At 45.4% G+C, this 72,089-nt stretch overlaps 3 protein-coding genes and 1 long non-coding RNA gene across 4 annotated transcripts; 2 read left to right on the top strand and 2 right to left on the bottom strand.

Moving 5' to 3' along the window:
• The first annotated feature begins 10,278 nt into the window (after window positions 1-10,278).
• Window positions 10,279-11,225, top strand: LOC129554164 (olfactory receptor 1S1-like). The gene is given in 2 exon segments (XM_055422782.2): window positions 10,279-10,639; window positions 10,642-11,225. Coding segments are annotated over 2 exon segments (945 nt in total).
• Window positions 11,226-25,467: 14,242 nt separating this feature from the next.
• On the bottom strand, window positions 25,468-26,457 carry LOC129554163 (olfactory receptor 9Q2-like). Its single transcript, XM_055422781.2, has one exon. The coding sequence runs from the start codon at window positions 26,455-26,457 to the stop codon at window positions 25,468-25,470; it is 990 nt and encodes a 329-aa protein (XP_055278756.2).
• An 11,449-nt stretch (window positions 26,458-37,906) lies between these two features.
• On the bottom strand, window positions 37,907-38,323 carry LOC148775784 (olfactory receptor 9Q1-like). Its single transcript, XM_088843432.1, has one exon. The coding sequence runs from the start codon at window positions 38,321-38,323 to the stop codon at window positions 37,907-37,909; it is 417 nt and encodes a 138-aa protein (XP_088699558.1).
• A 197-nt stretch (window positions 38,324-38,520) lies between these two features.
• Window positions 38,521-40,465, top strand: LOC148775783 (uncharacterized). Its single transcript, XR_016039056.1, has 3 exons — window positions 38,521-38,830; window positions 39,484-39,713; window positions 39,931-40,465. It is a non-coding gene; the product is annotated as an uncharacterized LOC148775783 (long non-coding RNA).
• The last annotated feature ends 31,624 nt before the right edge of the window (window positions 40,466-72,089 follow it).

Raw genomic sequence — 72,089 nt, 5'->3', positions numbered from 1 at the left:
CTGAGTACACCAAAGGCCTAGAAAACTTTCTATTCTTTGATTCAATAATTCTTATTCTAAAAGTGTAACCTCAAGTAACTGAGTCAAACAAAAATGAAAATAAGTTATCTGGTGGGCACGTTGCTTATGAACAAACCCAGGTCAAGTCACATCAGAACATTATGAATCAATTAAATGTATATACTGAACTTGGCATTGTCGAGAATGTGAGCAGAAGTTTGCAACTGCATTGTCTTGCCTCCTTTCATTTGTATTCATTGTCATAAATCACAGAGAAAACTAACTTGGAACTCCAAAGAAAGGGGCTTCCCTGGTGGCTCAGTGGTAAAGAATCTGCATGTCAATGCAGGAGACACAAGAGACGCGGGTTCGATCCCTAAGCCAGGAAGATCCCCTTGAGGAGGAAATGGCAACCCACTCCAGTATCCTTGCCTGGAAAATCCCATGGACAGAGGAGCCTGGTGGGCTATAGTCCATGGGGTTGTGAAATAGTCAGACACGACTGAGCACTGCACAAAAGGAAGAGTGTTGAAATGTGACCCTGTTTGGAAGAAGGCTCTAAAGTGCTGACCAACCCTTTCCATTGAATTACAGAGTTCCCCCAGTTACCTTCCTGATGAATATATTTTAGCTGAATGTTATGAGCTCCTCCTTCTTATTAATAAATTATACCCTTAAAATAAGAGTCTTTGCATGAAGATACTAGATTCTGGAATTAGAACATTGAGTGGAAGATCAGTGCATCATGAGTCATATCATGGGACTGACAGGTCAATCGATGATGTTTCTTTGAGCAAATGATGGTTCCCTCTCCCCCACACACCCAGCCCCCATCTCCCAGGCCCTGGTAACAAGGTAGACTCGTGGTAGCACGAGTGGACGTCAGAACTTGCAAAATTATTTTAGGTTTCCTCCACTTTTCCTCTCCTGCATCTTCACTGCTACTTTCAAATTTCTATTTCTTTCAAAGCCCTGCTCATCCTTTTCATGGTTATCCTTTTGGGTTTGTGAGTCTGTTCTTGGTATCAAATGACTTACAGAGAAGTACTTGCCCAGGAGGTACACTCGCCTTCTGCTGGCATCCTCTAACTATGCCTGTCTTATTAGAACTTTATTAAAAGGCAGTTTATCACATAATATAATCGAGTAACTATGTGATTCCACTGTGAATCGATAAGCACATTGTGGCCAGAACACATGACAAAAATATCACTAGTGTATTGATGCAACGGATTCCTCCAACTCTTTCTGTACAGTTTTACGGGTAGATGAGAAAAAGGATTAGTTATAGCAGTAGGAGTGGGGCTTCTATGTGTAAATTCCTTCCCAGCATTTCTCTGCCCCCCCCCAAAAAAAGTATTTATTTTTAAATCCAAAGTCTGAAAAAAGGTAATTGAGAAGTCAAGAAAATTGAGAAAGTTATTATAATTCTGCTGCAGGAATTAAAGCATAATAATCACTCAACATCACAAATTATCAGGGAAATGCAAATGAAAACCTGCAATGAGAAAGCACCTTACAACTGTCAGAATGGCTATCATCAAACAGTCTACAGAAATTCTACAGAGAAGAGACCAGTGGCTGCCAGCAGAGAGAGGGAAGAGAGGAACGGCAAGACTCGAAAGAGGAGTAAGAGGTACAAAATACGCACCTTTTATGTATAAAATAAATCAGATACGAGGACATACTGTACAGCATAGGGAAAATAGCCAAATTGCTATAGTAAGTTTAAATGTTATACAATCTACAACAATAACTGAACCACAATGTTGTATGCCTAAAGCAAACATAATGCTGCAGGTAAACTACACATTAATTTAAAAATAAATAAACAAAGCATAACCATTAACGTAGAGAGGTTACTGGTTCAGAGGGATCCACTCACGCCAGGAAGAAAGTGGGGACCAACCAGGAAGTGTGACGAGCAGAGTCAGAGGTTGAGTCTGCATTTCTGAGACCAGACCTAGAAGCACTGGGAGAAACACTGTGATGATCTGATCAGCAGCCTTGACGGAGCTGCTCCCGTGTGTGTGTTCACGGCCCGTTTGCTGTTAGCAGGGAGTCATTCTTGCAAGTAAAGGAAGCAGTGTTTACATGCGTAAGATCCTTTACACAAATCCTGTGAGAGATGGTCCAGGAAATAATAGATTACAGAAACAAGTAAGTCCTTAAACTGGCAGTTTTGACAGGATTCTGCCTAAGGCTTTTAATCCTATTGGAAGACCTGAATGCTCAGTTATCGAAGTACTGCCCAGTCATGTCCCTGGAGCATTTTCCAGGGTTTGGCTGCTCTCTGTAGTCTACAGTGGTGGTGGTTTGGTTGCTAAGTTGTGTCTCTTACTATCCTGTGTACTGTAGCCTGCCAGGCTCCCCTGTCCATGGGGTTTTCCAGGAAGAAAACTGGAGTGTGTTGCAGTTTCCTTCTCCAAGGAATCTTCTTGATCTGGGGATCCAACCCAGGTCTCTTGTACAGCAGGCAGTCTTGTGCGTTACAGGTGGATGCTTTACTGACTCAGCCACCAGGTCATCCCCTACAGTCTACAGTACTTAGTTTATACTAAAACACCTGAAATTTCTAATTATTAAACAAATGTTAGATACCTGAACTAATGAGCAAAGAGTGCTAAGAATGCTGAAAATATTTTAGGAATGACTCATAACCTTATACTTTTCTTAAAAATTCCCAGGAGTTCCAATTTCCCATTCCCACATGTTGAAGACCAAGAAGTCCACACAGGGAGTGCTTGCCCAAGTGCATCGGTGTTATCCAATCACAACCAATGCATGGAGGGGGAGAGATGGCTGGGTGAGGAGATCGCTGACTGCAAGAGGCTACCATACAGCAGTGCGTCTTGGGCAGTGCGTTCTGTGGACACAGAGCGGGTTAAAAAGACGCTGCAGGACACCGTCAAGAATCAAAGAACCAAAGCAAGAGGTGTTTTCAAACGATTCTGTCTCTCTCAGCAGTGACTGTGAAAACCACGTAAAATCACGATTCTGCCAAAGAATGTTCAAACTACCACATAATTGCACTCATTTCACATGCTAGTAAGGTATGCTCAATATCCTTCAAGTTAGGCTTCAACAGCATGTGAACTGACACATTCCAGATGTGCAAGCTGGGTTTAGAAAAGGCAGAGGAACCAGAGATCAAAATGCCAACATTGATCATAGAGAGACCAAGGGAATTCCAGAAAAAACATCTACTTCTGCTTCATTGACTAGACCTTTGGCTATGGATCACAACAAACTGTGGAAAATAATTAAGGAGATGGGAATACCAGACCAACTTACCTGTCTCCTGAGAAACCTGTATGCGGATCAAGAAGCAACAGTTAGAATCTTACATGGAACAATGGACTGGTTCAAAACTGGGAAAGAAGTAAGACAAGGCTGTATATTGTCACCCTGCTTACTTAACTTATATGCAGAGTGCTGTGTGCTTAGTCGCTCAGTCATGTCCAGCTCTTTGTGACCCCATGGACTGTAGCCCTCCAGGCTCCTCTGTCCATGAGGATTCTCCAGGCAAGAATACTGGAGTGGATTGTCATTTCCTTCTCCAGGGGATCTTCTCAACCCAGGGATCAAACCCAGGTCTCCTGCATTGCAGGCGGATTCTTTACCGTCTGAGCCACCAGGGAAACCCTATATGCAGAGTACATCATGCAACATCCTGGGCTGGATGAAGCACAAGCTGGAACCAAGATTTCCAGGAGAAATAGCAACAAACTCAGATATACAAATAAACCACTCTAATGGCCGAAAGTGAAGAGGTACTAAAGAGCCTCTTGATGAGTGTGAAAGAAGAGCATGGAAAAGCTGCCTTGAAACTCAACATTCAAAAAACTACAATCATGGGATCCAGTCCCATCACTCCATGGCACATAAAAGCACATGGCACATAAAAACAGTGGACGCAGGGACAGATTTTATTTTCTTGGGCTCCAAAGTCCGAAGTCCAAAGTCCAGATGGTGACTGCAGCCATGAAATTCAAACACACTTGCTCCTTGGAAGGAAAACTATGACAAACCTAGACAGTATATTAAAAAACAGAAACAGCACTTTGCCAAAAAACGTCCGCATAGTCAAAGCTATGGTTTTTCCAGTAGTCATGTACACATGTGAGAGTTGGACCATAAAGGACGCTGAGCACTGAAGAACTGATGCTTTTAAATTGTGGTGTTGGAGAAGACACTAGAAAGTCCTTGGACTGCAAGGAGATCAAACCAGTCAATCCTAAAGGAGATTAACCTTGAGTATCCATTGAAACAACTGATGCTGAAGCTCCAATAATTTGGCCTCCTAATGTGAAGGGCCAACTCATTGGAAAAGACCCTGATTCTGGGAAAGACTGAAGGCAAAAGGAGAAGAGGCTGGCAGAGGATGAGATGGTTGGATGACATCACTCAATGGATATGAATTTGAGCCAACTCCAGGGGATGGTGAAGGACAAGGAAGCCTGGCGTGCTGCCGTCCATGGGGTCGCAAAGAGTCGCACTCGACTGAGTGACTATTCAACAACAACAATGGACGCCAGTACGTATTTTAAATGTGATGATGACCATTGCTTGGGCTTCTCTCTGTCCCCTGGATCCAGTTTGTGAATTGCCCTAGTTTCTTTTTTTTGTTTCAATCCAGTCCTCATGAGAAGAAAAGTATGGCACCCACGGCATTGGGAAAAGGAGGCTGTTCAGCAGACACGGAGTACAATCTTCAGAGACATTGACCACACGCTTGGGTGATCTTTATGAAGCAGCTTTAGAAACACCATTTTACGCCAGCACACAAGTCCTTCATTTAGGATTTAGTGATGGCGGAGGGAAAGGAAGAATGTTAATCAGAGTCTCAGCATCAGCTACAGACTTGAGGACTGTGATGACTTTCTTGCCTTAGTTTTCCCTGAGGTGACTCTGTCCACCACCTTGCAGCGGGGGAGGTCTCAACCAGGGTGACACTGCCGCCACGTGGTCAAAAGTTAGTACTTCAGGGGTGAAAAAGAAAAACAGACCTTTTAACTGTTTGTGCCTCTCCAAAGCTGAAAGCTGACTCATTAGAAAAGACCAGATGCTGGGAAAAATCGAAGGCAGGAGGAGAAGGGGACGACAGAGGATGAGATGGTTGGATGGCATCACCCACCCGAGGGACATGAGTTTGAGTAAGCTCTGGGAGTTGCTGATAGACAGGGAGGCCTGGCCTGCTTCAGTCCATGGGGTCGCAGAGAGTCGGACACGACTGAGTGACTGAACAACAAAAAGCTCAGCCCAGTCTGACAAAAATCTTATTTCATAGTATTTGATTACATGGGAGCAGAGAGAATTGAGAATAAAAGATCTATCAACTCAGTTCAGTTTGGTTGCTCAGTTGTGTCTGACTCTTTGCGACCCCATGGACTGCAGCACACCAGGCCTCCCTGTCCATCACCAACTCCCAGAGTTTACCGAAATCCATGTCCACTGAGTCGGTGATGCCATCCAGCCATCTCATCCTCCGTCGTCCCCTTAAAGGCTCCTTAAAGGGATCGCTGGGCAGTGATGAATAAAAGGTTGAGGACCTCTAGACGGACGGGACTTGTACTTCCCTTCTCAGGGTTTTCATTGTTTTACCAAAAACTGTTTCATAGAATCTAGAGATAAGGAGAGGGCACGAACAGATATGAGTAGCACAGGAGCTGGATCGTATTGGACACAAGCCTTATATTACTCTCTTCTTTCTAATGACATAGTTCTCCTTCCAAACACTGCTGCCTCTTTCCAAGCTCTCCCAGCTGACTGACACCTACATTGAACCTGGGCCACACATGCCCACGCAAATTCACCTCAGCCTCTGGACTCAGATCAACAGGCGTACTGGGGAATATGGTTCCCGATCTTCTGTGTGGCCACTGAGGGGCCAGATGCTGCAGCTCGCAAGTTCAGGAGAGTCAGGTCTCCGAGGGGTGAGCCTTGGTGGATGGGAAGCAAGAGATGGAAAGAAACGGGGTACACAGGTGTCCCTTTCTTGTCTCCCTGGACTGATCTCGGCTGTGGTGTCCCCTTGTAGAGGAGTCTGACACAATAACATATCTGACGAGCGGTGCTCTCCAGCTCTTGCATCTCGCTGTGAACACTCACCCGTGCAGTAACTTGCCTCGTTGCATTCACTGCATCCAGCCCAGCCTCTGTTCCCTCTCTGGTCCACTTCCTTGCATCATGGGATTTCATCTTCCAAATAAAAGTTCAAGACTCAGGAAACTAGAAGACCCATGCTGAGAGAGTAGTTATCATCGTCCCTCTGGGCTGCTATAACAAAATACCAGAAATCAGGTGGCTTATAAACAACAGAAATTTATTTATTACAGTCCTGGAGGCTAGAAGTCCATGACCAAGGCTCTAGCAATTCAGTGTATGGTGAGAGCCTGCCTCCTGGTTCACGGACTGCCATTTTCTCATTGCATCGGCACGAAGTAGAAGGGGCAAGGGCGCTTTTCCAGATGTCATTTATAAGGATGCTAATCCCATTCCTGAGCGCTCTGTCCCCATGACCTAATCAGCTTCCAAGACCCTACCTCCTAATGCCACCACCTGAGGTCATGTCTCAACACGTGAATTTTAAGAGGACACAAACTTTCAGACCATAACAGTAGTAGGAGAAGGAACTCAAAAATATGCCTCATGGACAAGTTGTAGAAAAAAGGATTCTGGCTCCACACACATTTCTTTCCTAGACATGACCAGACAGATGATAAATCGGTGGATAAGATAACTTGCCTTTGCTTTCTTCTCCATTACCCAGTTATTTTGAACGTTAGTCATGAATATCTATTCAGTCTACAGGTTAAGTCATTTCCTGTTAAGGGGGGTGAGTGTTCTTGTTTAGGGTGAGCAATCACTGAACTATATTATGAAGCAGATGCAGTCATTAGAAGTAGGAGTCCATGAATTTTGCTTGTGTCTCTGGTTATATACCCTCCCTTTCTCCTGTCTATCTCAGGATCTATATTTGCAGCCTTCCCAGTGTGTCTGTGAGCCATGTAATATCATTTCAATCTGTTTCTTCCATTCCTAAAAACCCAGAGTTTATTTCTTTAGTTTGTAACTGAGAGCCCCGAATGCTGAACCCCTCGGTCCCCAGATTCCCTTCCAACACTGAACCTCACTCAAGTGGGAAGGAGACTGTAGTCTACCCCATCCCACGAGAGATGGCATCTCTTTGGAGTCATAATCCCTAGTGCAGGAATTACCGTCAGTTCTCAGGGTATTTACTGTTTCCCCTCTATTAGGCACTAGAGAGAAAACAGAGAAGGCAATCTCAAAATGCTTGCCAGTTCACTGGGAACATAAGACGTGCAGCAAACAATTCAGTTGCCACAAAGAGCAATAAGCACCTAAATTACAAATAGGAAATTACAGGTGGGAAAAGGCACTGAAGGCAAACAAGTAAACAGCAGCCCGTCTATTCCCCGTGTAGGTCGTGGAGCCTGGGGTGTGAAAACAGCCATCTGTCCCGAGGAAAACCCTTCAGGGACACTGTCCCCAAGGACCTAGGAGGAGCTCACTGTCCCATGTGAGCCCGGCACCGTGACTTGATCAGCTCTGTGCCTGGGGAAAAAGCCTGGTTCTGAGAAGTACCTGAGACCTGCTCTCTGTCTCTCCCTGCAGTCCTTCCATCACCAAGCTGAGCTACTGGGTCTAGAGCCCAGTAACTTCCTGAGGCCCCAGCACCTTTCAGAGGTGAGCCCGTTTAGACTGTAGTGCTGTGGCTCTCAAGTAGTTAGGTGGGGGCCCCAGGGACTCGGGGCAAGTTTTGCAGGACTTCTGGTGGCAGGAAAGGTAGGGCAGGAAGGTGAGATTGTCACTCAAAATACACACTTGCTCAAGCTAGTCAAGCCCAAACCAGTCCAGGGCTTAACTCTCACAGCACCCTCTAAGGCTGCTCCGTGTCTGGCCCTGAGGCTGGCTGTCCACTCCGTGTCTGGCCCTGAGGCTGGCTGTCCGCTCCGTGTCTGGCCCTGAGGCTGGCTGTCCGCTCCGTGTCTGGCCCTGAGGCTGGATGTCCACTCCGTGTCTGGCCCTGAGGCTGGATGTCTGGTCCGTGTCTGGCCCTGAGGCTGGATGTCAGCTCCGTGTCTGGCCCTGAGGCTGGCTGTCCACTCCGTGTCTGGCCCTGAGGCTGGATGTCTGGTCCGTGTCTGGCCCTGAGGCTGGATGTCCGCTCCTTGTCTGGCCCTGAGGCTGGATGTCTGGTCCATGTCTCGCCCTGAGGCTGGATGTCTGGTCCGTGTCTGGCCCTGAGGCTGGCTCTCAGCTCCGTGTCTCGCCCTGAGGCTGGATGTCCGCTCCTTGTCTGACCCTGAGGCTGGATGTCCGCTCCGTGTCTGGCCCTGAGGCTGGCTCTCAGCTCCGTGTCTCGCCCTGAGGCTGGATGTCCTCTCCTTGTCTGTCCCTGAGGCTGGATGGAGGTGCCTGCTGGTCCTTTGTCTCACTGCAGTGTGGCTTTGGCACCTCGCTCCTGCATCGAAGCCTCAGTCCCTCTCTCTCCCTTAATCCCCATCCCTCTTTGATCTGTAAGTCAAGCTTCTCCAGTCAGAGAGAACTCAGAGGCCCTGCTCCACTCTCTGCTCCCTTTCAGTCTTCCAGGACCCTGGGGTGGAGGTTTCTTTCTTTCTTTTCTGGCCTCTTCAAGGAAAGAAAAGCTATGTGGAGACTTGGCTCTCTCCCATCTTTTAAGGACAAGAATTTGGGGAATAAGTAGTGGAGAGCGAAAAATGAGGAGGAGAAATCAGCACCGCTTGGCGCTCCAGACAATAGTCTTCCCAATAAGCCGTGAAGAGAACCATACGGGTCTAACCTCCCTTCCCTGACCCTGGGTAATATCTTGGGAGGTCTCTGTGCCTTTCTAGTTGCTTCTGGTTTTTAAAAATAACTTTTACCTTGGTACTAAAGGCCTACTTCACCAGGGATTCAAAAGCCCGGCCCAATTACTGCTGAGTGTGCTCTGCAGCATGGGGGTGTGTCACAGGGAGCCGTATGGAGAAGACTGGCGGTGGAAAGAGGGGTATCTTCTGTCCGCTGCCGTGGAATACTAGGGGCGGTGAGTTGTGGGTGGCAGGCCTGCTCCATCGTGAGAACACAGGATTCTTCAGAGGCCTTGCAGGGACTGGTGCACAAAGCGTTTCCTTGACAAGGGCGATGAGTTTCCTCCCTGATCTCTCTAAGTGAAGTGAAGTGAAGTGAAGTCGCGTCGCTCAGTCGTGTCCGACTCTTTGCGACCCCGTGGATTGTAGCCTACCAGGCTCCTCTGTCCATGGGATTTTCCAGGCAAGAGTACTGGAGTGGGTTGCCATTTCCTTCTCCAGGGATCTTCCCGACCCAGGGATTGAACCCGGGTCTCCTGCATTGGAGGCAGACGCTTTAACCTCTGAGCCACCAGGGAAGCACAGCCCCTCCCTGATCCCTTATTCTATAGCCTCCTCTACCCCAAAAGGCTCCTTCCTGGTTGGAGTCCCAACAAGGAGGCTTGACCTCAACGACCTCCTGTAGCCACCACTTGGCCTGTGGGCAACTCGTGCTGTGTCCCTTGTGAGGATGCAGGATGTTCCTGCCGTATCAGCCGTGAGCTGATGCGCTGCGCTCCCAGCTTTAGACAGAGAGGCAAACACGAGTCTTTAGGTTCTTAGGTGTCCCCTGAACTTCTCCATCCACCTCACATCTAAGCACGGATGAAGTAAAATTCTGGTCTCCCTTTCTTGTACACATCCTCCAAGAACGGTTCCTTTGGGGGAGTCGGGAAGGAGTACCCACATGACAGTGTGTTGCCATGAGGGTTCCTGACAACTGAGCTGTTTCCACTTTTCCAAGCTCTTCACTTCAGTGACTCTTCAAAGGGATGCAGGTGACTGGTGGGAAAGGTCTTAGGACTGGTTAGTTCATTTTTGAGTAATTCCTTCAGGGCCAACCTAGCATCTTCAGAAAACAGCATGCATCACTTATTGCCCTCAATTCAGGGCAGCTAACCGCATTTGGAGCCAACTGTAAAAATCACATTCAGTACCACGTTAGAGCTTAAAACATATTCATCGAGAAGTATCTATCATGTCCCCGACTTTTCTTTCTAAGGCATTTCCTGAGTCTCTGCACTGCTGACAGAGTCCCTTATTAAGTAAGCCTTTTCCACCCTTCACTCCCCTTCAGGCTAGAGGGATCGCCTACCTCCCTGCCATGACCCCAGTTGAATAGTACTACATTGAGTTTTCATGTGGGGTGAAGACTTTGCGTTCCTTTCTCCAGATCAGCAGAAATATGCATCAGGGAAACCAAACGAACGTCTCCGAATTCCTCCTCCTGGGACTCTCCACCCAACCTGAGCAGCAGGAGCTCCTCGTTGCGCTTTTCCTGGCTATGTACCTGGCCACCGTGGTGGGGAACGGGCTCATCATTCTGGCCACCGGCTTGGACTCTCACCTTCACACCCCCATGTGCCTCTTCCTCGCCAACCTATCCTTTGCTGATATTTCCTCCATTTCCACCTCAATCCCCAAAATGCTGATGAACATTCAGACCAAGAGTCCATCCATCTCCTTTGAGGGCTGCGTCACGCAAATGTATTTTTCTATTGTGTTTGTTGTCATTGACAACTTCCTCTTGGGGGTCATGGCCTGTGACCCTTTGTGGCGATCTGCCGCCCTCCGAGCTACACGGCCATGGTGGGACCCAGGCTCTGCCTTTGGCTGACTGCCATCCCCTGGGCCCTCAGGAACGCTGTCGCCCTGACACACACCCTTCTGCTCCTCCGATCGGTCTCCTGTGACAGCAGTGCTCTCCTGCACTTCTTCTGCGACTTGGCCCCGCTGCTCAGGCTGTGCTGCTCAGACACGACGGCCAGGGAGCTCGTGCTCTTTGTCGTGGACTCGTCGGCCATCACCCTGCCCTTCGCCCTCGTCCTTCTCTCCTACATCTGCGTCGTCAGGGCTGTCCTGAGACTCTCACCCACACAGGGGCGGTGGAACGCCTTCTCCACCTGCGGCTCTCACCTGACAGGCGTGCTCCTCTTCTATGGGACCATCGGAGGGGTCTGCTTCTTCCCCTCGACCTCTGACCCTGACAACAGAGACAAGATCGGGGCGGTGCTGTTGGCCGTGGTGACCCCCATGGTGAACCCCTCCATCTACAGCCCGAGGATCAAGGACATGAAGGGGGCTCTGAGGACACTCCTCCATGGGAGAAGGACTCTCCCTGGGGTGCCCTGAGCGTCTGAGTTCCTTTTGTCCCCATTGAAAAATGGCTGATTCTGCTCAGAGTCCATGGCGTAGATGTGATGGTTTAACTTTTGATGAACTTTCAGAAATCTGTCTCCTATTCCAGTCACTGCGGGGCTGGGGCTTTTCCTCACAGCACTGATTTTTCTAAACAAGACTCCTAACCCCCCTGGTAACTCACAAGAGCTCTACGTCTTGATTATAGTCTGTGTTACTACTAACTTTGGTGAAACTATTTATAAATTAAAAAACCGATTTGTGATTTCTTAATAACAAGTGCATGGAGTGCCCACAGTCTACTTGTTGCGTCTTTTAAGACGGTTTTCATTAATCCCTTTATTCAGTCTAGCCTTCTCAATGCCAGCTTTCCTCATAGTCTGTTTCCCCAAATTTGCTATTAGCACAGATGTTTAACAGTTGTAAAAATGAAGAGTCCCATGTTCAAATAATTTGGGGCATCTTTGAGCTAACGGGAGCAAAATTTCTTAACTAGATGATTTCTCAGAGCCTTTAGTACAGTATAAATCTCCAGGAGGTTAGGCACGCAGCGTTTCTCCAAACTAAACTCGTTCAGCCATACAGAACACGGTTCATCACGGAGTGATCCATGGGGCTAGCACTGTGCAAAACACATTGGGGAATGCATGCCAATGGAAGACCAGACAGCGTGTATACAGAAGACCTGATTCTAGTCTTGACTCTGTCCACAGCAGCTGTGAGACTTTAGGCATGTCAGGTCACCTTCTTGAACCCAGTTTCTCATCTGCAAACTGACGCCACTGATCGCAGGTGCTTCCAACTGAGGGTGCCTGGAGGGATTTTCCAAAATTCACATCGTCAGACACCGCAATGCCTTCTCTGCTTGATCACCTGCAGTGGTCTTGGGTTCGGAACGCCAATCAAACTCACAGGATGCACCAAGAGTTAAGCTTTACACAAACATCAAGAAAGGATACAGGACAGCCATACAACACACAGTGACAGCCAGGTAGAGATCTCATGATGCCCAGACCTGCCTTCTAAATATCTCCCTCACTCCATACTTGGAATGATGATCATGAGAGAGAAGGCAGTGGGTATGGACCGTCGTGAGAAACAGCTGGAAGTCAAGGAAACTTTATTTATTTATCACATAAATACCCTCAGGGGTGTGCAACGAGGCCCCGTTTTCTAGCACACAGCTGCATCTCATCAAATAAGTTTCCTCATCGATTACAGATTCCCCCATGACCAATTTAAACAGATGCAACTTCCCTTGTCACCTCAAAGCCATTTCAGCAGGACTTTCATGTGTCTTGGATCCAATACACACCTTTACAATTCTTGAGTTAGTTGCAAGAGGGACTTAATGGTATGTCAAAGCTCAGACTTCTCCAAGGCTGAGAAGAGGCTACAAACCATCTTTGACGGCTTTCCCTCAGAACCCTTGCCTGGATCTATTAACCCAGACTCCAGTGAAGGAGCCTCAGTTTCTTCATATTCCGAAAATGCCTAAGTTGAACTCCAGCTCCAGGATTTTGTGAATTTAGATGCCTACTGTCTAACGGACATGTCCTTCATTCATCCATCTTAAAAACACCCTGTAGCCAAGGAGGAGAGTCAGCAAAACATTAACAGCAGCCGTGGCAAGTTAGGTTTTCCAAGAATGGACGCAACAACATTTCGGTCCCACATGCTTTTGAAAGACTTGCTACTTCCTCATCAGGAGGTGGAGTCTGAGGCCCTCCCCCTGAGCCTGGAGGACTGAGGGGGTGGCTTTGACTAACAGAGGATCCCAGAGTGGTGCTGTGTGATCCCCGAGGCTCTTAGAAAACCCAGTACACTTTCCTATAGCACTCCCCCAAGAATGCACTCCGGGGCCTGAATCAGCATGGAAGAAGTCCCTCTACTCTGAGGTCGCCCTGCTGGAGAGACCACAGAGAGTCAGAGAGAGACACGCAAGGTGTCCCAGGTGTTCCGGCCAACAAGCCTCTGAGTCTTCCTGCCAGGCACCCGCCACGTGAGGGAGTGAGACTCCAGCTGATCCAAGCCTCAGCTCTGACATCAGGTACCTGAGTGAAAACTGCCTGGCTGCACTGCCAACTCTGAGAACTCTGAGGGATAACAATAAAATGACTATTATTATTTTAAGTCCCTTACTTTTGAGGGTTGTTACACAGCAGCATGTAACCAAAATGGTGGTTTTGTTTCATGGGATAGAGTGGTTAATATCATACCCTATATCATTTGGGGGCTTCCCCGGCAGCATTGGTGGTAAAGAACTCACCTGCCTTTTCAGGAGATGTAAGAGACGTGGGTTCGATCTCAGGATCAGTAAGATCCCCTGAAGTAGGAAATGGAGATGACCTACTCCAGTAATCTTGCCTGGAAAATTCCATGGATAGAGAGCCTGGCAGGATACAGTGTGTGGGACCATAAAGAGTTGGACATGACTGGCTAGACACACACCACACCCCCGCCACACACACACATTATTTCATTTTAACGTTTTACTGTAGCCATCATTTTAGGAACAAAAAGTGCTTTTTTTATATTAACGAAGATAAGCTGTCTTGCCTATTAAGTCATCATGGATACCATGGTACCAGAATATTCTCAGCTGCAAAAACATCAATTTGGCAGAGCTATAATTTTATCTCTTTATTCTGGTTTCATTGAGTCCATGTTTGATGGAATAAGTACCATGATGGTCAGACCTCCGTCATTTGGTTTGAATTGGGCCTCATCCCCATGGGCCTGTCCTGGACCTCTATTACTTCTGTCTTATAGGTCCAGAGGAGGCTATATCCCGTCTAAGATATCATATCACTCCATCTGAACTGAGTAATGGGGAAGCTGAGTTGCCTAGAAATAGACTTGAATGCAGGTTGGAAGCTTGCCTGAGAAATTAAATGAAGATTAAGTTTGGGACACAAAAGACAGTTGATTAAGGAAATAAGGAATCACAAACTTTTATGAAAACCTTGACAGGTTTTCACAGAAGGCATAAATCCATACCTAAATTCTTGTATTTCCCTGAATCATTCCTCTGTTTGTCATTTTCAACAAACATCTATTATAAACCTTCTCTTCACCAGGCTCTGAGTCTGGCCCTGGGACTGAAAGAATGAATAATTCACAGTCTATGCCTTTAATACACTCACAAATTAAAGAGAGAAACTGACCAAAATTTTTAAATGATTTTTAAGATTTGATAAACAAAGACAATATTTAGGCAATAATTCATGTCATCAGATTTGGAAAGCAGACAGGTTTTGTTCAAAGCAAAGATAAACTGAATTTTATGCCATAATTGTTCTTTTGTGTTAGTCTTACTGGAGAAAAACTGACCTGTGGTTCTATGAATAAATTAATAAAAACCTCTGCCATCTAACTGTAGGTAACATAAATGCCTCAGAAATGTGTAGGAAAAAATTAATATATTGAGAAAGAACAATTTGTAAAAACTACTGTATAAAGTGTCAGTAAATGTTCATACATTTATTCACTTAACAAATAATTTTAGTATTTAGTGAGAGTCAAAATAAGACAGCACCATTGCTTTCCCGGCTCTTTCTTTGTAATGCATGAGACAGAAATGAACATACAAATAAATGTTGGCTATACTATGAGGGAGCAAGCAGGCCTGCGATAAGAGGTGAAGTAGGGTCAGGTGACAGACAATGTCAAAAGCTGGAACAGCTGTTTTAGGGAGGGAAGTTCAGGGGTTGAGGAAGGCTTGTCTTAGGTGTTTGAGCTGAAACCTGAATAAACTTAAGGCATAAGCTATAAGTCGATCTGGGGAATAGCATTCTAAGAAAAAAGAAGAGCAGATCCTTTAATAAATAAAAAAATCTCTGATACGAGAACATGTCTGACATCCTGAAGGAATAGTAAGTGCATTGGACTAGGGGAAAGGGAGGGTACATAGATATAGTCCTGGAGGTAGTTAGGTACCTAACCTGGTTGAATCTTGGAGATCATAGCAAAGAATCTGCATTTTATTTAAATACTTCAAGTACTTAAATCCATAAAATGGGATGAAATTACTCAAGGAGTGGCCACAGAGGGAGAGGAAGACCTATGGCTAATTCCTGGATGACTCTGACATTCAAAAATAAGGAGCCAGCAAAGGAGGCTGAGGAGCAGCAGCCCAGGAGGTAGGAAACAGAACAGAGTCCGGAAGATGGAGAAAGGAAGTGAAAGCTCTTCCAAAGAAACAGGGGATCACCTGTTTCAAATACCGCGGGGCCACCGTCACTCCTGAAAGCACACACCCTCATCTGCCCTCTTCAGGCCTTGCTGCCCTCAGCCTGAGCCATCTCCCCACCAGATCCACATCCTCAGGGTTGAATTCAGAGTGGGAGTGCCTCCTTCAGAACATATTTCTCAGAAGACGGAAGCATCTCAGATTTCTTCTTTGCCTCTGTCTTCCGTCCATGGCTTATGTCTCTCTCTGTAGTCTCTTTTTAGCAGAGGAATTTAGGTGACTCAGAACTCCTAATGCCTTTTAAAACTAGCCTATGACTTTAAGGTAATATCCTTGGTGACCTTTTTAACGAGCCAAGAATACTCAGGAACATCTTATACCTTCTTTGATAATCAAACGATTTCTCACTGTGATCAAGTATAATTTCTCTTAGAAACACAAGAATTGTTTAACATTTCAAAAGCAATCAATGTAGCTCAACATATTAAAAAACAAATAATAAAACTGTGATCATGCTAATGGATACAGAAATTGATTGTGGGCAAAATCCATTATTCATCCTTGATTTTAGGGGGGAAAAAATTCTCTCAGCAAACTAGGAATCAAAGGGAACTCCCTTAACCTGGTAAAAGTCATCTGTGAAAATCTGCATGATAGAAAGTGGGAGACGAAACTCAGCCATGTCCAACTCTTCGTGACCCCAGAATGCAGCCCACCAGGCTCCTCCGTCCATGGGATTCTCCAGGCAAGAGTCCTGGAGTGGGCTGCCATTTCCTTCTCCAGTATGGATGTGGGAGTTGGACTATAAAGAAAGCTGAGCACCAAAGAATTGATGCTTCTAAACTGTTATGTTGGAGAAGATTCTTGAGAGTCCCTTGGACTGCAAGGAAATCCAACCAGTCCATCCTAAAGGATATCAGTCCTGAGTGTTCATTGGAAGGACTGATGTTAAGGCTGAAACTCCAATACTTTGGCCACCTGATGTGAAGAGCTGACTCATTGGAAAAGACCCTGATGCTGGGAAAGACTGAAGGTGGGGGGAGAAGGGGACAACAGAGGATGACGTGGTTGGATGGCATCACCAACTCAATGGACATGAGTTTGAATAAGCTCTTGGAGTTGGTGATGGACAGGGAGGCCTGGTGTGATGCGGTTCATGGGGTCACAAAGAGTCAGACACCACTGAGCGACTGAACTGAATTGAACTGAGGTGATGGATGTTAACTAATTGTAGTAATCATTTTATATATATATATATATATATATATATATATCATCAAATCATTATTTTGTACACTTTAAACATATACCATATGTCAATTACGTCTCAATAAAACTGGAAAAATTAAAGAAATAAAAATAACAAAAATATATAAAATAAAATAATATGCCACAGGCTCAGGAAACGGTGCAAAGGGGAATGTCTGGTACCAAATTTGGAATTAAAACCACAGGAACATGGTTTCAAAGGCTCCAGCCAATACAGCCAGGCAAGAGAAAGAAAGTCACTTAAATTAGAAAGGGAAAAACTATTATTTATATGATTTTCTAAGTACAAAATTCATTGGAATTTGCAAAAAAAAAAACCTACTAGATTTAATAAGTAAGTTTAGCAGTGTTGCCAGAGCAATATAAAAAAATCAATAGTATTTCTGCAAGCATGGAACAGTTGAAACTGAAATTTAAAAATCAATACCATTACAATTGCATCAAAAATAATAGAATATTTAAGGATAAATCTGACGAATGAATTGGAAAACTTATACACTGTAAAGTACAAAACACAGAAATTAAAGAAGGCTAAAATAAAAGGAGATGCATCAGTCTCACGGGTCAGAAGAATCAGTATTGGGGTCAATTGTCCCCATATTGATCAATCAGATTCAATGAAATCTCAATCAAATTGCAATAGACATCTTTGCATAAATTGAAAAATTGGATTTTAAAAATGATATGAAAATTCAGAAGGCCTAAACTAGTTAAAATGATTATGAAAATGGATGAAGTTGAAGGACAAGCACTGCCTCATTTCTGACATTAGTATTCAAGACAGTGTGGTATTGAAGTAAAACCATACAAATACATCAGTGGAACAGAAGAGTCCAAAAATAGGCCCACATACATGGACAACTGATTCTTGACAAAGGCGCAGAGGGAATTCAGTGGAAAAAAGAGTCTTTTCTACAAACGATGCTGTAACATCTGAGTGTCCATACGCAGAAGTGTTCATTTCAACCTAAACCTTGTTTCATATACAAAACTCAACTCAAAATGGGTCCTACACATAAACATAAAACCTAAATGATAAACTTCTAGAAGACAACGGAGGAAATCTTTGTGACCATCAGTTCAGTTCAGTTCAGTCGCTCAGTCGTGTCCGACTCTCCGTGACCCCATGAATCACAGCACGCCAGGCCTCCCTGTCCATCACCAACTCCCGGAGTTCACTCAAACTCATGTCCACAGAGTCGGTGATGCCATCCAGCCATCTCACTCTCATTCGTCCCCTTCTCCTCCCGCCCCCAACCTTTCCCAGCATCAGAGTCTTTTCTAGTGAGTCAACTCGTCGCATGAGGTGGTCAAAGTATTGCAGCTTCAGCTTTAGCATCAGTCCCTCCAATGAACACCCAGGATTGATCTCCCTTAGAATGGACTGGTTGGATCTCCTGGCGGTACAAGGGACTCTCAAGAGTCTTCTCCAACACCACAGTTCAAAAGCATCAATTCTTCGGCGATCAGCTTTCTTCACAGTCCAACTCTCACATCCATACATGACCACGGGAAAAACCATAGCCTTGACTAGACGGACCTTGGTTGGCAAAGTAATGTCTCTGCTTTTCAATATACTATCAAGGTTGGTCATAACTTTCCTTCCAAGGAGCAAGCGTCTTTTAATTTCCTGGCTGCAATCAGCATCTGCGGTGATTTTGGAGCCCAAAAAAATAAAGTCTGACACTGTTTCCACTGTTTTTCCATCTATTTCCCATGAAGTGATGGGACCAGATGCCATGATCTTTGTTTTCTGAATGTTGAGCTTCAAGCCAACCTTTTCACTCTCCTCTTTCACTTTCAGCAAGAGGCTTTTCAGTTCCTCTTCACTTTCTGCCATAAGGGTAGTGTCATCTGCATATCTGAGGTTATTGATATTTCTCCCGACAATCTTGATTCCAGCTTGTGCTTCTTCCAGCCCAGCGTTCCTCATGATGTACTCTGCATATAAGTTAAATAAGCAAGGTGACAATATACAGCCTTGATGCACTCCTTTTCCTATTTGGAACCAGTCCGTTGTTCCATGTACAGTTCTGACTGTTGCTTCCTGACCTGCATACAGGTTTCTCAAGAGGGAGGTCAGGTGGTCTGGTATTCCCATCTTTTTCAGAATTTTCCACAGTTTATTGTGATCCACACAGTCAAAGGCTTTGGCATAGTCAATGAAGCAGAAATAGATGTTTTTCTGGAACTCTCTTGCTTTCTCCATGATCCAGCGGATGTTGGCAATTTGATCTCTGGTGCCTCTGCCTTTTCTAAAACCTGCTTGAACATCTGGGAGTTCACGGTTCACATATTGCTGAAGCCTGGCTTGGAGAATTTTGAGCATGACTTTACTAGTGTGTGAGACGCCAGCCCCGGCAGCGCAGACGCGGGGGGACGCCTGCCCCAGTGGCGCAGATGCGGGGGGACGCCGCCCCAGCACACCAACCACGCAAAGAGGCGCGGCCGTGAGGAGCTACCCCACGCCTGAGGCCAGGGCTGGTGGCCGAGAGGAGCTGCCCCATGTCCAATAGGCAGTGGCAGCACAGGTGCAGGAGGGCCGAGAGGAGCTACTCTGCGTTCAAGGTCAGGAGGGGCGGCCTTGAGGAGATACCCCTCATCCAAGGTAAGGTGCAGCAGCTGCCCTTTCTTGGAGCAGCTGTGAAGAGATATCCCATGCCCAAGGTAAGAGAAACCCAAATAAGATGGTAGGTATTGCGAGGGAGCATCAGAGGGCAGACACACTAAAATCATAATCACAGGAAACTAGTCAATCTGATCACACGGACCACAGCCGAATGTAGTCCACTGGAGAAGGGAATGGCAAACCACTTCAGTATACTTGCCTTGAGAAACCCATGAACAGTATCAAAGGGCAAAATGATAGGATACTGAATGAGGAATTCCCCAGGTCGGTAGGTGCCCAGTATGCTACTGGAGATCAGTGGAGAAGTAACTCTAGAAGGAATTAAGGGATGGAGCAAAAGCAAAACCAATACCCAGTTGTGGATGTGACCAGTGATAGAAGCAAGGTCTGGTGCTGTAAAGGGCAATATTGCACAGGAACCTGGAACGTTAGGTCCATGAATCAAGGCAAATTGGAAGTGGTCAAACAGGAGATGGCAAGAGTGAACGTTGACATTCTAGGAATCAGTGAACTAAAATGGACTGGAATGGGTGAATTTAACTCAGATGACCATTATATCTACTACTGTGGGCAGGAATCCCTTAGAAGAAATGGAGTAGCCATCATGGTCGACAAAAGAGTCCGAAATGCAGTACTTGGATGCAATCTTAAAAACGACAGAATGATTTCTGTTCGTTTCCAAGGCAAACCATTTAATATTACAGTAATCCAGGCCTATGCCCCAACCAGTAATGTTGAAGAAGCCAAAGTTGAATGGTTCTATGAAGACCTACAAGACCTTTTAGAACTAACACCCAAAAAAGATGTCCTCTTCATTATAGGGGACTGGAATGCAAATGTAGGAAGTTAAGAAACACCTGGAGTAACAGGCAAATTTGGTCTTGGAGCACAGAATGAAGCAGGGCAAAGGCTAATAGAGCTTTGTCAAGAGAATGCACTGGTCACAGCAAACACCCTCTTCCAACAACACAAGAGAAGACTCTACACATGGACATCACCAGATGGTCAACACCGAAATCAGATTGATTATATTCTTTGCAGCCAAAGATGGAGAAGCTGTATACAGTCAGCAAAAACAAGACCAGGAGCTGACTGTGGCTCAGATCAGGAACTCCTTATTGCCAAATTCAGACTTAAATTGAAGAAAGTAGGGAAAACCACTAGACCATTCAGGTATGACCTGAATCAAATCCCTATGATTATACAGTGGAAGTGAGGAATAGATTTAAGGGACTAGATCTGATAGATAGAGTGCCTGATGAACTCTGGACGGAGGTTCGTGACATTGTACAGGAGACAGGGACCATGACCATCCCCATGGAAAAGAAATGCAAAAGAGAGAAATGGCTGTCTGAGGAGGCCTTACAAATAGCTGTGAAAAGAAGCGAAAAGCAAAGGAGAAAAGGAAAAATATAAGCATCTGAATGAAGAGTTCCAAAGAATAGCTAGGAGAGATAAGAAAGCCTTCCTCAGCGATCAATGCAAAGAAATAGAGGAAAACAACAGAATAGGAAAAACAAGAGATCTCTTCAAGAAAATTAGAGATTCCAAGGGAACATTTCATGCAAAGATGGGCTCGATAAAGGACAGAAATGGTATGGACCTAACAGAAGCAGAAGATATTAAGAAGAGGTGGCAAGAATACACAGAAGAACTGTACAAAAAAGGTCTTCACGACCAGGATAGTCACGATAATGTGATCACTGACCTAGAGCCAGACATCTTGGAATGTGAAGTCAAGTGGGCCTTAGAAAGCATCACTATGAACAAAGCTAGTGGAGGTGATGGAATTTCAGTTGAGCTATTTCAAATCTTGAAAGATGATGCTGTGAAAGTGCTGCACTCAATATGCCAGCAGATTTGGAAAACTCAAATTTGGCCACAGGACTGGAAGAGGTCAGTCTTCATTCCAATCCCAAAGAAAGGCAATGCCAAAGAATGCTCAAACTACCGCACAATTGCACTCATCTTACACGCTAGGAGACAGGCAAGTATTTCTTAAATATGATACCAAAGCACAATCTATAAATGACAAAATTGATAAGTGGGACTTCATCAGAATGAAAAGCACTGACTCTCTGAAGGACTCTGTTAAGAATAACACAAGCAACGATGTAGAAAATGGGAGAAAATAGTTGCAAATCATATATCTGATAAAGGACTTGTATCTAGAAGTATAAAGAGCTCTCACATATTAATTGTAAGAAAACAGAAAGCCCACTTAAAATAGGCAAAAGATTTGAACAGACTTACTACAGGCAAGTGACCACATTTAAAAATTAAACATCAATTTAATTACTCATCAGAGAAATGCAAACTAGAATCACAGTGAGGTACCATATAAACCCACTAGAAGGCTACCTTTAAAAAAATTATGGCCATACCAAGTGTTGATAAGGACGTGGAAGATGTGGAAATGCGAAGTGATGCAACCAGTTAGAAGACAGTTTGGCAGTTTCTTAACACGTTAGTCATGTGCCTCCCATATGATCCAACAACTCTTGCCCTAGACAGTGACCTGAGAGAAATGAAAGTGTGTATCCATACAAGGACATTTCAGGAATGTTCATAGCCTCTGTTTTTAAAAGAGCCAAAAACCAGGAACAACCAAAATGCTGATCAATAGGTGAAGGAACAAACTAACCACGGTATATTCATGCAGTGGAAGAGCAATCATTAGGGATGAACCACTGATTCTCACAACACTAATGCATCTGGAAATAGTCGTGCGAAGTAAAAAAAGTCAGACATTCCATTTACATAAAATTTACATAAAGTCTAAGACATTTTAACTAATGGAGAGTGAAAATAGCAGATGAGTGGTTGCCTGGGTTTATGAAGGGGAGGGTGGTGGGAAGGGGCACATTCAAGAAAGTAGGATGGGGCAAAAGAAGCTTTGAGGCGTGATGACATGTCCATTATCTTCATTGTGGAGACAGTTTCTCGGGTGTATTCACTGTCAAAACGTACCAAATTGTACACTTAATATGCAATTTATTACTTGTCAATTCTGCCTCAGTGAAGCTGTTTTTAAAAGTTTTTGTAAATCAGAAGGGATTTCAGGCACATCCTTTGAGTCATATCTGATGAAATGATAGGTGAATAGGTAACAGATATAGAAAGTAGATATAGAGAGACAGATATAATAGACAGGTGATAAATAGGCAGTGAATAGATGATGACGATGGAGACAGACGATAAACACAAGAAATAATAAATTACATTTTCTAATGCTATTAAACGGCAGGAAATAGCAATGATCCGTGTTTGGAAAGGAATCTTGAATTCTTAGACAATCACTAAAGATTGGAAAAGAAGATATGGAAATAAGTTTGGCGACTGTTTGGAGACCTCATGAAAGTGAAAGTCAGGTCTCCTGAATCGCAGGCAGATTCTTTAGTGTCTGAGCCATCAGGAAGATAGTTCGGAGACCCCATGCTAATGAACTACTTATTGGAGGAAGCTTTGACTCCAAAGGTGCTCTAGAAGACCTTCAGAAGTCAACAGTTCATCTGAGCCAATCCTGCTTTTTCTGAGGGAGCTGCAAATTCCCTGATTCACATCATGGCCCAAGAAGGCAAACATGAGTTCCATGAGCTTCATATCTATGTCAATTCATTAGACACATCCACACCAGCCCAGACCTACCAAACACTGAGAGCAAGAAAGCAACTGAAGTTCAGACACCTCTGAAGCAAATTGCAACTGAGTACTGGGGCCTGGAAGAAAGAGAGGGAAAGATACAGCAGGGTGGGTATCATTCAAGAGGACATACTTTGTACACTTGAGATCACATTCTCCCTGGTCTCTCAGTTTCTTGATACTTGGGCAAGTTACACAATCTCTTTGGGTCTTAATTTCTTCCTTTTGGAAATGAGATCAGTAATAATTACTTTCCATTAATTCTGTTGGGAGGACTAAAATAAATGATTCATGTAAAGCTTTTAGCCTAGAGTCTACTGTTAGCTTAAGTGTGCATTTTAAGTGTGTGCCAGTTTGAGGGCTAGTTTAAAAATTACTAGTGAATTCTTTGCTTCAGAAAATGTCTGGATCCAAGGCTAATCCTGGCCCAGGAAATACTGTTCCAGACGGTTCTGAAATGAGGATGTCCACTGATCAGCTGGGGGTCCCTCCACCCATCGGTACACGTGGACTGTGGGGCCTGGGACAATCACCATGAAAGCGCTGCTTATGAATTCATGTTTATGCTTATGAACACCACCCAACACCTTCCCATCCTCAACACGCACCAAGTTGTGTGGACAAATGAGATGCAAATAAAACCTGGCCCAGAATAAATGCTCACAATAAGCCTTATTTCACAGCTGAGAAAGGAGGCTGACAGGCCCTAACAAACCTGAAGCCATAGGGCTAAGAAGTGACAGACTAGACACTTTGGTACCAAGTTCTGAGCTTTGGTACCAAATTTTCTACAATACAAAAATGCTTCTTAGCACCTATGATAGAAGTTGATGGGTTGGGGAACATCACATGGCAGCTAATATTTGAAAAATGACCAAGATGCCCTCCATGGAGTTGCTTCACCCCAAGTGAAGTGATTTGCACAAAAACATGAGCAAAGGCTGATGCGTGAATCCAAATCTCCTGGCCACAGCTGTAACTTTCTCCCAGCATCTTTTCTTAAACATGTCCACCCAACTCTCTTCTAAAATTTTTGTTATATGTACTTAAAATGAAAGGTCTTAGAGTTCAGAAGTCACCATATGTTTAATCTGTGCACTTCATTTTCTCATATACAACTGCATGCGTACACACACACACACATTGACACACGCTTCCACATTACACAGTGCCAGCACGTCAGGGCTATAAAATAAATGTTGCTGACTGCCTTCTGCCTCTACAGACTGGACTTTCATCTTCTCTTCACCAGGTAGAAGGAGAAAGGAAATCGCAGTAACAATAAGTCCCAGACTGAGTAATCACGTAGGACGGGAAGTAGGTCACAGTAGGACACTGTGTGTGTGGCAGCGAAGAGCTCAGGTTTTGGGGGTGGTGCGAGGGAACCTCACTCTAGCCTTTACTCACTGACTCTGGCACAATTACTCAACTCTGAGTCCCCAGGTGCCTCCTACACCTATAAAGCAGGAATAATAATGAAACCTGCTTCACAGTGTTGTGGAAAGAATTAAATCAAATAATTCCTGGAGCAAACATCACAATTCCTGGAAGGTGATGAATGCCTAATAAATCTTGATCATTGCTATCTATCCATCATTATCACCACTAATATTCATATTATTACCATTCGAAACCCACAGAAACAGTAAGAAGAGAAACCGTGAAAACAAAAATGATGGGGTTTGGGAAATCCCTTTGGATCAGAGCACAGTTGCATTGGTAGACAGGTTTTTAATTTGTGTCATTCATCAGTTGTGCCAGGCAATGCATTACAGCCAACAGATGCTAGGGAATAAGCTCAACATGGGTCTTACCTTCGTGCATTGAAGCCTCAAAATTGTGGCCCTTCACCTTAGGCAAGCCCACTAGGCAGATCAGAACACTCAGGAGGAAGAAGTTGGAACTTAAAGGTCAACACTGGAACCAGAGATAAATTCACACTCAACAACCACTTATTGGGAGCCTTTTGTGTGGTAGGTGCTTTGCTAAGCCCCGGGGGCATTCAGAAATGAATCTCACAGACAAAAGTGCTTCCTCTCACCTGGCTTACTTTCTAGCTGTGAGGACTAGACAATATCAAATATTTATAACAGCACATCAGGTCCTGGCAAGTATTATGTGCGTGTGTGGTCAGTCACTTCAGTCGTGCCCTGCTCTCCTCGACTCTGTTGGACCCTATGGACTGTAGCCTCTGTGTCCATGGGGTGCTCCAGGCACAAATACTGGAGTGGGGCAACACCATGCCCTCCTCCAGGGGATCTTCCAGACCAAGGAATTGAGGCAGAATCTCCTGCATCTCTTACAACATCACAGGCAGACATTTTTTACCACTGAACCACCGGGAAAGCCTTGACAAGTGTTACATGACACAGTAAATCAGAACATGGAATGTTAGGTGCAATTTTAATAAGGTTGTCTGGGAAAATCTTCCCAAGTAGGTGACACTTGCGGAAAGACAGAAAAGCTGGAGCAACTAAGGAGGGACATATGTGATGAAGGTCCCTCTAGAACCTTCCAGAAACCTTCAGTCGGCCCAAGGATTTCAGGACCGCCTCCTTGACCTCCTCGTTCCTCAGGCTGTAAATGAGAGGGTTCAGCATCGGGCTCACCACCGTGTACAGCACCGACACCACCAGGTCCGCCTCCAAGGACTGGCCGGAGTTGTCCCGCAGGTACATGAAGATGAGGGTCCCGAAGAAGAGAGCCACGGCGGCGAGGTGGGAGGTGCAGGTAGAGAAGGTCTTGGCCCGGCCCCCGGAAGAGCGCATCCGCACGATGGCCAGGACGATGAACAGGTAGGAAACCGAGATGACCAGTACACAAGCAGGCATCACGAAAACGGCAAAAACAATGATCACCACCTCCTGGGGGTGGCTGTCCCCACAGGAGAGCTTTAACAGAGGGGGGAGGTCACAGAAAATAAAGTCGATCTGGTTGCTCCCGCAGAAGGAGAGCGAGAAGGCGGTGACCGTGCGAATCAAGGCGCTGCAGAAGCCCGCCGCGCACGCGCCCGCGACCAAACCCCGGCGGGCCTTCTCGGTCACGATGGCCGCGTAGAGCAGCGGGCGGCACACGGCCACGCAGCGGTCGTAGGCCATGATCGCCAGCAGGTAGCAGTCCATGGACGCGAAGAAGGTGAAGAGGAAGAATTGGGCGGCGCAGCGCGCCCTGCAGAGGACCACGCGGCGCTCCAGCAGGACCCGCAGCACCTGGGGGACGACGGTGGACGAGTAGCAGACGTCCACGAGGGCGAGGTGGCCGAGGAAGAAGTACATGGGCGTGTGCAGCCGGCGGTCCTGGCGGATCAGGAGGATCATTCCACAGTTCCCCAGCAGAGTGAGCAAGTAGGAACCCAGAAAGGCCGCGAAGAGCGGCAGCCGCCAGTGGGGATGGTCAGCGAACGCAGTCAGGAGGAATTCCGTCACCACCGTGGAATTCCTCCCGGGCGTCCCCCCAGCGGCTTGCCTGGGAAGGCGGAGACCCCAGCGCCCCATAAGGGGATCCCTGAAGAGACGTTCAAGGGCCATTTTCAAGGAAGAGACTTAAGCTGAGTGTCCGATGGGTAAAGCTCCGGACATCAACAAACTTGGCAGCCTAATGTGGAAATGAACAGGTACAGAGCTCGCTACCATATCGGATAAAAAGTCACGAATGCTTCCACTGTAATATGGACCACAGCTTTGTCCTCTCATCAGGCCGTGGACATCTAGGTTGCTCGCATGCCCTAGATATTGTGAACAGTGCTGCCATGAATACTGGGGTACATATTTCTTTTTTGTTTTCTCAGGGCATATGCCCAGGAGTGGGGTTGCTGGGTCACATGGGAGATCTGTTCCTAGATTTTTAAGGAGCAGAAATCAACACAACGTTCCAAAAAACAATTTTTTAATTTAAATTTTAAAAAGTAATGACTGCTTCCCTTATACTAAGAATGAAGACCAAGTGATTCTCTAACTTATATCAGCTCTTTTTTTAAATTAATTTTGATTGGAGTATAGTTACTTTACAATGATGTGTTAGTTTCTGCTGTACAGCAAAGTGAATCACCTATATGTACACATATATCTCCTCTACAAGTCAGCTTTTATTTATTTTTAGTTGGAGGATAATTGCTTTACAATGTTGGGTTGGTTTCTGCCATGCAGCAAGGTGAATCAGTCTTAAGTATGCATTTGTTCCCTCCCTCTTGAACCTCCCTTCCACCCCTCACCCCATCCACCCCTCTAGGTTGTCACAGAGCACCTGATTAAGCTCCCTGTGTTACACAGTGACTTCCCACTAGCTATCTGCTTTATTACATATGATAATGTATATGTTTCAAGTTCACTCTCTCAATTCATCCCTTACTCTCCTTCCCCACCCCTACAAGTCAGCTTTTGGATTTTCAACTCTCCCCAATTAGCTGTTTGATCTTCCACATGGCACTTAACCTCTCTGAACCTCAATTTCCTCTTCTGCCAAAAGGGGATCATTATATCAGCCCTGCTTATGATATAATATTAATGCAAAGATTAAAATAGATGCAGAAGCACTGTACATATATATGGTGGCTATTTAAAATTTTAAATGAACATTTTAAGGAAGGGCAATTTGTATTCTATGAACAAAAAAAAGTACAAACAACAACAAAAAAAATCCATTAGCAATCAGCAGTGAGCTGTGCTTATAGGAATATTTCTATTTTCAGTCTGACAACATGCATCTTTAACAAATAGCTGTTATCCTAATTAGAGTCGGCTGGCTTATCAAGGGCTTCCTGTTTGTTTTTTTGGTTTTTGCAAGTACTTGCATTAACCTTTGACTCCAAAGAGCAAACATAAGCTCCTTTTAGCACCTCACAAAGCCCCATAAGCATTGTTGGTTGTTCCCACAGTCCCTGATAAAAGCAGCAGTGATAATAAGTGAGTGAAAGGCGCTCAGTGTCTCTGACTCTTTGCGACCCCGTGAACTATGCAGTCCACGGAATTCTCCAGGCCAGAATACTGGGGTGGGCAGCCTTTCCCTTCTCCAAGGGATCTTCCCAGCCCAGGGATCGAACCCAGGTCTCCCACATTGCAGACACATTCTTGACCAACTGAGCCACAAGGGAAGACCAAGAACACTGGAATGGGCAGCCTTTCGCTTCTCCAGGGGATCTTCCCAGCCCAGGGATCAAACCCAGGTCTCCCACATTGCAGACACATTCTTGACCAGCTGAGCTACCAGGGAAGCCCTTGATAATAAACAGCACCCAAATTTGAAAGCAGAACTATTTCTGCAGCCTGGCGTTGCCCAAGCACTGTCAGAGGAATCTGGGTTAATAGATTTAAAGGTTCTTAATAGAGTCCATTCTAAAGGAGATCAATCCTGGGTGTTCATTGGAGGGACTGATGCTAAAGCTGAAACTCCAATACTTTGGCCACCTCATGCGAAGAGTTGACTCACTGGAAAAGACTCTGATGCTGGGAAAGGTTGGGGGCGGGAGGAGAAGGGGACGACAGAGAATGTGATGTCTGGATGGCATCACCGACTCTATGGACATGAGTCTGAGTGAACTCCAGGATTTGGTGATGGACAGGGAGGCCTGGTGTGCTGTGATTCATAGGGTCACAAAGAGTCGGACACAACTGAGCGACTGAACAGAATTGAACTGAACTGAATAGAGTTCTAGAATAGGGCTGTAAAGGAGGGTTTCAGTCATGTTTGCTTACCTGATGTACCAGCAGCCAGGCCAAAACTAAGCTGACCCATTAGACATAATAACAAGGAATAGAAATTAGATTTTGAAGCATGAGCAGAGGCATGAACCATCCTTACCTGATTTCCACCTCACTAGTGTCTTCTTTCTTTGTTTAGCGTTTCCTCTGTCAATGACCAGCTGATCTAGAGGAGACTTGGGTTCTAGTTCACTCACATTAGATGTATGACTCAGGGCAAGTCGCTTTTCTTCTCTGGACTTCAATTATTTTGTCTTCATCCTCTTTAAATAGACAAAAATGCAGCATGAGTCCATAATCCCAGCAACTTTGTTCATGGGGGGTTGCTTCGAGAACCACTATGTCTTATTCTAACTTCATGAAATTCCTCTCACCCTCGACAAAACAATACATCCCTGATGTTAGAGTCACCCAGGATTTTTTTTAGACTTAGCCCAGGATATCAGGGCCTGGGGACCAGCCTCTCTCCCCGAGCTTCTGATCCTGCACTAGACATTTCTGGTGGTGTTTTTGTACTTGCTGCCCTAGTATCATGCCATAATTGGTCCCCGGGGTAAGTCTCCAGGGAAAGAAAATTTATCTTCCCACCAAAATGTCTAATATCTTTGAAGTTTTCTCTTTAATTTCAAACTCCCAAAGCCCCACCCTACATCTTGCCACCAGGGTCTGATGGAGCTGATGCCTTGTCTCATTTCTACCTTGTACCAAAAGAAATATATTTCTTTGAAGATTTTCTGTATCTCAGTTGAGAATTTCATCAAACATTCTGCACAGTGACACCCATGGTAGCCCTCCAGGCTCCTCCGTCCATGGGATTCTCCAGGCCAGAAGACTGGAGTGGGTAGCCTTTCCCTTCTCCAGGGGATCTTCCCGACCCAGGAATCGAACCCAGGTCTCCTGCATTGCAGGCAGATTCTTACCTGCCTGAGGACCTGATCCCCAAAGGAGGCTGCTTTGTAAGCACCCTCTTTCCCCTGCGTAGCCAAGATGTGCTGTAATTGGTGACTCTGATAGTTCACCATTTGACAGAAAGAGAATCTTCGGAGTGGAAGGGTCGAGATGATAATTGCAAAGGCAGATGTGAGCGGGTCCTGAGCAGACTTCCCCCTGGCAGACTGAGCACACTCTTAACGGTGACCTGCCTCTGCTCCAGGGCACTGCTTCTCAAACTCAGTGTGAGTAAGAATTAAGCAGGGAATTGATTTAACACGTGAATACTATTGTTCCACATCCATAAATTCTGATGCAGTGTCTATACCAGAGGGCACAGGCATCTACATTGCTAACCCACTGCAGGGGGTTTTGATAAATTAATCTTCAAAAATTAGGTCTAGAGATGGTGCCTTGGGAAGCATTCTCAGGACCTCTAGTCCTGCTAGATCCGCTGTGCTCTGTGTGTGTATGTGGGCATGATCAGTCATGTCTGACTATTTTCAACCCTATAGACTGTAACCCACCAGGCTCCTCTGTCCATTTTCCAGGCAAGAATACTGGACTGGGTTGCCATTTCCTCCTCCAAGGATCTTCTCACCCCAGGGATCAAATCCATGTCTCCTGAGTCTCCTGCATTGACGGGCAGATTTTTTACCTCGTGAGCCACCTGGGGAGCCCATGCTGTGTACCACAAAGTAAGATAACGAAGGCATATCCTTGAAGAACATGGTCTTTCTGAAGCCCCACCACTACTTTCCTTCCTTATAGGAGATCTAAGATCATCAGGGTGGATTTTATGGGGTTCTTTTGTGTCATGTAAATTTTAAAAACATAGCCACAGAGAGGGCTATGCAGCTGCTTGGCGGCAAAACAATGATGTGAGCCAAGTCAGTGCTCTGCTGACTAAGCCTATTTGGAAGATGGCACAAGACAAGAGGCGCTGGGGTAGTGACTCTCAACTTCGCTGCCTAATAGAATCACCTGGGAAGTTTTTAAAACCTGAGGCCCTGAGTGTATCCCTAAACAATTAATCCAGAATATTTGAGTGTATGACCATATTTTTTAAAATCCCCAGTTAATTACATTGGGCAGCAAAGTTTGAGAACCACTGCCAAAGCGTTCTCCTACTTTATAAAGGCTTATGTTTACCCAGCTGTCTTAATAGACATGCCAGGGAAGAAAGTAGGCTTACCATTCTCATAAGTTTGGAAATCACTGCGTACTACATTCTCTTAATGGAAAAATCTTATGGCGTATCAGCATGTTAATGGATCTATAAGGTCCAATTACTAAGAAACCTTGTCACCTTTCTTTAACCCACCATTTCCCAAAAGTGTTTGACCACAGAACTTTTCCACCGAAAGCAGATTAACACCCTGCAGAAATAGAGTTCCTAGGGAAAGGATATCCTTAGGCAGGGCAGCTCTAGAAAAGCTCAGCAGTTGACCAAATGCCAAATAACAGAGCAGTAATCCTTCCAAGAAAGGCATCTCGTGATGACTCTTCTCAGAATCTGGCTGCTTTAAGACTTAGTCAGACTGGCTGCCCCTGAAGCAGTCACTCCTAGTGGGAAAGGAATTTGGAGGGGAACAGGAGGAGAGCTGCATCCTTCTAGAGGGGTGTCTCAAGAGCTATGGAAGAGGAAACCATTGCCCTTTAAGGAAAACTTTTCCTTCAATTATTAGGTGTGTCCAATGGCTGAGCCTCTGCAGGTTTTGGTGAAAGCAGGACATATCATCAGCTTGTTACCATGTCCAGGCTCACTCTGCCTCACAAGAGGCCAGTGAATCTGAGGGATAAGGCGTTGAGGCAAGGAATCCAACCTTATTCAGCAAACTGGCTGATTGTGAAGATGGCAGACTAATGTCTCAAAATAACCATCTTTTCGGGGTCTGGATGCCAGGTTCTTTTATGGATCAGAGATGGGGGGGAGGTGAGGAAACAAAGTGAAAAAGGTCATTTAATCTTGCATGTATCTCCTAAAATGGCAAGCCTCAGGAAGGGGCATGTGTTAATTTCTTCCTTCCTGCCATCTCCGGGTGGACAGGGTTCTGAACAAAGGCACTTTAGGTTAATGGTCAGGCAGAGGGACAGGATTCTCTGAGCCAGGCCATTATATGTGATTATGATAACAAAAGTGGCCAAAGAAACAGATCTAGCCCGGAGGAGTCAATTTTGGCTCCTCCCTGTTTCCAGCTCTTTGCCTGGGATCCATCTCTGCTGTCTTCCCCCATCCATACTTGGGTGGACCTCAGGCTAGATCAAGGCTGAGGATGGCCTACATGCATGTGTGCTCAGTTGTGTCTGCCTCTTTGTGACCCCATGGACTGTAGCCCACCAGTCTCCTCTGTCCATGAGATCTTCCAGGCATGAATACTGGAGTGGGTTGCCATTTCCTCCTCCAGGGGATCTTCCTGACCCAGGGATCGAACCCCTGTCTCACCTTTCCTGTGTTGGTAGGCAGAATCTTTTACCATTAAACCAACCAGGAAGACTGAAGATAGCCTAGCGCCCTTAAGTTTGCTGTGGGAAAACTCATCTTGCTGTAACAGCTTATCATGGTATCTCTGCCCTCCCTTACATATTCTGGAACTGCAGTATTTTTATACTTCCCTATAAGATGCCAATGTATAGAAAGTTTGTCTCAGGCTATTCCATCTTCCTTATCCTTGGCACCCATTTCCATATCTCTCAGTTACCTGGTCCTCAGGCACTCACTTCCCATCCTAATTCATGCTCAGAGACACCTCTGAGATGGTCCTCTTCTGAGGAAAGTGGCTGACAGTGCACAATGTGGGTTCTCTAAAGTGTAAAAATCATTTACACTTTAATAGAATTAAAGCCTGGATATATAGAATGCCATATCACAAAGGGACTCAAAATGCTCTCATTCCAACCTCTCCCCAATTTTGCAGAAGGAGAAATTGAGATACAGAATGGGAATTATCTTATGGAAGAACACACAGTTGATTAGCAGCAGTCAGCAGCCAGCATTCTTTCTATCATAACCTACAATCTCCAGAAAAGTTTTTCAACTTAAAAAAATATTCACAACTTAAAAGATGAGTTACGTTTTATTCAGTGGGAATTTAAGACTTTAGGCCCAGGAGACAGCAACTCATATAAGCCTGAAAGAACTGCTCCTAGGAGGCAAGGTGGGGAACCAGGTTACATAGAAGTTTTGAAACAAAGGGTAGGTAGCCAGAAGATCAAAAGATTATCATAAATTAAAGAAACCAGATAGCCCAAGTTAAGAAATTTAGCGCTTCTCTATGTATGGGAAGATGCAAGAGTCCGGGCTCACAGAAGTCATTCCTTTGATGTGCACCTCAGCTCTCTGGGGCCAGTATGCTGTATTTTCACATGCAGAGCTTCCTCGGGGCTCACCATAGGAAGTGACAGCAGTCTGATGGCTGCTAGTGGAAGGTATTCTTTTCCTTCCTTAGCTTCCTCAGGGCTCACAGGCTCACACTGGAGGGTTGCAATTGCTGGGAGATTGTGACATAATTTGTTTACTGAGATGGCAAGAAATAGTCCATTTCTCAAAGCTAAGCAAGCTAATTTCAAGCAAAGGAATCAGAAACTAAGAAAGGGGATTTAAGAGGGAATCCTACCACATCTTGGCACCTTGAAAATCATGCCATATTGTTCAGGTCTCCTGCAACCGACGTAGGTAGTATCTGCTAACTTGTACTGTCCCTGGAAGGGAGATGGCTTTTCTTCTCCCATCTCTTTCTACTAAGCAGTGTGGTCCCCAGGACTCCTCTTTCAGGTCTGGGGCAAAGGATGGTGGGATCATCTCCTGAAGTCACTAAAGAGATCATAATACCAACAAGTCCCTTCTTTGACGGCTCCCGAAGGACCTGGTTTGTGATATGAAGTCTCCTTGGAGGAAATCATTTGTCGGGAAGCACTTGAGAAGGGTGATGGGAGGAGTCCTATTGCCAAGTCCAGACTCTCTCAGTTCACCTCGTGATGTGCCAGTAAGTCTATAGATGAGGTGTTGAGGCAAGAAATATGACTATTCAGAAAGCCGGCAGACTAAGAAGATGGCAGACTACTATCTCAAAACAGCCAACTTATCAGAGTCTGGAAGCCAAGAACAGGGTAAAAAGGAGTTTGAATTCCAAGAATGGGGATCAAAGGAAAAATGTAGACTAAGTGAGGCCTGTTCCTTCCTAGTGCCTTGGAATTGACTAAGGTACCTATAGTCAGACAAGTGAAGAGCAAGACCCAACAAACTCTTCAAAGCTTTGTATACAGGTGGAGCTTTGCAGAGCCCAGGGGCCAGTGCAGACAAGGATTTCCTCCTGCCCACCCAGGCATGGAACACAGCAATGCTCTGCCTCCCCGAGGTCTAAAGCTTTAAGAACATAGAGAGTCGACATCTATGATACAGATTCTGAAGATACCATTACAGGCAGTGGAAATGGAAGAAATCACCAAGTGGATTCTCAGGCAAATGATATGAGGAATGGGAGCTGTAACACGTGAAGAAGAAGAAAGAACAGGTCGTATTTCCAGTGGTGACAGTAACTGACAAACATGTTATTGGGAGCGTAAAGAGATTTATGTGAGTGTCTGAGAGATGATGACAGGAGTCTGAAGAGTACTAAAAGCAGGGTCAACTCTATTAACTGAACTATCAAGTCACTGCCTTAATTATTAAAAATAAACATAATCTGGGACTTCCCTGGTGGTCCAGTGGTTAAGATTCTACTGCAGGGTGCGTGGGTTTGATCCCTGATCAGGGAACTAAGATCCAGCATGCTGCACAATGCAGCTCAAAAAAAAAGCCCCAAAAAACAAAACAAAGAGATTAATCTGCCTTTCTCAAATAATTAGTGAAATTGTGCATCTTTTCACATGCTCATTTGTATATCTTCTTTGAAAAAATGCCTATTCAGGTCTTCTGCCCTTTTTCATTGGGTTGTTTGTTTTTCTGATATGGAGTTATTTGAGCTCTCTGTGCATTTTGGATATTAATCCCATATCCATCATATTATTTGCAATTATTTCCCCCCATTCCCTAGGTTATCTTTTCATTTCTGTCAATGGTATACTTTGCTGTGCCAACATTGTTAAGTTTAGTTGGGTCCCCTTTGTTTATTTTTGTTTTTATTTCTTTTGTTTTAGGAGACTGAGCCAAGAAAATACTGCTATGTTTTATGTCAGTGTTCTGCCTATGTTCTCTTCTTGGAGTTTTATGGTTTCCATTATTATATTTAGTCTTTAAACCATTTTGAGTTTATTTCAACAATGAGCTATCACCTCACATCTGTCAGAATGGCTATCATAAAAAAAGTATACAAATAACAAACATTGGGTAGGATATACACTGTTGGTTGGAATGTAAATTGGTGTAGCCATTATGGAGAACCCTATTATGGAGTTTCCTTAAAAAACTAAAAATAGAACTATCATATGATCCAGGAACTCCACTCCTGGGTACATACCCAGAAAAACTGAAAATTCTAATTCAGAAAGACACAGGCACCCCAGTGTTCACAGCAGCACTATTTATAATAGTCAAGACAGGGAAGCAACACAAGTGCCCATCAACAGATGACTGAGTTAAGAATATGTTCTATGGAAACTTCCTGGACAGTGGTTAGGACTCTGTGCTTCCACTGCAGGGCGCTTGGGTTCAATCTCTGCTTGGGGAACTAAGATCCCACAAGCTGCATAGCACATCCCAAAAAAAGATGTGCTCTCTCTATGTATATATATGAATATTACTCAGCCATGAAAAAAGAAATGCTGCATTTGCAGCAACATGGATGAACCTATTGTGCTTAATAAGTCAGAGAAAGATGAATACTATGTGATATCACTTATATGTGCAATCCACAAAGTAATCCAAGTGAATGTATATGCAAAACAGAACAAACTATGGCTGCCAAAGGGAGAAGGAAGGGGGAGGGACAAATTAGGAGAATGCGGTTATCAGATTCAAACGACTAGGCGCAAAATAGATAAGCAATGAGGATACACTGTATGCTGCTGCGGCTGCTGCTAAGTCACTTCAGTCGTGTCCGACTCTGTGTGACCCCATAGACGGAAGCCCACCAGGCTCCCCCGTCCCTGGGATTCTCCAGACAAGAACACTGGAGTGGGTTGCCATTTCCTTCTCCAATGCGTGAAAGTGAAAAGTGAAAGTCAAGTCGCTCAGTCGCATCCGACCCTTAGCGACCCCATGGACTTCAGCCCACCAGGCTCCTCCATCCATGGGATTTTCTAGGCAAGAGTACTAGAGTGGCTTGCCATTGTCTTCTCCGACACTGTATAGTACAGGGAATTATAGCCATGTCTTGTAATAAACTGCATTGGAGTAAAATCTACAAAAATACTGAATCACTATGCTGTTCCACTGATGCTAACACAGTATTTTAAACCAACTAATAGTTCAATTTTAAAACATTTTTAAATAAACATAATCTAAATATTAAATCCTAATTGATGACATCATTCTTGCCTATATAGGAAAAGTTCAGTTCGGTTCAGTCGCTCAGTCGTGTCCGACTCTTTGCGACCCCATGAATCACAGCACACCAGGCCTCCCTGTCCATCACCAACTCCCGGAGTTCACTCAAACTCATGTCCATCGAGTCGGTGATGCCATCCAGCCATCTCATTCTCTGTCGTCCCCGTCTCCTCCCACCCCCAATCCCTCCTAGCATCAGACTCTTTTCCAGTGAGTCAACTCATCTCATGAGGTGGCCAAAGTATTGGAGTTTCAGCTTCAGCATCAGTCCTTCCAATGAACACCCAGGATTGATCTCCTTTAGAATGGACTGGTTGGATTTCCTTGCAGTCCAAGGGACTCTCAAGAGTCTTCTCCAGCACAGTTCAAAAGCATCAATTCTTCGGCGATCAGCTTTCTTCACAGTCCAACTCTCACATCCATATATGACCACAGGAAAAACCATAGCCTTGACTAGATGGACCTTGGTTGGCAAAGTAATGTCTCTGCTTTTTAATATGCTATCTAGGTTGGTCATAACTTTCCTTCCAAGGAGTAAGCGTCTTTTAATTTCCTGGCTGCAATCAGCATCTGCAGTGATTTTGGAGCCCAAAAAAATAAAGTCTGACACTGTTTCCACTGTTTCCCCATCTATTAGCCATGAAGTGATGGGACCAGATGCCATGATCTTCGTTTTCTGAATGTTGAGCTTCAAGCCAACCTTTTCACTCTCCTCTTTCACTTTCATCAAGAGGCTTTTGAGTTCCTCTTCACTTTCTGCCATAAGGGTGGTATCATCTGCATATCTGAGGTTATTGATATTTCTTCCAGCAATCTTGATTCCAGCTTGTGCTTCTTCCAGCCCAGCGTTCCTCATGATGTACTCTGCATATAAGTTAAATAAGCAGGGTGACAATATATAACCTTGATGTACTCCTTTTCCTATTTGGAACCAGTCTGTTGTTCCATGTACAGTTCTGACTGTTGCTTCCTGACCTGCATACAGGTTTCTCAAGAGGCAGGTCAGGTGGCCTGGTATTCCCATGTCTTTCAGAATGTTCCACAGTTTATTGTGATCCACACAGTCAAAGGCTTTGGCATAGTCAATGAAGCAGAAATAGATGGTCTTCTGGAACTCTCTTGCTTCCTCCATGATACAGCAGATGTTGGCAATTTGATCTCTGGTGCCTCTGCCTTTTCTAAAACCTGCTTGAACATCTGGGAGTTCACGGTTCACATATTGCTGAAGCCTGGCTTGGAGAATTTTGAGCATGACTTTACTAGCGTGTGAGATGAGTGCAATTGTGCGGTAGTTTGAGCATTCTTTGGCATTGCCTTTCTTTGGGATTGGAATAAAGACTGACCTTTTCCAGTCCTGTGGCCACTGCTGAGTTTTCCAAATTTGCTGGCATATTGAGTGCAGCACTTTCACAGCATCATCTTTCAGGATTTGAAATAGCTCAATTGGAATTCCATCACCTCCACTAGCTTTGTTCGATATAGGATAGAAAAGTATTAATACTGATGTCTGCCACTCACTTTGAAATGCATCAGAAAAATAAGGTGGATTAATGGATGGACTGATGGATGGATAAATTAACAGATTACACATGATTTAATTTCAGATTTTTTTGGTCTCTGTCCTGGGAGTTGGGAGCTCTCACTCCAATCTCTTCCTACGCTGCCTCTTCCTTTCCTTCTTTTCTTTCGCTGCAACTAAAAGTTCTGGTTCCTTTTTATGCCTTATACCATGACATACTCATTTAAACATCAAGCATGCTACAAATAATGCATTCCCAGAGTGCTGGCACTGCAAAGAAGATGATTCTCAGGAATTTCCAAGTTGGGTGGTTAGGACAGCCTGGCCCTGTTGAGAGTTTTCCTCAGCACCTCCAGCACTTCCTTGTTCCTCAGGCTGTATATAAGGGGGTTCAGCATGGGGATCACCGTGTGTCCTCCTCCGAGGACCGGCCGGAGTGATCTCTCGAGGATGAGGGTCCCAGAGAAGAGTAACAGCACAGAGGTGGGAGGCACACGTGGGGAGGGGTTGGCGCGGCCTTCTGCTGAGGGAGTCCTCAGAACGGCCATGATGGTAGGCAGGACACCAGAGTCGCCGCTGTGCAGGCAGGGGTGACGAAAACGGCACACACAACCATCACCCCTTCCGGGTAGAGCTGTGCCGCAGGCCATCTCTGAGAGAGGTGGGAGCGCACAGAAAGCGAAGGCGACCTCATCGGGCCCACGAAAGCAGAGCGGGAAGGCAGACATGGCCCTCAGCACGGCCCGAGGGCGCCCTCCCGTGCGCTCCCCTCACGAACCCCCCGGGCCTGCGCGTCACGGCGCAGACGCAGACGCAGACGCTGCCGCAGGTGCAGATGCAGGCGCAGGCGCAGACGCAGACGCCGCCACCGCCGCTGCCGACGCCGGCGCCGGCGCCGGCGCAGGCGCAGAGAGGCGCACGGCCACACTGCACGCGCGGGCCCTGAGCGCCGGGAGCCGGCCGGCCCCGAGCCCGGGAAGGGAAAGAGGAAGAACCAGGCGGCCATCGTCTGTGGCGCTGTGACCGCCGAGCAGCCGACGTCTGGGAGCGAGGGGTGACTCCCAAGGAGGTCCATGGGGGTCTGGAGCTGGGGAGCCTCCCGGGCCAGGACGATCAGGCCCACGGACCCCAACAGGGAGACCAGATAGACGACCAGGAACAGCAGGAAGAGGAGGAGAGGCAGCGCCCGTGCAGGGCAGTCGGTGAGGGCGGCGAGGAGCAAGTCCGTCCCAAAGGTGAGGTTCTTCTCTGCCATGAAGCCAGTCCCCTGAGAAGGCGAGGATGAGGAGCAAGGTACGCAGCCGTACATGGGGTTTCAGTCTCTTCCTAGTTTACCACGTTGAGCGTGTCTTGTGGATGAAATCCGGGTGCTACATGGGGGCTTCAGAGAGGACTGGTCTCAGCTCTTACATCCCAGGCAGTTCTGTGGCATGGAGTCACCTTGTTATGTCAAGAAAACCAATACTGGCAAACATTTTCAGAAAAGCAGTGCTTTTCTCCCACCTTTATTCCCTACTCGCTGTGTAAACCCCTGCACACCAGATAACCACCCAACCAGGATTTCCCTGTCTCTCCAATAGGGGTTGATACGTGGGGTCCTGCCTCCCACGGAAATATCTATCTCAGGACTCCTTCCCTTTTTTCCCTCTATGTCCATCGCTCCTCCCTGATTTCAAACCCTCTTCATTTCTTGCCTGGATCAAAACAAGAGTCTTGTAACTAACAGCTTCCCCTGCCCTCAGACCAGCTTCTTGCCAATTCTTCCTCAGTGTAGCCAGAGTGGGACTTCTAAGACTTTAATAGAATCCTTCTTCATTCCCCTGGTAAAAAACCCAGACGTGGAACTTCCCTGGTGGTTCACTGCCTAAAAATCCACTTGCCGATGCAGGAGACGTGAGTTCGATCCCTGGTCTGGGAAGATTCCACCTGCCACGGAGCCCATGCGCCACAACTACTGAGCCCGAACAACGTAATGAGAGGAGCCGCCGCAGTGAGAGGCCGCAGTGAGAGGCCCCCGCCCCACACCCAGAGGGTGTTGCCCCGCTCGCCACAGCTAGAGAAAGCCCGTGTGCTGCAGCGAAGACTCAGTGCCGCCAGTCATGAAGTTTGAAACTCCAGGCACGCGCCCCGTCAAGGACGGGATGTTCTTAGACTCCTGGGGTGTCAGGGAAAGCCCTCCTTGAGGTTCCCCTTCTTACTCCCTTATGCCTCGTTCTCACTTCTCACTCCTTGCACACACAGCCACAGCCCACCTTCACCCTTTTCTCCAGCCACCTGAATTATTTGCGACTTCTCTAATCCCCCACCTTCACTCACACCTCTGTGATTTCCACAGGCCGTCACTTCTGCTGAAACATCTTTCCCATCCTCAGCGTCCTGCCCAACTCTCACACCACCTTCAGACCCCAGCTCAGAGCCTACTTCCTGCAGGAAGTCTCCTCGAGACTGTCTTCCCTGGTCAGCGTATGTGCCCCGGAGCTCAGCACACAGTAAACCTCAATACACTTTTGTGCAACGGACAAAGTCATCAATGAGGTATAAAGCACACTGCAAAGAGAAAGGCATTGTGCAGATCTTCAAATGATTATTTTTATGAAAATATTTAAAAATAAAAGCTAGTCTTAAGAACCCAATAAAATTGATGAATGTTCATACAGATCATAAGCCATCCTTGGACTTAGCCTACCAGTCTCAACATAACAGTGTGCTTACCTAACAGAAAGCTGTTGTCTTAATTAAATCCTCTTAGGGTACCAAAAGTCTCAACATAACAGTGTGCTTACCCAGCAGAAAGCTGTTGTCTTAATTAAATCCTCTTAGGGTACCAAAAGTAGATTTTTTTCCACTATTTTTAATTTTTAATTGGAATATAATTGCTTTACAATGTTGTGTTAGTTTCTGCTGTACAGTAACATGAATCAGCTATCAGTTCAGTTCAGTCGCTCATTCGTGACCGACTCTTTGCGACCCTGTGAATCACAGCACGCCAGTCCTTCCTGTCCATCACCAACTCCAGGAGTTCACTCAAACTCATGTCCATTGAGTCGGTGATGCCATCCAGCTGTGTGTGTACATAAATCCCCTCCCTTCTGAGCCCACCTCCCCTCCCTCTCCTCTGGGCCATCTGAGAGGAGAAGGTGGCGTGAATTGGGAGAGTAGCATTGGCGTATATACACTACCATGTGTAAAACTGATAGCTAGCGGGAAGCTGCTGTAGAGCACAAAAATAGATTTTAAAAGAACAGGTATTTTCTTTAATAACAGAGTGCACGTATATAGACACTATTCTAAGTGATTTATATGTTAAGTCACTTAATCCCCATGTTGACTTTATGAGGCAGGAACTTTTATTATCCCCACTTCACAGATGAGGCAACTGAGACAGAGTTTAAGTAACTCCATCTTGCCTCCAAGATTGCACAGCTAAAATGGAACTGCCACTAGGAACAAAACTGCACACAGAAGCCCTGTTTATCTTAAATCAGGATTTTACACGCATCACGAGTCGATTCCAACAGCCCAAGAGGACCCGGGTAGTGTCTGCCTTTATGCAGATAAGCATGAAAACCAGCTCTGCAGTCTCTCGTGTCTGAAGGCTGGCGGAGCCTCTCATGCTAATGGACAGAGATTCCTTTGGCAGAGTGGCAGTGCAGGGAAGTAGAGAAGGTATTTGATCGTCTTTAAAGCATTAGACTTTGGCAGCTAGGCCAGCGTTGCACTGACGTGTTGGAGAGAATGATGAATCAAAGAAATCGGATCTGGTGGTCTGAACTGAGCATGAATCAAGGGGACCAGAACAGTTTCCTCACCTGAATTCCACTTCACCTTTTCCTTGCAGTCCTCGTCTCTCTTTTTCACTACTTTTTCCTTTGTCTCTAAAAAGTCATTTCTCTTCCACTGCTTGAGAATCTGAAGGGTCTGGGGAGAGACCACGGTGCTGGGGTGCAAGGGGTCTGGGTGGATCTTATCCTCCCAAACCTGCTTAGTGATGACCCTGAGCAAATTACTTTATCTCTCCAGGTCTCAGTGTCCTTCCCCCTCCTCCTGCACTCTACACACACACACACACACACACACTCACACTAGTGAATCAACTTGAGGACAGTAATGTCATAGCTGCCTGAAGGCAGGTCACACACACACATTAGTGAATCACACACACACACACACTAGTGAATCAACTTGAGGACAGTAATGTCATACCTGCCTGAAGGCAGGTCACACACACACATTAGTGAATCACACACACACACAGACTAGTGAATCAACTTGAGGACAGTAATGTCATAGCTGCCTGAAGGCAGGTCACACACACACATTAGTGAATCAACTTGAGGACAGTAATGTCATAGCTGCCTGAAGGCAGGTCACACACACACACACACACGTGAATCAACTTGAGGACAGTAATGTCATAGCTGCCTGAAGGCAGGTCACACACACACACACACACACACACGTGAATCAACTTGAGGACAGTAATGTCATAGCTGCCTGAAGGTTGGTCCCTGCATGTATCACCCTCAAGTTCCTGCCGGTTCTGGTCTGTCAAGCACTTTCTTCTCTCTCTTCCCTTAATCTTTCTGTTTCCATGATTTGCTAAACCTGGTTCATTATATATGCCTCGTTCCAGTTTTTGTTCACTTCCAGGCTAGGAGAGGAAAGATTGGAGAAAAGCCTCTTTGTTGGGCTCCCAACTCCAGTGCAAATAAATCTCTTTTGGTTAAGACACCGATAGTCTCTGGACATGTGAAGTCCCCAGTCAAAGCTGGTGTGGTCTCTTAAGGAAAGGCAGTTATCTCTCACGTGGATTCATAGCGAGGCTCCAGGTCCCAGTCCCAGCTCCCAAAGCCCTTCAACACACTCACTCAGTTGAGTCTGAAAAGCCTGAATCCCAGTTCTACACGGTTCCTGGAGAAGTGAGATGTCTCTGGCTTTAGCTTCTCTAGTCAAAACAATGTCAGAAATTGTGCCCTCATCGGTGTGGCCACATCCTAGAAGGAATAGGGTGTTTTGTAAACACGAGGCTTTGATCAGATTATTCAGAAGGACACCATGGGGACTCAACACAGCGACCTCACCAAGATAGATCACGTCTTCTAAGTTGGCCCCATCTGGAAGTCAGGAGTTTCACTGTCTTTTCCCCACCCCTGCTCCCTTTTTTTCCTTTAAAAACAAATGAAATCACAGGGAAAACAAAAGTTGGCGTGTTGCCCAGAGGAGAAATTGGCACATCCTTTTTCTTGGCATGGCCTTTGCCAACTCCTTGCGTCTTTAACAGTGCAATATTTCTTTAGCTCCAAATTCAGAGGCATTTTGATTTAGTCACTGAATTTTAAGATGTCTTAGTTCAGAAATGGAGCTAAAGAAGACGGGAAGAACAGAATAATTGTTCTCTTCGACAGTTACGAGAACCAAGAGAAAATGATGCCACCTCTATCGTGGCTTCATCACTGTCCTAACCATTCTAAATGAAGAGCAGGAGATACGTAATGAAACAAATCCTTCTAAAAAAGAAAACACAGCAGCTGTCTACAAGGACTAGGCACCCTAGTGGGTTACATAACCAGTCATCCTACGGGTAACGAGTACTAAGCCCCTAAGAGAGGTATAAGTAAGGTGCCAAGGGGAGTCAGTGTAAGGCAAGGTTGCCTACAGTTGAGGTAGATTGAGGATGGCTTCCCAGTGGAGGTGGACTTCAGCAGGCGGTTTGGATGCAAGTGTTGGTAGGAGAATGATGGGCAAGACTCTTCAGGAAGGGGGACAACGTGAGCACCTTCACAGGGTCCAGGAAGCCCAGGGACTTCTCCTGGGACCAGAGAGGCGCCGTGGCAGTAGTACAGGATGGTATCAGGCGAGTCCAGGACCAGGGTGAAGAGTGAGGCACTCACCTCGGATGCCAAGGTTAAGCGGGCACCCAAAGCTTTAGCAAACAAGATAAACAATCACAAAATATAGCTAAAAAGTAAACTCCAGTGCAAAAATCTATAATGAATAAAATATCAAGATTTTAAATAAAGAGAACCGGTATTACTAACTTTCCTTTTTCGCAGTCTCGAATAGAGTTCAACGTAGCGCTGGTGCTGGGATGTGTGCTTGAAAAGGGAGGGCCTGACCAACGGATTCCAGGGCACAGGCTTAACAAGGGCCGTTTACTCCCCTAAGGGTGGTCCATTATCTTTCCTCTCGACCCTCCGCTTAGGGAGAGAGAACATAGGGAAGTCAATCAGATCTAATGCTTGTGGATCAGCTTTAACCGTTTCAGAGCGCTCCCTTCATCGTCGCAAGACTGAGAACAAACTGCCCATTGGCTCTGATGAGGAAACGTGGGGAAGAGAAGCCCACGGTCTTAGAGCCACCCAGGGAGTGGACCGGAAACTGAGTCTGCCCTGGGCTCACTAGCTGCTAGCGGATTCTGCCTAAGCCACAGTCCCTTCTGCCCAAGACAACATGCTTTTCTGACCACACACAAGACACATCCATTAGAGCTCACTGGGTGAAGAGGTGAGTCCTCTGGGTCATGCTGTGTTAACAAATTCCCTTAAAATCACAGTGGCTTAGCACAATGAGTTTATATTTACCCTTGGAAAATCCAGTGTGGGTTGCGTCATTCTCATCTGCCTGGCAGCTAAGCCATTTAGAACAGGTGGACGTCAATACTGCTAGTGCGGGGGAGTCAGGGAGAGATCACCCAGGATGTCACTACGGACCAGGCCTGGCCCACCTCCCTCCCACCCACGTCCCAGGGACCAGAGTCCGGTCACAGGGCTTCAGTATTACTGCTTACGTCATCCAGAAAATGGGGAGAAGCACACAGGTATTTGTGCCAACAACTGATTGGGCTAAAATCTCTGCCACACCCCTCGCCCTTGTGCGTCCTTGCGCAGCGAAAGGCCCAGCGCTCCCCCAGGATCTCCAGGGACGAGCGAGGGCGCAGGGCTGCATTCTGAGGCTCTGTCTCCCTGCTCCCTGCTCCCGCTGAAGTGGTATTCACACCCTCGCCGGCTTCCCATCGCTTCTCACTCTCTGCACCACATCGCGCCGGGCACAGCACGGCCTGTTTTCTTCATCCTTCACTCTTGTAAACAAAATCAACATGGTGTGCTTGTTTGGGTAGTGGACTTTTAATGAAATTTATTGCAAGAAACTTAGGCTCATAGTACTACACAGAAAAGGGAGGATGCTAGAATTGAATAATTGTTTTCATTGTGCTGCAAATTCCCCAGTCATGCCCATCGCAAGACATTTGTCACCGGCTGCTCCCCACCCCCACCTGCTACCATATGACCCGTATCTTTCTCTACCGAGATCATCTCTTATTTATATCTGTCTTCTCCCAGTTCCCCCCTCTTCCAAATCCCCATCCAATCCAATCCACTGAGAGAAGACTCAAAATTCTTTGTATATTGTTATGCATGATAATCTAAATCTTTAATACCCAAATACCTTCCACTTAGACCATACATTAGAGGTTCTTAAATTCCATAATCCAGATGCCCTTTAAGATGTTTTCCTCAACAGAGGGAAATGTCTCTCCTAAATAGAAAAAAATTAGGTCAAACTCCAGTTAACATTTAATTTGTTTTTTTTTTTTACTTTTAACATACCACAAAAGGATTTAATGCTCAAAGATACCTTGGAAACTGGGTTAAATGACGTAAACTGTCTTTACTAAATAATCTCTCACACTTTAGTGTGATAATATGCTTTATAAATCTCCAAAATGAAGCATGCATTGTGCAGCAATTCTCAAAAGTATTTGACAATAGAATGTTTACTGCGCTACACACAAACTCAGTGACACACAGGAATAGGCATTTGTTCTCACACTCATGGGCTTCCCAGGTGGTGCAGTGGTGAAGAATCCATCTGCCAGTGCAGGAGGCACGGCTTCCATCCCCGGGGCAAGAAGATCCCCTGGAGGAGGAAATGACAATTCACTCCAGTATTCTCATCTGGAGAATCCCATGGACAGAGGAGCCTGGTAGGCTACAGTCCGTGGGGTGGCAAAGAGTCAGACATGACTGAGCCACTAACACTTTTTTTTTTTTTAAAGAATGTAGAACCCACTAATAATAACTGATGCCACAGAAACAGCCAACATCCCTGAGGGGCCACGAAGTACCAGGCACCAGGCCAGGCACTTTACATGGAACTTCTCAAAATTACAAATCGCTCAGACAAAATGCAACGTTCCTGATCACATAGGGAAATACCCTCATGGATGATAAAGCCATCTGTGGTTAGTAGTTCTCATAAATCCATCATGTGATTGTCGTCTCATCATCCCTGATTCCGTTTTACTCTTCTCTAGCTCAATATTAATGTTACTGCTGATGTCAAGCTTCCCTGTTGCTGCCATTACTCAATTTAATTTCAAATCTTTGTTGGTATTTCTCCCCATTAAAATACGGAATTTCTTTGTCGGTATTCTGCCTCTGTCTTGCATTGCTTTCCCTGGAGGAGGCTTCATGGGGAACTCCTTACCGAAAGATACCTTACCTCTGGGGGGCTGATTCCATGTCTCGTGTGGGGCAACCGCTGGCAAATAACTGGAGCCCAGATGGTTAGAAGAACAGAGGTGGGTTTTGATGAACATTCTGCAGAACTGTGAGGATAATTAGTACAGCTTCCCTTTATGAAGAGCTTTCCTCGGGGCCTCCTTCAGGTCCTTGTTCCTCAGGCTGTAGAATCAGAAAATACAGCCTGGGGCTCGTGGTTGTGTAGAATATGGTCAGAGCCCTATCCCCTTCTAGGGACTTGCCTATATCATTGCATACACAGATTAAAGCTCAAGTCACAAAAACCAACCCTACTTTAGTTACACAAGAGGCAAAGGTAGAGCAGGTCTTTGCCTGGAGACCTGATGTGCAGACGTGTAGATGGACTTGTTGATGAACAGGTCAGTGAACAGGATCACAGTTAGTCTGGTCAGAATCATATAGAGAGCAATTCATATTTGTAACAGAAATTATACAGAGAGAAGTTGTATATGTAGCAGCAGCTACTAGGGGAAGCCAGCTCTCAGGACTGTGCCAATAGCAATGGGAAGTCACAGAAAATAAAATCACTATATAAGGGCCATGGAGGGAGAGAAAGAAGGTGAAAGGCGTAGACAGGATTGTATCTGAAACCCTCTCAAATGCGCTGTCACCAACTTCTGCCAGACCTCTTGGGAGTCCTGATGGGGGCATAAAGCAGGGGCCAACAGTGGCCACAAAATAATCACAAACATGTCTGACAATATAACTAGTATTTCCAAAGGTGAGGCCCTAATTTCAGTCGAGTAATACTTGGGGATTTTAAGCACTGGATTTTCACCACCACCATCCAGCCCCACTGTGAAAACAGAGTAGACAGAAACCGCAGTTAGAGCTGGCCGACCAGCAGGGGGCGCTCTCGCGCCCTGTGAAGGGAGCGGAGGAAGAAGGAAGCCGCCTCTCCCGGAATTCAGTGCAGTCATTCAAACTCATCAACCTCCTTTCTCTGACTCATATCAGCTAGCTCATACGCTTGTCCGGAAGGCCAGGCTCAGCGCTGAATGAAACCTGCTAATAGGGAAAGTCCTGAAAGGTTTCTAGAATTACAGCCGGCAGACCAGTCTGCTAACTTTTTATACCCAGGGATTGAACCTGGGTCTCCCGCGCTGCAGGCAGATTCTTTATCATCTGAGCCACCAGAGAAGCTTTCTTATATGAACAGGCGTAGACAATTGCTAGGGGACTTCATCAAGCAGTTTCTGGGATTTTCCAAATGCTGTTGACTGGAACAAAATTCAGGCTTGCACACAGGAAAGCTCTGATGAACTTATTCATGGTTATTACAGTTCAGTTCAGTTCAGTCGCTCAGTCGTGTCCGACTCTCCGCGACCCCATGAATCACAGCAGGCCAGGCCTCGCTGTCCATCACCAACTCCCAGAGTTCACTCAAACTCATGTCCATCGAGTCGGTGATGCCATCCAGCCATCTCATTCTCTGTCGTCCCCTTCTCCTCCCGCCCCCAATCCCTCCCAGCATCAGAGTCTTTTCCAGTGAGTCAACTCGTCGCATGAGGTGGCCAAAGTATTGGAGTTTCAGCTTCAGCATCAGTCCTTCCAATGAACACCCAGGATTGATCTCCGTTAGAATGGACTGGTTGGATCTCCTTGCAGTACAAGGGACTCTCAAGAGTCTTCTCCAGCACCACAGTTCAAAAGCATCAATTCTTCAGCGATCAGCTTTCTTCACAGTCCAACTCTCACATCCATACATGACCATGGGAAAAACCATTGCCTTGACTAGACGGACCTTGGTTGGCAAAGTAATGTCTCTGCTTTTTAATATATTATCAAGGTTGGTCATAATTTTCCTTCCAAGGAGCAAGCGTCTTTTAATTTCATGGCTGCAATCAGCATCTGCAGTGATTTTGGAGCCCCAAAAAATAAAGTCTGACACTGTTTCCACTGTTTCCCCATCTATTTCCCATGAAGTGATGGGACCAGATGCCAGTTGACTTAAAAATTCTGATCTCCCTTCAGATGTTAATTCCACCTGAGCAGCTTTTAACTCAGTGTTTATAAATGGGCTGAACCAAGATCTTTCTCTTCCAGTAAAAAGGACCTGGATGGACCAAGAAACTGGTCCACTCCAGACTTAGTCTGTCAGATGAGCCCGCTTGCCCTCCAGATGAGCCATATCAAGAGAAGACTGTTAACATTCTTAATCTTCAACTCCAGTGTGTGAAGTCTCCTAAATGAGACCAGAAATCAACTCCAGTGTGTGAAGTCTCCTAAATGAGACCAGAAATCAACTCCAGTGCGTGAAGCCTCCTAAATGAAACCAGAAATCAACTCCAGTGCGTGAAGCCTCCTAAATGAAACCAGAAATCAACTCCAGTGCGTGAAGCCTCCTAAATGAAACCAGAAATCAACTCCAGTGCGTGAAGCCTCCTAAATGAAACCAGAAATCAACTCCAGTGCGTGAAGCCTCCTAAATGAAACCAGAAATCAACTCCAGTGCGTGAAGCCTCCTAAATGAAACCAGAAATCAACTCCAGTGCGTGAAGCCTCCTAAATGAAACCAGAAATCAACTCCAGTGCGTGAAGCCTCCTAAATGAAACCAGAAATCAACTCCAGTGCGTGAAGCCTCCTAAATGAAACCAAAAATCAACTCCAGTGCGTGAAGCCTCCTAAATGAAACCAAAAATCAACTCCAGTGCGTGAAGCCTCCTAAATGAAACCAAAAATCAACTCCAGTGCGTGAAGTCTCCTAAATGAAACCAAAAATCAACTCCAGTGTGTGAAGTCTCCTAAATGAAACCAAAACTAGTTCCTGCTATTGCCGAATCAGGACACGGGGAGGGGGGGATGTCACAAATTTAAGTGTTTCGGCACCTTCAGCCCTCTAAGCAGCCAGCCTTTCCAGTGTTCTCCCAGTTCTCAATGACAGAATTCCAAGAACTACAAGCACTCTTCCCTTTTGCCTTGGAGAACACTTCTCCACACTGGGGACGAATCTCTTCCAATCCTAAATGACTCCAGACCACACTCTTGGGCTCCAGCCTGCTATTGAAAAGCAGTCCCTGCCTCAAGCAATGGGATCTCTAATGAACCTCAGGAGGCTCCTGTCTCTGAATTTTTCCCTTTTTTGTTTAAGCTGTTGGAGAGATGCCTGCCATTCTCCCCTTAGTTTCACTACCTCTATCCACTAATTAGGCCAAGAGAAGTATCATGCCAGGATTTCTTTCTCCTGAAGTGAGGAAATAATTCTAGAACTTGACAGTTATCATCAAAGTAACCAACCAGATGGATTAAATACTTTGACGTCTTATTTGTTCTGTTTCTGACAATATTAGCACTTCCTTTGCTCTAAACACTGAGCATTTATTTCTATTAAGTCAGCAGCCACTTTTCTTATGGGCAAATCTCCAACTGCTATTGGCAAAATTCACAGGACACCCCCCAATCAAAATTCAAATAGACCCCTCAATATTTTCAGACTTAATCATTTAAAGAGGATGAGATGGTTAGATAGCATCACCAACTCAATGGACATGAATTTGAGCAAAGTCCAGAAGATAGCAGAGAACAGAGGAACCTGGTCTGCTGCAGTCCAAGGGGTCACGAAGAGTTGGACATGTCTTAGCAACTGAACAACAGCAGCAACAAGAGGCCCCTCAAGGCATAAATCCCGTAATAGAAGATTCCAAGTGTCAAGGCCGCCCTCATTAGCCCTTGGACTAGTTTGCAACATTCCCATTTTAGGTGAGAAAGCCTAAGGTCTGAGTTGGAGACTTGTCCAGGACCGTCAAGCAGCAAACAACAGCATCATCCCTGGACACCCTGCTTTCCTCATCTGCATACGTTATTAACATTCATTCCCACTGAAAATAAATGTTTTACTATAAATGATTTCTGCAGTGCCTTCTTTAGTATTCCAGTTCATGAAGCTAGAAAATCTCTTTTTCCATTCACTTAAGGAGAGAAACAGTTCACCTGGACAGCCATGCCTCAGGGTTGTACTGAGAGTCCTTCTTCTTTGTCCTAATCCTGAAGGCTGCTCTGGATAATGTACAGCTCCCTGGAGGGTCTGCTTTGCTGCCATGTGTGGATGAATGGCTGCTCTGCTTTTCTTGGTGGCATCTGTGGAGCCCCGCAGCCAGGCCACGGGGGCGGAGCCCTACACCAAGGTCACAGGGGTGAAGCCCTATACCAAGGTCACAGGAAAACAATATCTGGAACTGGAGCGAGCCCCATAGCCACTGTTGCCAGGAGCCTCTGGATCTAACTCTGACCATTCCCTGACCCCATATTAGGTAAATATCCACCCTATTATCCACCCTATCGCATCCTAACCATCACCTATGCCACCCTTCCAGTGGGAATTTTCTCCATCTCCAGGCTGTAAAAATTAGCTACTAGCCTGGTCTTCCCCATTCGCTTAGCCAGTAAAGATTCCACCTGCAGTGCCAGAGACATAGGAGACATGGGTTTGATTCCTGGGTCAGGAAGATTCCCTGGAGAAGGAAATGGAACCCACACCAGTATTCCTGCCTAGAAAATCCCATCGACAGAGGAATCTGGTGGACTACTGTCCATGGGGTCGCAAAACAGTCGGATACCAGTGAGCACGTCAGTTCAGCCTGTGAAAGGGGTCGGCTCTCCGTCGAGCCTGCCCACAGTTGTAACAGCTTTTCCCACGCTAAGAAGCTTCATTCTTTTCTCCTTCTGCCTCATGTTTGGAAATTCTTTTCCAAGCTGCACACACACCACGATAGCCTCCTCACAGGAGGACAGCATGCCCTTCATCTTAAAGGGACAGAAGGTCACCGAAGAAAAATTGCCTTTTCCAGACAGTTTATCTTTTAAAATTTTAATTGCCACCACATTTGATATATCCATTCACAGTTGTTGGACACTTGGATTATTCCTAGTTTGTTCCTACTGTGTCCAACAACTGTGAATGGATAAAATGTGGTGGCAATTAAAATTTTAAAAGATAAACTATCTGGAAAAGGCAAATTTGCAGTGACAGAAAGCAGATTGGTGGTTGTCTGAGATTAAGGGTGGGAGTAGAGATTGGCTGCAAATGGACATGAAGAAACATTTTGGAAGGATGGAAGTGTTCTCAAACTGCTGTGTGGTGATGGTTATACAATTTTGCAAATTTAGTAGAGATTATCAAAGTTACATTTACAGTGAATGAATGTACAGTATATAAGTTATCCTTCAATAAAGACTTTTTTAATCAAAAATTTTTTTTAAAAATTGGGGGGGGGTGGGAAATAAATGAAAAATTGCAGTTTGCCCAATCCAAGTTCAGTGTTTAGGGAATCTGATACCAGGACAAGGACTACACCTAGATCCAAATAGACTTCATGGTACCCCAAGTTTCCCAAAACCCAGAACTAAGCACTAACAGTGAGGTTTTCTCAGCTGATCTGTTATTGCCAAAACTGGATTCCAATTTCTCTTTCATGGCCAAACGTCTCCTCCATGTATTTTATTCAGTAAAAACAACCTTGACTCAATGTTATGGGAAGAACTGAATGATATCACCTTCAAGGCCTTAAAGGAAAGTTTGATGAACCCACCTGCCCTTGAGCATCCCAATGATCAGATTCCCTTTTCCCCTTTTTTTAATATGAAAAGGGAGGAAGTGCCCTTGGGGTGCTCATCCAGAGAAATGGAGACACCATTGATCCACAGTGTAGAATACTCAGCAGCTGGACCCAGTGGCGCAAGGGTGTGAGCCTTGCCAGAGGGCCACTGAGGCCACGGCCCTTCCAGTTAAGGTCACTGGGAAAACCATCGTGGGCTCTCCTGTAATCGTCTTTGCTCCTCACGCAGGAGAATCTCTCCTGAATTTTCATCACATCAACATTTTCCGGCCAGCCATCTCACTGCCAGTGAAGTCCTTCCATTAACTGCATCTCACATAATTCTTTGACATTTGAATACCCTTAACCTGGCTACTCATCTCCTCTCCAGCACTGACAAACTACCTATGGTTGCTCAACGCTGATGGACCACCTCCTGACTGCCGATGATGAACTACAGGAAATTCCGCTGGGTAATCTGGACTCTGACTTCTCCTGGTTCACTAATGGTTCTTACTGAAAAGGTGACAATAGCAAGTACTGTGCTGGAGGTTCTATTAGAACTCTTTTTGATGTTGTTGAGCAGCGTCTTTATCCATGGCTACTTCGGTTCAACAGACTAAATTATGTGCTCTTACACAGACCTGTACGTTAGCCAAGGACAAACTGCCAATATTTACATTGACAGTAAATATATTTTTAGAGTAGCTCATGATTCTGAAATGTTTTAGAAGCAATATGGCTTCCTTAATTCCGGAGGAAATGAAATTAAAATCGGCCCCTATGTTGAAGAATTATTGAATGCAGTACTTTAATCTGCATTAAGTAAAAGTATTACTTTACTTAATACTTCTATTAAAATTCTGGGGCATTCTAAACTCAGCTTTCTGGAAATGAGGGGAAATCACCTTGCTGCTATTTCTGCACCTTCTGCTATTTCCCTTAAAGAGATCTACAGAAGCCAAACCTCCATCAAGGTGCAAACAGTTTCCTAAATGATAATTTAGAAAAACTGGCTCAATAATTGGCCTCAAAATGCAAAATTGGAAATTCAACAATTGTTGGTTTGATGAAAAGAGAAAGCTGTTGCTTAGATCAAATAGCACCAAAGTCCTACTGGACACTCTATAAAGTCCCCAGTCCTCAACACTGCACATACATTAAACGAATGGTCTGCTGACAAATGATAGTCTTCATGAGTCAATATTGGTGGGGAAGTATTAATAAGACCCTAAATTGCCTACCCTACTTGTCCCACTTGTCCGAAGTACAACCCAGGAAGCCTGATCAAACTGCTCCTGGACTTTTTACCTGCCTAATAGACCACTCTGGAGAAGGCAATGGCAACCCACTTCAGTACTCTTACCTGGAAAATCCCATGGGCAGAGGAGCCTGGTGGGCTGCAGTTCATGGGGTCGCGAAGAGTCGGATACGACTGAGCAACTTCACTTTCACTTTTCACTCTCATGTATTGGAGAAGGAAATGGCAACCCACTCCAGTGTTCTTACCTGAAGAATCCCAGCGACGGGGGAGCCTGGTGGGCTGGCGTCTATGGGGTCACACAGAGTCAGACATGACTGAAGCGACTTAGCAGCAGCAGCAGCAACAGACCATTCAGGGTCTGGCAAATGGATTTCACACAACTTCCTCTGAATAATAGATATAAATATGTTTTAGACATAGCCCGTATGTTTTCACACTGGACAGAAGCCTTCTATTGCAGACAAGCTACTATACCTCCTTGATGGCTAAAGTCTTTTGGAAAAGATCATCTCTACCTGGTGAACTCCTCTTGAACTTCACAGTGATTAAGGAACCCACTGTAGTGGCCAGGTGCCTAAACCAGTCTGTGCTGTTTGCCCAATTTTACAACATTTCATTTCACCACTCTCAATTCTCTGGTTTAGCTGAACACACCAATGGCATTATTAAGACTCAGTTGGCAAAATTTGCAGAGGCCCTCAAAATTCCTTGGCCAAAAGCATTGCTGTTAGTCCTTATAAATCTGCCTCTTTAGAAACCGATGAACTCTCACTTTTGAGATAATCTCAGGATGCGCAATGTACTGGGCTCCTAATTCGTTCGACCCGCAACTGATAAAAGGAGTGCTACCCTACATTGCGAAGCCCTAGTTGCTTCTATTAAAAATCACCATGTTTTGGTAGAGCAGTTTTTTACGGGGTGACCTTGGGAGAAAAGGACCTTAAGCATCACACCTTGCAACCTAGCGATTTTGTCTACTGGAAAAGATGACTGCGGGAGAATTCTCTTCAACCTGATTGGAAAGATCAGTAGCATTAGATGGTGCTAACCAATTCTTGTGTCACCAGATGCCAAGGAATAGATTCATAGATTCACGTGACATCCCTCAAGAAAGTACCCGTCACTGACTGGACCTTCATATCATCTGGTGACCTAAAAGTAAAGATTTTCTGGAATTAAAGCGGACATCTGACAAGACAGCTTTCCCATGATATCCAGACCAGGCCTGTAGGAAGTTCCTTCCCAAACCTTTGAGGATGAAATGATGATCTCTTCAGATGATCAACATCTTCAGATGATCTCTCCTGTCTATGATCTTGATAACATATAAACTTAACAGATAAAAAGTACCTTACGGTTCTTCTTCCTACCCCTTACAGAGGATGAGATGGTTGGATGGCATCACCCACTCGATGGACATGAGTTTGAGCAAGCTCCGGGAGTTGGTGATGGACAGGGAGGCCTGGCGTGCTGCAGTCCATGGGGTTGCAAAGAGTCAGACATGACTGAGTGACTGAACTGAACTGAACCCCTCCCTATTGACTTGAATAGATTTCCCATCTGTGCATTTTCCCCCCACCACGAGACCCTACACCCAGAAAAGATCTTTCTTGGAATTGGGAGGAAAAAGCCTACAAAACTAGAAAACCTGACTCTTGATCAGTAATGTTTTCAGAGAAAGGCCTTGATCAAAAGGGGGAATGGCAAAAAATAATAATAATGAACAGAAACTTCAATTAAATAAAGTTGGGAGACAAGAAGGGGGAGCTCTCACATCCTGCAACAATAGCAGAGCACAACAGAAGAATTGAAGCTCCTCTTTTCCCTAGCAGGGCATTCCTTTTAGCTCAGCTGGTAAAGAATCCACCTGCAATGCCAAGACCCCAGTTCAATTCCTGGGTCGGGAAGATCTGCTGGAGCAGAGATAGGCTACCCACTCCAATATTCTTGAGCTTCCCTGGTGGCTCAGCTGGTAAAGAAGCACCTGCAGTGTGGGAGACTTGAGTTCGATCCCTGAAATGGGAAGATCCCCTGGAGAAGGGAACGGCTACCCTCTCCAGTATTCTGGCCTGGAGAATTCCATGGACTGTATAGTCCATGGGGTTGCAAAGAATCAGACATGACTGAGTGACTTTCATTTTCTTCCCTGGCAAGGACTCAGCCAATGAAAAGTCATGGACTCTTTGCTTACTGTAACCCTCTCAACTCCCTCTTCCCCTCTATAACAATATCCTCCTTGTTGTGTGGGAATTTGCACACACTCACCATGGCTGGAGACCCTGAATTGCAATTCTCTGCTAGTCCCAAATAAATCCACCTTTGTTGAAGAAATAGCCAGCAGTTTATGTTTCAGATCAGCACTACAATTCCGTACCTTGTGTTCCTTATAGCCCTGTTTTATCCCCATGATTCAGAAAGCAGTGATTATTTGTCAAAAATTTTCCCTTCAGGAGTAGGCCTGATACATCCTGAACTAAAGAAAACAATTAAATGTCTAAATGGATTTGTCTAATGCCTTAAAGAAAAATAGTGTTGACATTAAGCTTTTAATTGCAAGAAAGGTTGTGTTAAAAACAAAGAGTTTTCCTTGGAATTCCCTAACATGGATCTTTTACTATAAAGAGCAATCCTGGAAGATAGGAAGCAAACAGTTTATATCGAGAGGCTAAAATTCACACTATGAATAAAGAGTCATTTTCTTACCTAAAAGGAAAAAGAGATCGCAGTGTAAGCCCTGACAGTTGCCTTTTCCTTTTGTAATGCAAGTGTCTGACTTGAAGCTTTGGTTGCTGAGGCATCCGCTTCAAAGATGCATCTGATTCAACACACCTAGGAAGACCGTCTCGAATATCTGCTTTGCTCCCTACCCCAAGAGTTTCCTTTGTTTTAGAGACACTGGTTTATGTGGCCATTCGGGCACTTTTTTCTTTCTTTCTTTCTCTATTCCTTTGCTTTAAATTCCCACTCTTATGTTTTTAATTCACTAATGAAAAGCAATCCAGGGAAACCCTAGACCCCCACCCTCAGCCTCAGTCAAATTCCCAGGCCTGTGGTCCAGGTCTCTCCGTGTGTCCCTAGCAGAGGCTTCCTTGTATGCCCCCTGGCGTGCCTTGTACACCCGAGGGCTTGTAAGTAATAGACTCTTTGTGTCTTCAAAGTTCCCTATGGTTATTGCTAGCGGGTATCTTGCTATAATAAGAAGAATCACATGAGTTAGTCTAGTTACAACATTAGTTTGCAAAGGGGAGATGTCAGTGGGAAGGTCACTGGGCCCCTAGGCATTTCTAGGGATAGCATTACTATCAATAAGCTGAGACCAGCAAAAAACAAAGATAGGATCAGTAGGCAAGGGAGGATAAACTGCACATACCTGATTAGATTATAGATGCTGTCTGGATCTTAAGAAGGGCCCAGCACCCCAGTACCCTCCAACCCCAGATGAGTCCCAGAGAAGGTCAGTATAGGTGCTAAATAGACCCCACCTCACTTTGTAGGGGAATCTGAAAGAGAAGATACCTGCGCCTCACTTCCTAGGGTCATGTCAAGCCTTCCAGGGATTTTCTGCATCCAATATGGCAGCAAAACAATACGCCAGCAATGGATGATGAAGGCAGATGGGCCAAGAGTGACTTCACAGAATCCTGACACCTCAGTAGAAAACACTGATAAGCTACTGATCAATTATGAAACAAATATTACAAAACTGAAGGCGCCTCAGAACTACACAAAGAGAATCCAGAGTGTACACTTCTTAGCAGAGAAGCCGAGACTTGGCTACCAGCAGCAGCAGGTATAAGCACGTGATGATAGGAACCAGGAAGCACCAGCTCCCCCCCGCCCCACAGCGAGTGAGAACAGAGGAGCTCATTGTACTAAATGTCCTAGACTTCAAAGTCCATCGCACTCAATGGCCTACCCGCAACGTCAGGGCGGTACAGAAACATCCCAGGAGCTTGGATCCCTGCCAGAGGGAAGAAGGAGCTGCAAAGGAGAGAGAATTTTGAACTGACTTGAGTTGTTTAAACCCTGAATGGGCCATGTTTACAACCGAAAGTGACTTAGTTAGTTGCCTTAGATTGGAAAGAATTCCTTTTTTTTTGCCTTCAGTGGAAAAAATATTGAGTTCAGTTGTAATGAAATATTAAGAAGTTATTTTTTGTTTCACACTGGTGTTGAGACTGTAAATTATAAAATTACTAGAAATGCCAGCAGCAGGGATGAGAATCATGAACCAAAGTTAAGAGACACAAGAAATAAATACCCGTTTAATAAAAGCTCAAGATGAAAAAACAAGAGGATGATAAAATCTTTTAAACAACAGAAGGACATTTTTTTGGGCTTGAGAAAGTGTCTTAAGCTTTCAGATCCAAACAGCTCACCAAGATCTTACCAACAACGCGGAAAATTAGACCTGCTTCTAACCACAAGGGTAGAATGAATTCATCCCATGTTCAGTTCAGTTCAGTCTCTCAGTCGTGTCCGACTCTCCGCAACCCCGTGAATCACAGCACACCAGGCCTCCCTGTCCATCACCAACTCCCAGAGTTCACTCAAACTCATGTCCATCGAGTCAGTGATGCCATCCAACCATCTCATTCTCTGTCATCCCTGTCTCCTCCTGCCCCAAATCCCTCCCAGCATCAGTCTTTTCCAGTGAGTCAACTCGTCGCATGAGGTGGTCAAAGTATTGGAGTTTCAGCTTTAGCTTCAGTCCTTCCAATCAACTCCCAGGACTGATCTTCTCCAGAATGGACTGGTTGGATCATCACATGTTAATGGAAGATAAAAAAGAAAAATGCAGGTGCTCTATATGCGACCAAGAAGTAGACTGCCATCAGATTTTGCATCTACCCTAAAGAATACCAAAAGTCAAAGGAAAGAAAAATGTCTACCAAGGTCAAATTATTTTGAATCTAGAATTCAGTTTCCAACCAAACTATCATTCAGATATGAACTAATTATACAAGACACGTTCTCTGACAACAATGTAAGGACCACAAAAATTAACAGAAGTCTAGTCAAAAAGAGCGCTTCCCTGGTGGCTCAGAGGTTAAAGCATCTGCCTCCAATACGGGAGACCCGGGTTCGATCCCTGGGTCGGGAAGATCCCCTGGAGAAGGAAATGGCAACACACTCCAGTATTGTTGCCTGGAGAATCCCATGGACGGAGGAGACTGGTGGGCCACAGTCTGTATGTATCAGGATCTGTGAATGGCAGCAACAGCCGTAAAGGAGAAAAACTGTATTTGTAAATGTGTCTATTAGACTCTGTGGACAATTAAAATATATGAACACTGTGCAAGCAAAGACCGACACAGACACACGTACACACACACACACAACACACACACACCACACACACCACACACACATACACCACACACACACCACACACACAACACACACACTCCACATACACCACACACACCACACACACACAACACACACAACACTCACCACACACACAGACACCACACACACCACACACACACACCAAACGCCACACACACACCACACACAACGCACACTCCACACACAACACACAACTCACACACACCACACCACACACACACAACACACACAACACTCACCACACACACACAGACACCACACACACCACACACACACACCAAACGCCACACACACACCACACACCACACACAACGCACACTCCACACACAACACACAACTCACACACACACACCACACACCACACACAACACACACTCCACACACAACACACAACTCACACACACACACCACACCACACACACACAACACACACAACACTCACCACACACACACAGACACCACACACACCACACACACACACCAAACGCCACACACACACCACACACCACACACAACGCACACTCCACACACAACACACAACTCACACACACACACCACACCACACACACACAACACACACAACACTCACCACACTCACCACACACACACAGACACCACACACACCACACACACACACCAAACGCCACACACACACCACACACCACACACACACCACACACCACACACAACGCACACTCCACACACAACACACAACTCACACACACACACCACACCACACACACACAACACACACAACACTCACCACACACACACAGACACCACAAACACCATACACCACACACACACACAACACACACACACACCACACACGCACCCCCCCCACACACACACCACATACCACACACACACACACACACCACACACCACACACACACACACACACCACACACACCCCACACACACACACCACACACACACACCACACACACACACCACACACACCACATACCACACACACACACAACACACACACCACACACACTCCACATACACCACACACACCACACACACACACCACACACCACACACAACACACACTCCACACACAACACACACACACACCACACCACACACACACACCACACACCACACACACACACAACACACACAACACTCACCACACACACACAGACACCACAAACACCATACACCACACACACACAACACACACACCACACACACACACCACACATACCACATACCACACACACACCACACACACCACATACCACACACACACACACCACACACATCACACACACACAACACTCACCACACACACACAGACACCACAAACACCACACACAACACACACACAACACACACGCACCCCCCACACACACAAACACCACACACCACACACACACACACACATACCACACACACCACACACACACACACACACCACACACACACCACACACACACAACACACACACACACAACACACACACCATACACACACAACACACATACCACACACACCACACACCACACACCTCACACACACACCACACACACACAACCAAAAGAATCTAGAAAGAAACTAAAGATAAATATAGCAAATAGAAAGTAATGATGCATAAGACAAATTATTTAATGGATCTGAGAAATAAAACCGGGAACTGGCTCTTTAAAATTACCAATATGATAGGAAACATATTACCAGTCCTTTGGGTAAAAAAGAGGTAGAAAACAAAACAAGCAAATGCCATGGGGACTGAGAAATGTGCGGGGGAAGTTCTTAGAGGTAATTTTAAATTATGAGAAAGAACAGTTCATTTGTATCTGATCAACAGAAAATTAAATATGACCAGGAGTTATGTATATCAGTACAGATAAATCTTAGAACCATTATACTGAAAAACTGACAGAGGTGTGAATGTTATGAGCATTAGGACATCCTAGATGTGAAGATTTAAAATAAATATAAATAAACTGTTGGCTATAATGGAGACATAAATATGCAGTAAAAATAGAAAAGCAGATATGGGAATGTTAATGACAAATGTGAGATTGTGGTTATCTCTGGAGAGAAAGGAAATGAGATCGGAGATGGGCACACAAAAACTTCAAGAGTATTATTGCTTTTTTAAAATATTAAGTAAATATAGTCAAATGTTGATAGGTGCTGGGTGAGTGTGTATCCATCAGATATTCTCTATGTTCTAGGGAATGATTAAAATATTGTGTAATAAAAGTTACAAGAGAGTATCCAATGTAATTTTAAACTTAAAAATCTAAACATTATGCTTTACTGCTCGGGAAAATATACACTATTAAACTAATACATGGGCTTCCCAGGTGGCTCAGTGGTAAAGAATCTACCTGCAATGCAGGAGACACTGGAGATGAGGTTCAATCCCTGGGTCAGCAAGATCCCCTGGAGGAGGAAATGGCAACCCACTCCAGTATTCTTGCCGGGAAAATTCCATGGACAGAGGAGCCTGGCAGGCTACAGTCCATGCGGTTGCAGAGTCAGACACGACTTAGCGACTGAGCACACACACGCAAGCTAACACAAAAGAAACAGGAAAAAAAAGTAAATACACTCTCAGAGTTGAAAAGTAGCCTAAGCTCCATCCGCCATCAAAGACATCAGAATATTATGGTTTGTATGTTAATGTTCTTTGGAACCTGCCAGGAGCTGATAATTCCTGTGGTATTTAAACACTCTGAGTACACAGTAGATATAACACTGGTATCAAAGGCAGAATCAGATAGCACATGCACACACACCAAAATAAAATCACAAAAAAATCCCTTTTGGTCAATTGCAAAAGCTTTGAAATAAAAAATAAGCCAAGTGAGTCTTTTTTATTGGCATAAAAAACTAAAGTTGGAACTCCCCAAGGTTCAGTTCAGTTCAGTTCAGTTAAGTCGCTCAGTCGTGTCTGACTCCTTGCGACCCCATGAATCACAGCACGCCAGGCCTCCCTGTCCATCACCAGCCCCCGGAGTTCACTCAAACTCATGTCCATCGAGTCGGTGATGCCATCCAGCCATCTCATTCTCTGTCGTCCCCTTCTCCTCCCGCCCCCAATCCCTCCCAGCATCAGAGTCTTTTCTGGTGAGTCAACTTGTAGCATGAGGTGGCTAAAGTATTGGAGTTTCAGCTTTAGCATCGGAATTCCTTCCAAGGTTAGAATGTCTATTAATATGATTTATCTTATTATATATTAAAAGAGAAAATCATATGATTATCATTACATATGCCCAGAGAGCATTTGGTAAAATATAACACACTTTAGGGACAACGAAAATAACAAATTTGAAAATTAGGAATAGAAGTAGGTTTCTTTATTTAGGTAAGGAAAGTTATGTTCCAGAAATTAGCAGTGAACATCATCCTGAACATGAAATACTAAAGTCATTTCCATTAACATCCCATATGGAGCAAAACAGTTGTCCCTAACAGTAATTATTTAACATTTTTCTGATAATCATAACCACTATGGCAGATTTAAAAAATTAAATAGCTAAAAATTTAAGTGGAATAAAGAAGTTACAGTTGACAGAGTATATATTGCAATGTAAAAAGAAAAGAAAAAAAGAGAACCAACTGAAAAATTATCATGACCTAATAAAAGACTTTAGTCTGATGTCAATGGAAGAAAAACATAGAAGACAGATAGCTGTAACTGACCGATGCTGAACCGTCCACTAGGGTAACAGCTAGCTACACCGTGCATTTAGCATTTGATATGTGACTAAGTCAGGCTTCTCTGGTGGCTCAATGGTGAAGGATCTGCCTGCCAGTGCAGGAGCTGTGGGTTTGATCCCTGGGTCTGGAAGATCCTTGAGAGAAGGAAACGGCAACGCACTCCAGCATCCTTGCCTGGGAAACCCCATGGGCAGAGGAGGCTGGCCGGCTGCAGTCTATGGGGTTGCAAAAGAGTCGGACAAAACTTAGTGAGTAAACAACACTGACAAGCTGTGGCTACTCAGAGTTAAGTGGTCTCATAACACAAGTGGTGTTATAAGTGGTCTCATAACACAAAGAACATAAAATACCTTAATGTCCACAAACTATGCTAAATATGGTATTTTAGATATACAGCATTAAATGAAATCTATTATGAAAAGTTAACTTCATCTATTTCTTCTTAATGTGACTATAAGAAAATTTTCAATTATGATTGTGGCTCATATACTTTGCTCTTATTACTACTGGGCAACACTGGATTAGACAATGCAATCAAAGAGGGATTTAATTTATACCAAAAACAAAATACTAGTTACTACTTAGGAACCAACTTAACTTTTTTTAAATGCACCATTCTATATAAAGAAGATTGTAAAAATCTACAGAAGGATGTAGGGCTTCCCAGGCAGCGCTAGTGGTAAAGAATCCGCCTTCCAATGCAGGAGACGCAGAGATGACGGTTCGATCCCTGAGTCAGGAAGATCCCCTGGAGAAGGAAGCAGCAACCCACTCCAGTACTGTTGCCTGGAAAATCCCACAGACAGAGGAGCCTGGTGGGCTACTGTCCATGGGGCCCAAAGAGTCAAACATGACTGACGGAGCACAACAGAAAGACACAACAGAAAAAATCAATAAATTGGGGGAATTACCATGTTGTAAGACTCTGATGCTGGGAAAGGTTGGGGGCGGGAGGAGAAGGGGACGACGGAGAATGAGATGGCTGGATGGCATCACCGACTCTGTGGACATGAGTTTGAGTGAACTCCGGGAGTTGGTGATGGACAGGGAGGCCTGGCGTGCTGTGATTCATGGGGTCGCGGAGAGTCGGACACGACTGAGCGACTGAACTGAACTGAACTGAACTGAAGAAAAGAAGTCTCAAAATGTGAAAATGTCACTGCTCATAGAATTAAACCCATTATTTTAGTGCAAATCCAATCCAGTGCGCTTTCTGCTCATGTTGCTTGGTTGTGTCACGACTATATCAATGACCCCAATCCAGGGTTTCCCTTTAGCACACCCTTAGCAAGGGGACTGCGATCCCAGCCTCCCAGAGACTGAATCTGTTTCTCCTGTCTTTCAACAGTGTCCTGTTTCATGACTTTGTCCAACAGAACGTGGCTGAAGGGATGGCACTGCGGATGCTGAGACCAAGCTTCAAGAGACTTTGACCTGGGCTTCTCTAATGGCTCAGTGGTAAGGAATCCGCCTGCAATGCAGGAGACACGGGTTCAATCCCTGGTCCGGGAAGATCCCACGTGTCACGCAGCATCTAAGCCTGTGTGCCACAGCCACTGAGCCCACATGCCCTAGAGCCTGTGCCCACAGCAAAAGCCACCACTCGCAAGTTGCAGAAAATTATATAAAACATTTTTTAAGTAAATAAATGCTTATTGAGCATAAAAAGATTCATACAAAAGTAGCAAGTCACCTCTGGGTGATGAGATTGGGAGGCAGAGGGAAAAGAAGGAGCCACTGCCCCCTTCTTATTTTATATGTTTATGGATCTTATCATTTTATTACAGCAAAATGTATTCTTCATAATAAGAAACCCAGTTAAAATCTTTAAAAGAAAGAGAGTACCTTAAAACAAAAATCACAGGAGTTGATAAAATGCTAACAAAAATATTTTAAAATCTTAGACTCTGTACCTAATGCACTTAATCAGATCTTATCTGTCAAAATAAATGAATTTAGTATGTTTATTATTGACTAATGAACTAATGAATAGTAGTAAGTTGAATATTTTAGTATTAGCTATTATTATCTGATTAACCCAAGTAGGTTTTTGGGTTACCCACCATCTCTGCCTCTTTCCTGCAAGTTGAGAGACTTCAGAGAAGGATTCTTAAATACAGAGAAATCTGAGCAAGTGATTTGTAATTCTCCCATGTGAATAAGCAGCAAGAATCCCCCTGTTCAATCCTGGAACCCTAGGAGGTGCATAATTTTGTAAATGTTGACTCCTTAGATGAAGGAATTTCCCAAAGATGTATGTGCTGAAGCACTGAGGGGTGGGGATTTCCCTAAAGCATGACTCACGCGGGTGCCTGAGGTCAAGAAACATATTTTAAGCTCTCCTTGGCACTGCTAACAATACCTGGCCCCTTTAGTCAACAGACACTCACTTACTGTCTAGCAAGTGTCAGCCGTGCTCGGGAAGCGCAGGAAACAGCAGTGAGCAGGGTTCACGTGGGCTCTGCCCGACTGGAACAGTTAAGGTCCATTGGAAAAAAACAGCACATTAATAAGCGGCTGCTTTATTTCAAAAGAGAATTGAGAGGGAGTCCCAAGGACAAATGTCCAGCCCAAGCCGTCCCTTTACAAAAGGGATCAGGAGTCATGAAGCCCAGGGAGGTTATAGGAAATGGTCAAGGCAGCTTTAAATAGAATCCCTGGCAGAAACAAAGTGTGTTGTCTTTCATTCCATAGACAGCGAGCCTGCGCCAGGTGCCAGGAACCATGACAAATGCGTCCCACGTGAAGAGGTGCACACACCAACTGGCCGTTTAGTCCACAAATACTTACTGGGTACTTACAATGTGCCAGGGGCCATTCTAGGCACTGAGCAGAGAACGCTGCCCTCATGAGCGGACACAGATGTGGAGTGAGAGAAATCAAACAGAAAAACGAACGTCAATATTATGTCAAATGTGCATACGCTATTCATGAGTGAGTGAGTTAAGTTGCTCAGTCATATCTGACTCCTTGCAACACCATGGACTGTAGCCCACCAGGCTCCTCTGTCCATGGAATTCTCCAGACAAGAACACTGGAGTGGGTAGTCGTTCCCTTCTCCAGGGGATCTTCCCAGCCCAGGGATCAAACGCAGACTATATATAAAAGTGATAACTAATGAAAACCTACTCAGCAGGGCTCAGGGAACCCTACTTACTGCCCTAGGGTGACATGAATGGAAAGGAAATTCGAAGAGGAGCTGATCTGTGGACATACAGCTGACTCACTTCTCTTACAGCAGAAACTAATACAACATCGTAAAGCAACCATACTCCCAAAAAATTAATATAAAAAATTTTATGTCAGATGGTGATAAGTGCTATGCAAAAAAATACAGCAGAAAAGGGTATTAGGGAGGTTGTTTGCAATTTTAAATAGGGTGAGCAAGGAAGGCCTCATCAGAAGGTGATATGTGAGCAAAGATTTGAAGGAGTCACAGGTACAAGTTATACAGATGTCAGGTGGAATTGCATTCTAGCAGAGGGAACAGCAAGTGCAGAGGTCGTGAGGTGAGGTCATCCCTGGTGTGTTCTGTGGTCAGCAGTAAGTTCAGTTTAGCAGAAGAAAGGAGCATACAAAAAGTAATTCTTTTACCTTAAAATTTTTTTATTGTAATACAGTTGCTTTTCTCCTTTTGCCTTCAATCAAAGGAGAAGATGTCGGCAGAGATTGAGACAGTCGGATGGCATCACTGAGTCAATGGACACGAATCTGAGCAAACTCCGAGAGATGGTGAAGGACAGGGAAGCCATGTGGTCACAAAGAGTCGGACACAACTTAGCAACTGAACGACACAGCTGCTTTACAATGCTGTGTTCGTTTCTGCTGCACAGCAACGTGAATACATTCACTCATATACAGTTAGCATACATACCCTCTTTTTTAGATTTCCTTCCCATTTAGGTCACCACAGAGCCAGGAATTATTTTTTAATTCAACATGACAAGTGATGGTGCTGGGTATTTTTGCTAACTAATCAAGGGGAGTCACGGCAGACTTCTGGCGCTGGGCCCCAGAGAGAATGGCTCATATTGTTGGAGGCAGCTGGACAGCAGGATTATTGTCAAATGGAACCATTGTGCACATGACAAGTGGGAAAAAAATTGACCCAGCGGCACCGGGTGTGGGCCAGACCCTCCGGATCCGTCTCCGCACCTGAAACCCACTCCACCTCTCCCTGAACAGTCTCCTTCCCTCCTTGTTCATTGCCCTCTGTTGGCTCAGGACCTTGCGCTCGCTCACTGACCGCAGTCTCGGGCTGAGGGTGTAGAAACACAGCACAGACCAGGGCACCCAGACCCCTGAGTCCTTCTCACCATCCCCTGTTCCATTCCCACCACCACTCTTAACCGGCTGTGTGACCCTGCGTCATTCTCCTACCGTCTCTGAGCTACCTCCTCCTCGTTTGTTTTCCTATACGCTTCCCATCAAAAAATACATCGATCTGGGCTTCCCAGGTGTCTCAGTGGTGAAGAATCCATCTGCAATGCAGGAGACGTGGGTTCAGACCCTGGGTGGGGAAGATCCCCTGGAGGAGGACATGGCACCCCACTCCAGGATTCTTGTCTGGGAAACCCCATGGACAGAGGAGCCTGGGGGACTACAGTCCCTAGGGTCACAAAAGAGTTGGACAGGACTTAGAGACTAAAAACCAGCAGTAGCTAGATCTAACAGATAGACAGATACAGATAATCATGACTCAGCCGCATGAAGGCCAGACGCTGGAGGGACTCTGGCTTCACAATCACCCTTCCTTCCCCCTGCCTTTCCTTAAGTCCCCACCTGCACTTACTGTACGCCTCTCCCCCACACGGGCACAGACAGGATGGGGGAGCGGCCTCTGTCCGTGAGTTTCTTTCTCCAGCACAAGTCTCTGCAAGTAAGTCCCGCCCCAGCCCTGTTGCATTCAATCAATGGCTGACCTGGGGCCCCAAGGAGAAGTTATCGGTCGTACTGGGTTCCGATATGACCATTCACATTCGGTCATAATGTAAAAGACCGTTCCCCGTTTACATGATGAACGGGGCTTCCCGGGTGCTGTTAGTGGTGAAGAACCTGCCTGCCAACACAGGTGAGGTAAGAGACCCAGGTTTGATCCCTGGGTCGGGAAGATCCCCTGGAGAAGGGCGTGGCAACCCACTCCAGCATTCTCGCCTGCAGAATCCCGTGGACGGAGGAGCCTGGCGGGCTGCGGTCCAGAGGACACGACTGAAGTGACTTAGCACACACGCAGTTGCTAAATGGCACCTTTAATTCAGAATAGAAAGGGCTCCTCTTCCACGTACGCCCGTCTCTAACAGCATTTGCCCTGCTGGGCCATCACTTAACAAGCACTGAGGAGGCCTGGATTCTAGTTCTGACTTGTCCCTTGAGGCGTCACCCATTTTCCAGGGTCCAGTTTCCTCACGGAATAATTATGGGCTCTCCCACCCTCCACAGCTGTGACCTGGGAGAAACACGTTCTGTGAACACAGGGCTCCCCGCACCTCACACTTTGCCCAGCAAGGGTACAGGGAGCCGATTCAGTGGGAAAGACAAGGCCCATTGTGGCCAACTCCCAGGGCCAGGAGCTTAGTGAAGGTCCCCCTTTCAACTTTAACCCGAGAGAAACCTTGAGGAAAAGAGAATAGGACGCGTGCGTGGCCCGGAGAAGCAATTGGCACAGGCTGCAGGCTGGCGTGACCTTTGCCAGTTCTCTGAGGCTGAGAAACTGTGGCACTTATTCTTAGCACAAGCATTTTTTATGAGTCTCAAAATGTCCAGGCAAGACAGGAAAGGAGCAAGGTCAGGAAAAAGCTCCTTTAATAAAGGCGGAACCAGGAAGGGGACGGATGGGGCCCCCTGCACATCTCATCTGTCACTTCACTGTGGAAGGTGTTCCAGAGGCCAGAATGAACCTTACACACACACCTGCAAGCTCACACACGCAAACACACCCCACCCATACATGTGCATACATATCCACACTTGGAGACACATTTCCTGCCTTCAAGAATTGTGTAGGCTGCCATGAGAAGCAGGTCATATCTGTAATCAGTCATCTCCACACCAGGATAGACATTCCAGGGAGATGATTTCCAAGGAAGTGACATTTAAAATGAACTTTGACTCTTAAAAGTGCAAACTCTTGATTCCCCTTGCCCTGCTTTATTTTTCTCCAGAGGAATTATGACCTTCTAAAATAACATGAAATTTACTCATTGTATTTATTGTCTCTCCCCTTCACCTTTATGTCAACTCTGACCAAAGCCCTTCTTTCACTTTCTTTCTCCTTTTACTTCCTTTCACTTCCCTCCTAATAGAGAAAAAGCAAAGAAAGAAAAATAGGCTTTAATATCTGCTGGGGTTTCCCCGGTGGCTCAGTGGTAAAGAATCCACCTGCATCCTGGAGAAGACTCTTGAGAGTCCCTTGGACTGCAAGGAGATCCAACCAGTCCATCATAAAGGAAATCAGTCCTTAATATTCATTGGAAGGACTGATGCTGAAGCTGAAGCTCCAGTACTTTGGCCACCTGATGCGAAGAACTGACTCATTGGAAAAGACCCTGATGCTGGGAAAGATTGAAGGCGGGAGGAGAAGGGGACGACAGAGGATGAGATGATGGACATGAGTTTGAGTAACCTCCGGGAGCTGGTGATGGACATGCTGCAGTCCACGGGGTCACAAGGGAGTCAGACACACCTTAGCGACTAAACAACAGTAAAAATATTTGCTGAGTACCTTTGATCTTTCAGAGAAATGTCACATCCATTTTATGCTCAGAAGGACTCTGTGAAATGCAGAGGTGATGGGACTGTCCCTGTTCTCCCGAAGCGGTCACACAGCCTAGGGGGTGAGGGGGGAGGTGGAAACCTACACACCATCCTCTCTAACACCCACCAACCTTGTAAAGATGTCACGCAGTCTCTCGCGGTGCACGGAAAGCGCTCAAGAACAGAAATTATGTTTTCATTTTTCCTGTATCCTATGCTTCAGAAAACATAAATCACCTTTTAGTACTGCTAGCTGGCACTGTGAGTACATTTCTGAATCCTTTGCATTTCTTGCCTCCTTCCAGGGACAGTAAACAGGATCAGCCTTCGGGTTAGTCCCCCAGCTTCCACAGAGATGCAAGAAGTTCTTTTCCCAACTACCAGAGGCTGGCACAGAAACCTTCCCCAATGCAAGCTTTCTGCCTATTCCTAATACCTGAAACAACCTTAACAGCATGTACTCACTAACCGCATCCACAGGACAGTTGCAAGTTATACAAACTGAGTTTAACCACCCTGACAACCCATTATTAAAATGACGCCCTTCATAAGTTTATCATTACATAATGTTGTGGTAGGTAATATCATTACATAAACTACATTCAAACAAAATATCATAATTCTAAAAGATGAAAGGTGATTTTCTCAGAGAGGTTAGGACAGTTTTCCTTCTTAGGACTTCTTATTCCTGGTGGCTGATGACCATAAATAAGGGCATGTGGGCAAATCACATGGTTTCAACAGGAGAATAACTGTCCAAGTTTTCCTCAAGGACTCTCTTTCTGGTTTCTCTGTGATATAAATCAAGGGATTTCATGTAGGAACTGAAAAATCCATGTCAGAATTCAAAGTCTGTGGGGCTCATTATGAATTGGGCTCCCAGCCGGCTGCCTACAAGAAGAGACGCAGAGAGAATCAAGGTGAGGCTGAGCTGGATCAGACCACGGCACTCCTGAGACTTGGGAATGAAGCTTTGGTTCCCAGCAGCTTCTGGGGCCCAGTTTCCAGGTCTAGCCACAGTTTGACTCCCCTGACCGTGATATTGCCCATTTTGTCTTTACAATACAACCTCCCACTTTATCTTAAGTGAGTGTCTTAAAGTCACTCAGTCGTGTCTGACTCTTTGCGACCCCATGGACTGTTGTCAGTGGAATTCTCCAGGCCAGAATACTGAAGTGGGCAGCCTTTCCCTTCTCTGGGGGATCTTCCCAACCCAGGGATGAAACCCAGGTCTCCCGCATTGCAGGCAGATTCTTTACCAGCTGAACCACCAGGGAAGTCCAAGAACACTGGAGTGGGTAGCCTATCCCTTCTCCAGGGGATCTTCCCGACCCAGGAATCAAACCGGAGTCTCCTGCATTGCAGGCAGATTCTTTACCAACTTACCCTGGTAAGTGGAGAGTGAGTACAGTGGTTGACCTGGGCAGGCCCTGGACTGGAACCAGCCAAGGTCATGCATTTGAGAGACTGGAAGGACCCAGTGTGACCCAGGTTTGGTAACAGGGAACATGATCCGAGGGAAGCAGAGAGCACCTGGTCGGGGCTGGATTATGCAGGGTTTTACGAGCCATGTTCAGTTTGGTTTTCACCCTGAGAGCAACTGAAACCTTACGTGCTAAAGCATCAGGCTGACTCGCAGGCTACTGGAGGAAAATGCCCTGTCATTATAGAGAAAGTCACCCTTTCCTGTTCTCTACCGTCCAGTTTCCCCTGTCTCTCCTGTGTTGCTAGTTCAGCAGCTATTCTGCAACCAAAATTGCAAAGCGTGGCTCTCCATCTATAGAGGGCTCTGTTGTACCAGATGGTAACCAAAAATGATCAAGTGTCTATTACACATATACTTTATGCATACTTATATACATATTGTATTGGTGGCTCAGCTGGTGCAGAATCGGCCTGCCATGCAGGAGACCCAAGTTTAATCTCTGGGTTGGGAAGACGCCCTAGAGAAGGAAATGCAACCCACTCCAGTATTCTAGCCTGGTATACCCCATGGACAGAGGAGCCTGGTGGGCTACAGTCCATGGGGTCACAAGAGTCAGACACGATTTAGTGACCAAACCGCCACCATGGATATCACAGATAGGCAGTCAGATATAAACTAGATCTGGACAGATAGATGTTTACATACAGAGACAGAGAAAAGGGACAGAGTCCAGAAGAGCACCGGGGAAACCTCAGAAAAATGTCGTTGTCTCCCAAATATCTGCTTTGAAATGTCATTCCACTTGTTAAGTGAAATATTCATCATTTTTTATTTAAAATAAAATGCACATTTAAACCATATGGACAAGAGCAAAACACCTTCCATATAGCAGAGAAACTGAGTGAACTTTTCCTCAAAGGTTATAAAATCTCACTGAGAAATAAGACAAATCTGAACTAGGGAAAGGACTGAATGGCAGAATTTCTATTTTATTAGCCACACATCAGCTTATAACTTGAACTAATTGCTAACAAGGAAGACGGCCCTGCACGATGCAGCCGCTGATTGCAGGTGCTTCCTGCCACCGTCCCGGGGGCCTCAGGCCCCTTTCCTGTCCACTAGACTGGGGGACCTGACTATGCCTTCATTTCCTTGCATTTTCCAAACCAGATTTACTCCAGAGGTGGGTACAGAATAGAAAGTGAAAGTGAAGTCACTCAGTCTTGTCCGACTCTTTGTGACCCAGTGGACTGTAGCCCACCAGGCTCCTCCGTCCATGAGATTCTCCAGGCAAGAATACTGGAGTGGGTTGCCATTTCCTTCTCCAAGGTACAGAATAAGATGACAATAAATGCTTGGTTTTTAAGAAATAAATTGGAATTCTTTTCCAATCACATCAATTCCTTGTAAAGGAGACAAGCTAAAGCACCAAAACAAACAAACAAAAAATAGTCAAACGTCTGTCTGAAATAATATCTCTGGATTGGGCTATTCAGTCACTTCCCTCTACAGCACCCGCACTATCTTCTTAGCAGTAGAGGGAACATCGTCCTGAAACGGTGGTCAAAATGAAGGAGCATCCGTCCTTTTACAGGTTTCTCTTCAACTGGAAAGTTGGACATTCTTTTTCTTTAACTAATTTTTATTGGAATTTGGTTGCTTTGCAATGTCGTGCCAGTTTCTGCTGTACATCAAAGTGAGTCTGCCACATGTACACACTTGTCCCCTCCCTTTAGGATTTTCTTCCTTCCACTGAGGTCACCACAGAGCGTTGAAAACAGAAAAAAACTGTTTTCAGTGCATGTGAAAGTCATGACTGACCACATGCTACTCATGTTGTCCGTTGTTTAGTCACTAAGTCACGTCTGACCTTTGCAACCGCATAGACTGTAGCCCACCAGGCTCCTTTGTCCGTGGGATTTTCCAGGCAAGACTCC

The sequence above is a fragment of the Moschus berezovskii genome, chromosome 14, assembly GCF_049115385.1.
Source record: "Moschus berezovskii isolate FMDL1 chromosome 14, NW_MosBer_1.0, whole genome shotgun sequence".
Lineage (NCBI taxonomy): Eukaryota > Metazoa > Chordata > Mammalia > Artiodactyla > Moschidae > Moschus > Moschus berezovskii.
The sequence above is the reverse complement of the archived record's forward strand: the minus strand, read 5'-3'. Positions and strand labels throughout refer to the sequence as shown.

What these genes read in the sequence shown, in the direction of transcription:
- LOC129554163 (XM_055422781.2), bottom strand. Translation starts at nt 26,457, where the DNA reads ATGGGGCGCTGGGGTCTCCGCCTTCCCAGGCAAGCCGCTGGGGGGACG.
- LOC148775784 (XM_088843432.1), bottom strand. Translation starts at nt 38,323, where the DNA reads ATGTCTGCCTTCCCGCTCTGCTTTCGTGGGCCCGATGAGGTCGCCTTC.